The sequence below is a fragment of the Lygodium microphyllum genome, chromosome 12 (assembly GCF_053477565.2).
Source record: "Lygodium microphyllum isolate KBCC chromosome 12, Lygodium_microphyllum_v1.1.10, whole genome shotgun sequence".
NCBI lineage: Eukaryota > Viridiplantae > Streptophyta > Polypodiopsida > Schizaeales > Lygodiaceae > Lygodium > Lygodium microphyllum.
In genome coordinates, this window is record NC_141146.1 from 153,921,930 (window position 1) to 153,994,018 (window position 72,089).

The 72,089-nt window shown below is 40.5% G+C and overlaps 1 protein-coding gene across 1 annotated transcript; it reads right to left on the reverse strand.

The window, feature by feature from the left end:
* Positions 1-8,819: 8,819 nt before the first annotated feature.
* PSP (3-phosphoserine phosphatase) lies at positions 8,820-45,626 on the reverse strand. The gene is made up of 8 exons (XM_087690278.1): positions 45,146-45,626; positions 21,372-21,449; positions 21,140-21,272; positions 20,563-20,670; positions 10,584-10,677; positions 9,981-10,130; positions 9,845-9,898; positions 8,820-9,605 (listed from the first exon to the last, which is right to left on the reverse strand). The coding sequence occupies exons 1-8, from the start codon at positions 45,435-45,437 to the stop codon at positions 9,471-9,473; spliced, it is 1,044 nt and encodes a 347-aa protein (XP_087546404.1). The 5' UTR covers positions 45,438-45,626; the 3' UTR covers positions 8,820-9,470.
* Between the last annotated feature and the right edge of the window lie 26,463 nt (positions 45,627-72,089).

Below are 72,089 nucleotides of genomic sequence, written 5' to 3' on the forward strand. Positions count from 1 at the left end.
TGACAAGTATCACATCTTTTACAGTAATCATAGGCATCCTTATGAATGGTAGGCCACCAATAACCTGCTAGCAGAGCCTTCCTGGCTGTAGCTTCTCCTGCAAAGTGACCTCCACATGGCTCGTCATGGCAAGCCTTCAAAACAATCCCAATCTCATTTCCTGCAACACATCTTCTGAGCACTTCATCTTTGCATTTCTTGTACAGTGCACCACCTAGGAGGGTGTATGGGGCTGATTCTAGCATAAGCTTCTTCCTCTCCCGACTAGAAATGCCAGGAGGATACTGTTGGGTTGCCAGCAGATTGGCAATGTCTGCATACCAAGGAGTGACAGTTTCTACCAAGAATAGGGAAGCATCAGGGAGGTCTGGATCATCCTGCTCCTCATCTGCAGTTTGTGGGATACACGACAGATGATCAGCCAAAACATGGGAACGACCAGGCTTAGTAATCACCTCAAAGTCGAACTCCTGGAATAAAAGAAGCCATCTCATCATTCGTCCTTTCACATCTGCTTTGTTCATCAGGAAGGACAGGGCCTCATGATCCACATAAAATTTAAAGTGGGTGGATAGGAGGTAATGGCGAAACTTCTCTAGGGCAAACACCATTGCCAAGCACTCCAGCTCTGTCACTGTATAGTTCCGTTCCCTATCAGTGACTTTTCGGCTTGCGTAATAGATCGGTTGATCCAACTTCGAGGCACCATTTTGGCATAGGACTACGCCTAAGCCTTCAATTGATGCATCAGTGTGTACATAGAACTCTTTCATCCAATTAGGAGGTTGCAGAATGGGTGCCTCTATCAGACACTACTTCAAAGTATGGAAGGCTTTGTCACATTCTTCCGTCCAAGTAAACTCTGCATCTTTCCTCAGAAGCTTGTGCAAGGAAGTTGCCTTTGTCGCAAAATGGGCTATAAACCTTCTCTAGTAACCCACATGGCCTAGGAACCCCCTCAACTGTTTGAGGTTGGTGGGTACTGTCAGAGCTGCGATCTTTTCAATCTTTGCAGGGTCCGTTGATATCCCTTGTGCAGAGACAATGTGGCCCAACAAGACTCCAGAAGAGACTCCAAAGATGCATTTATCGGGGTTAAGGGAAATCCCATACTCCCGGCATCGGTCAAAGCATTGTTCCAGGTGTTCCCAGTGTTCACGGATCAAACTATAGACACAGAAGTCATCCAGATATACCTCAATAAAGTCGTGCAGATGATTCTGAAATGCAGCCATCATGACTCGTTGGAAAGTAGCAGGGGCATTGCAAAGCCCAAATGGCATCACTCGATAAGCGTAGGTCCCCCATTCTGTGGTGAAGGTTGTTTTGGACTGGTCTTCTTCTGCGATTTGGACTTGGTTGTATCTGCTGAATCCATCCAGAAGGGAATAAAGCTCATGTCCTGCCACTGTGTCCAACAGTTGGTCTGTGAAAGGGATAAGAAAGTGATCCTTCTTTGTCTTGAAATTAAGCTTTCAGAAATCTATACATGTTCGCAATTTGCCATTCTTCTTGGGTACAACCACGATGGGTGAAACCCATTCACTATTTGCCACTGGATAGATGAACTCGGCTTCCAGAAGCTTCAGCAGCTCCGCTTTCACCAATGTGGAATAATTCGGGTTCTTTCGCCTCTGTCGTTGCCGTACTGGCTTGGCATCAGGCTCCAAGTCAATATGATGTTGACATATTGTGGGATCAATCCCCTTTAGGTCTTTGTAGGACCATGCAAACACGTCCAAATTTTATTTCAACAAGTTGTACAAGGTTGACAACTCCTCTTCTGGGAGGCTGCTATCCACCTTCAAGTGGCGTTCAGTGCCTTCAGCATCCACAAAAGTTAACTGCCTTTCACCTTCTACTTCACGGATGAAGGTCCCACGGACTGCTTCTGGATACAGATCCGACTCCTTCAAGGGAGTGGTGTCCTCTTTTGATGTCCCACTAGAACCAACTTCTTTTGGTGGAGACTTAGGTTGCTCCTTAAGATGTTGAAATGGGATTAGAGCCGTCTCGGATTTGATTTCAAGATTAATTACCTCTTGACTTAAAGACTCCTCTTCTGAAGATGACACATCCAGGAACGTCACATAACAGGGACCCTCTGATGCCTGTTGGGTTTGTGGAATAAGTGCTTGTTGGCACGGTACATCATTATCATCTTTCTTCGGCAAAGATGGGTTAGGATGGCATGAGCCACTACTAAAAGACGGCTTGTTTTTCTTAATCCATTCCTTATAAAGGTTTTGCATATAAGAATATCCATTTACCAGACCAAATGGTACCATCGCCATTCTGTCCCATAGCATGAGCTCATCTGCTTCTGATGCTTCTGGAACTTCTTCCTCAAATGTATCCTCTTCAGGTGGGATAGACTCTTCCGTTTCACTTTCATAATCTTCTTCGTCCATATCATATCCATCCTCTTCTGTCTCTGTCTCTGCTTCTGCTTCTACTTCTGCTTCTGCCTCTGTTTCTGCTTCTGTCTCTGTAGGAGCTCTGTAACAGAAGAACAGATTCTCTGTTTCATCTTCTGCCTCTGTCTCGGCTTCTACTATGGCCATGTAACAGGGAGAGCAGTACATCCATGCTTCTATCTCACTGTCAGAAGTAATTTCAGAAGTCATTCCCGGTTCAGGCAGGAAGTATTCACCCATTGATAATGGCTTTGCATCTTTTGGAAGTCGGCTTACAGTATCCACTGTTAAGGAATATGCCACTGTTTTCTTGGAAAGGATCTGTTTGACAGCATCTTCGTCTGCTGACGTTCCATCTGTAGCCTCATTAGGGGAGTCAGAAGATAATTCCAAGGAGGTGGATCCATGTCCTTTTTGAGAACCATACAGTTTCAGCACCACTTTATTGGGTCCTCTACCCAAGGTCAAGGTTCCTTTAAACCAATCCGTCCTTGCTCGGGCTTCAAAAAGCCATGGTCTGCCCAGTAACAGAGGATAGGATGTACCATAAGAGTTTGGCTTCACCACCAGATAGGTTAGCCAATAATCTTTTCCAGCCACTGTAGTCTTCACATATGGGAGAATGCCCAAAGGCTTGATTCTACTCTGATCCGCCAGTCTGATAAGCCATTGGGTTGGTTGCACACCTTGTAAGCCTAGATCCTTCATTGTAACATCTGTCATAATGTTCACTGATGAACCTCCATCAATCAGTGCATTTGCAATAAAGCAACCTTCAATCCACATGCCAGTCTCTAGAGTACCCGGATCTAGGAAAGCATTAGCCACATCCACTTCTTTTACAGGCTCTGGAGCCTTGTTGGACTTTGTTGCTGTTGAGGGAGCAATCCTTAAACCACGTCTTTTTGTCAGTATACTTTTGAACCTTTTTCGGCAACTGGGAGACAACATCAATAATTGTCGGAATGTGAGGTTTGGTTTAAAGGTATCTAGATCTCTGACCAGATCGTATTCCTTAATAGGATCCATTGGCTTCTCTAACCGGTTAGGGAATGGGGCAACACCCATTTTCATTTTCCCTCTTTCTTCCAACAGAGGCATCATGGGAACTTCTTTTGTCACTTGTGGCACTTCCTCCTCTTCTGTCTCCTGGACCTCCGGTCATGTCTCTGTAACTCTCTGTAACTCTCTGTGGCACTGTAGGGCTCTGTACGGCACTGTTAGGCTCTGTTCTGTTTTGTTCTTCTGGTGGAAGATTGAACTTCACTGTTCTTGCAGGAGGGTTATTTTCTTTCTGGACAGGTGGTTCCTTCTGCTTTGCACGCGTGATGGCAGCAACTTCCAATTCCACTAAATTGAAGGTAGGCTCTTGAGCTTTGGCCGGACTATCAGTAGCACTGTTTTTCACTGGGACTGGGCTTGGACAGTCCTTTGCAATGTGGCCTTCTCCTTTGCATCGACTACATAAGGGCTTGTAATCCACTGACCTTCGAGGATTTGGACAATTTGGTGAGATGTGTCCCTTTTCTCCACATCTGTAACACTCCGCTTCTAATCTCTGACTACCGCCAGACTGTCTTCCTCTGTAACTTTGGGAGGGAAATCTTCTGGGTCCGAAATTAGGACCAAACTCTCTAGACTTGGGTCCAATATCCTGTGTTGTCATTTTGGATTCCAGCAAGTTGAATCTTGCGTCTTCTTCCTTCCTTCTCCTATCATGCATCTCCTTCAGAGAGCAAATGTCCTCTGTATGGTTCTTCCGCAAACAGTAGGAACAAAAAGCTCCAGGAATGGTTGATTTTCGTGTACATTCAGTGGCTAAATGGCCTGCTTGATGACACTTACAACACCAAGTATTTGACCGCATCACATCTTTTCCTGCTCCTGCAACATTGGATAGGCTAGCGGTATTCACTTTCAACGTCTGTAGTTGTTCTGTAATCACATCCATCAACTCCTTTTTTATGTTGACAACTGAGTTGGATAAGTAATCCTTCAAGCTTTCTCCTCCAGACGTACTGGCAGTAGGGTTTTGAGGAGTCTCTGTAATCACTGCATAAAAGGGTTGGGCTGGTACAGAGGGGTCTTTGTTCTGGTTCTGATTCAGAGCTCTTGTTTGAACTGTTGGCTGTTGGCTCCAGTTGGTATGATTCCACTGTTGCTGCTGATTTGGCATTGAGGAAATTGGTTGGGACCATTGTTGTTGTGATTGAACCACCATTTGAGGCATGGATTGTGGCCACTATGGATTTGGTGCACTGTACTGTGATACTGGGAGCATCTGTTGGTAAGGGTAGGGAACTGTCCCTGGGACTGCATTTGGTGGATACATCATTCCTGGCATCAAAGGAGGTAGGACTCCTCTTCCTGTATTCATCGCTAATCTAGCTTCAACTTCATCGTACAGTCTTGCACCTTCTGTTGCAGCTTGCAGGGTGGCTGGTCTTTGCAGCTCCACAAACTTACGGACTTCTGGTTGTAATCCTCTGAGAAACACCCCCTTCTGAATGCCATCATCTAGATTATGGTTAGTCCATCTCTTCAGGATGGATTCCATTCGTGAGACATAGGCTTCTACTCTTTCTCCAGAGGATTGACTTAGGTTCATAAATTCCTCTCTCATCCGCTCTTCAAAACCTTCACGCCTGAATTTAGTGAGGAATGCAAACTTCAGGTCATCCCATGTGCCAAAAGTTCCTGCTGCTTCTCTCTCATACCACTGAAACGCTGCGCCCTTGAAAGTGGCGGGAAATATTGCTAACCAATGCTCAGGGGTTCTGGCATTGTTAGCCACACATGCTACCATAAATTCTGCTACATGAAGATCGGGGTCTTCATTGTACTCTCCCTTAAAAACTGGCAATGGGACTACATTCGCTGGCCTGTCATCAATATTTCCAGGACGGATCTGGCTTGGAAGTGGACCTCCAGCAGGAGGAGGAAGGGCTTGATGTGCCATTGGGATTTCTGTAAAGAGTTCCGCAAGGGCGTCAAAGGCGGCTTCTGCTGCGAGCGAGCGAGCGGCTCTGATTTTTGCTTTCTCTCTTCTCACGTACCTCTGGACTCGTTCTAACGCTTGCCTCTTTATTGCGTCATTCATGAGGGGGTTGGCTCCACTAGGTTGTTAGTGCTCCACAGAGAGTTAACAAAAGGCTTCAGTCTCTGGAGGATTCTCTTGCCAACATTTCTTCTACTTCTTTCTTTTCAACATCCCTGAATTCTGCTTTCATGCCACTGCACAGAGAAAGGTATTCGGTTCTGAATGTGTCAAAATGCATACGTCTGAGCATTGTGGTGGTGCCATCATCATAGTAATGCCAACTTCTGATGGTTTCAACAGTGTATGTTGTGAAAAACACTCTGTCTACCAACTTCCAGTGGGTTGCTAATTGAACAAACAGAAGATTATCAGTACACCAAGCATCCCATGTATCTTGCTGTTGAGCATCCACGAACAAATTCCAACTCTTTTCCTTCTTGTCTTTGTGAATCTCTACAGACCAAGACTCATGAAGCTTCTTCACAATCTCCCACTTGATGTTGTCTGAAAACTTTTCAATGAATGTCAAATCTTCCATGGATGGTCATTCTCTCTGTTTCTGCTCTTCAGTTTGTTCCCAAACAGTTTACCACCAAGATGCAAGTTTGTGCTGCTTCAATAGGAAGAGGAAATTGTCCACAACATAGAGCATGCATCATGATGGTGATGTGTTTCCGTCATTGTGGGATGAACTTTTTGTGAAAAGTGGCTTTGATTATTAAAAATTTCAACTCTTTAGTGGAAGAAAGAACTTTACAAACATCCATTGAATTCTTCTCTTCTTGGCAATGCCATTTCCTTCATTTTCAGCCTCTTCTGATGCTTGTTGATGGCAAGATTCCCCGGCTGCGCACCAAAAACATAGAGCCCTAAAAGGAACACCAAGGAAAAGAGAATTCTCTTGCAAAAAAATCTATCTTGTAACATCAACAAGCTTGTTTATCATGTTTCATATGATCACAATAAAGAAAAGAACACCATGCACAACAAATCTTCATACAGCATCATGTAGATCTCCCACGGTTTTGATAGAATCAACCATATTTTTCAACATCTTCACAAAATCCATCAATAGAACAAAGAAAGCAAAGGAATACACCATCTTTGAATTGAAATATATCACATAGTATTCATCTTTAATATCTTCATAGTCTTCTCTCTCAATTTCTCATATACAATCACTCTGTTTGAGTAGAATTGGCTATCTCTAGCTCTCTCTCTCTCACTCCATCAATAATACATCATATCCTCACTACAATCTCTCAAAAATCACTCTCAATAATCCCTCTTAGATCGTGGATATCCCTCCCAAGAGGTATGTCTAATATGAAGAGTCACCAGAGCCACTACAGTGTCCTTTCATAGCTCACTACTGTCACTTCACTCTAGTCTTCTCTTGAGTCTTCAGCAGCTACTTCTTTCAACTCTTTTACACTTGTATTCACCTCTTTCCAAGGCTAGAAAACTTTCCCAAGCTACACTTCTCATCCATCAGAACACATACAGAAGCATACAGAACAGTCACAGAAAAGTACCAGAACAGCTACAATACAGAACAAAACAAAACAGAACAGAAGCTTTACAGAAGACCTACAGAAGGTTACAGAAGGTTATCAAAACCACATAACTCATACTTAAACCATTCCAAACTCTCAAAAACTATTCAATAAACTTTCACAAGATCTCATTATTCATCAATCAATACTCCATCCCTCCTTACAGAAGATAATCAGAACAAAACAGACCAAAACAGAGCAAAACAAAAGGTATACAAAACCAATCAAAACATCACAGAACCACTAACAAACATCATAAACTTCCAAAACACAATCAATATCATCCAAAACACTCTCAAACCACTTTCAAATCAATCAATCATCTCATAAAATCAACCCTTCAGCTCTCAAAAACAACAAAAATCAGCCAAAAAACAAGTCATTTCAACACTCAACATTGTCCAATTCAAAGAGCATTGAATAGCCAACAAGACAAACAATAATAACTAAGGAGACATCCCTTGACAAAGGGTTCACACTAGAGCAACCACTTTAGCTATGTTCCCATTAAGCATTGCATACTACTCTATCAAAGCAAAACATATCAATGAGGAATACCCTTTTACACCCAAAGCTCAACATTACTTGGCAAAAACAAAAAAAATCCAACATCATCAAAAGCTTTATCAACATACGATTGAATCATAACAATCTTCTAAGCAAATGCTTCAACGTAGTCAATTTCAATTGAACATTTAGGATGTGCAAAATGTTTTGTTTCTTGATGAAACCATATTGCCTTAGGTGAATCAACTTTGAAAAAAAAGCATTCTAAAACATGTTGATAAATATTAGAGGATTTCATACAACGATCTCACGACGAAAATGGACCTCTACTACAAAGCCAGATCAAAAAAAAAAAAAAAACCTTGATAATCAAGGCAATGCAATCTCCCAAACATTTAACCCATTCTCCAAACTTAGTGACAGATCCAGTAAGTGTGTCCCATTAGCTCTTTAACACAAGCTGAGAATAATTCAATTAGCAAGACATTCTATTCGAGGCTCTTCTTATGTGGAAAATAAGACAATACCAACTCCACCTCTGCATCAGTGATATTAACATACATATAGATAATACTAACTAGACCTCCACATCAGCAATGTTATTATCATGTCAACAATGTAATGAATTAAGTAGCGATTGCAAAATCCATCAAAATGTTTGGTGAGTCGAACAAAAGATATGAACATACAAATGAAGAGTAGATACAGTTGAGGAAGGTCACCATAGAGACTCAATGAACATGGCCCCATGAGGATCCTGCCACTCGTCCATTTTAACGAGTATACATACATTAGTTTGCAATTATTATTAAAAATGCATCCAATCAGGCCACCCATACTGTCTATTACATTGTTGACCTTGAAGAGCTCTGACTTTGCATGTCAATGACTCAACTAAGTGTCCCAAGTCATTAAAAGCATCCCCAACTTGCTTCAACATCAAAGAGTAAGCCAACAAAGATTGCAAGTATTACAATTTAGCTGTGTGAAAATAGCATGTTGTACCCCGATTCTTGAGACTAGATACAGTGTTGAAATATAATGCACACACACACACACACACACTCTCTCTCTCTCTCTCTCTCTCTCTCTCTCTCTCTCGTTTATTCCTTACGATAGGTATGTTTCCATTGAAGTGTGTATCTTTTGGTTCCCAAAGTGGTAGTGGCTCAGTGTTTAAAACTCGGATTACAAACACAAAGAACTTGTATTTCCACTGCTGTGTATTTTTATTGCCTTTACTCAACTAGCATGGCTCTTTTTTGAGGATCAAGGGTGTCCAAGGTGACAGACCAAAAATCAGGAAAATCATGGCATGTACCACAACAAAAAAAGAAACATCTTTGTTTTAGTTCAGTCCACACCAGCTCACACAAATCTGAGGGCCACACACCATAAAATAGTAAATGCCCATGTGAGGGCAACAAGCCAATATATATCTGAAACTTACAACACTTGCAAGGCCCCAGGAATTACAAATACATGTAAATAGCATGCACTGTTAGTCTCTTAAGACCCCATGAAGTGGGAAATAATTGGCACAACAAAAGAATGAGTTGCATACTATAAGGAGCCCTCAACAAAAACTTAACGAGGTGCTCCTGTTTTGTCCAGCTGGGATGTTATGTTTTCAAAGTACTAATCTCCTTCAAAGCCAACAAGTTGCGAAAAGGTGTGAGCCTCAAAACACCCCTATTTTGTAGTATTGTTGGCATCACTGTTGGTATGGTACGTACCAATGCCTATGTGGTAGTGTTTATAAAGAATGTGCCTACAACTTAAGAACCTTAAGAACTGAGAAGCAAATATCATTCCTGTCGTCATCTAGCTTCAAGTTATTTGCCCTCAATAGTTTTGAGGAATTTAAGAATTTAAGGCACCTTTTTACATACTTGTGCCCACCAGAAGAGCAACCAGTAAGTTGACATAGATGTGTCCAAACCATCAACCTCATTTAGTCTGATCTAAAGCCTCCACCAGGTCATTAAAATCAAGCACACACCAGTCGGACTGTGCTGCAACAGAGGCACGAAACTGCACTCCACCAAAGCAAATGAAGATGTCTGCTCCTCCAGGTTTGCGAGCCTTGCAACAAATCAATGGATCACCTTAGCTCTATGATATATAGATCATGAACAAGCTGTCTTGGCTATGCTGAGAAAATACATTCTTCACAAATGTAAATACATTTCAGTTAATCATCAATGCACCAGAGCACACACATCACTAGTATCTCAAAACCAAGAAATACATGACAATGCACATGAACTACAACTAAAGGCATTTCGAGAAACAGATAAAAATTAATCAAACTTGACTTTCACCTCAAGATCTGTAGCTCCATCTCCAATCATAACCAATCTTTTGTAGCCAAAATTCTGAGCAGATTCAAAATTACAGATTATTCGTGCTGAGCCCAAACAGATGTCAAATAGTAATATCCAAAATGTGTTACAAGACCTGCTTAATTTGTGCAATAGCTGCAGCTTTTCCACCGCTTCTTGATGTTGGTTCTGTAGCATCAAAGCCTGCATATCTGCCACCACCATCAAAGAGTAGCTTGTTTGCGAAAATCCTGTTCTCAGGGATCTGTAATCTTTTCGCTACCGGCTTCAGAAATCCAGAAACCATAAATGAAACATGGTTAGTTACATATTCAAAACCAGCAAAGTGCAATTTATTTTAAAAGCTAAGATTGCAATAATATACTTCTCACTAGCTACACATGAAAGATGGAAGACATCAAGAGAGTATTCATCAAAATAGATAGAGAGAGAATGCACCATTCACACACTTCTAGCCCAGATCAATACAAAGGCCCACCCTTTAAGACATAGTTTGTTAGTATATATACAAATAAAACCTCAAACTGTTACAAATAAGATCAAAACCATTTTGTACTAAAGTATACAGCATAAGACAGTAAACAAAGCTTTGTAGAAAATGATAGGTTCAATTAAATGTCCACAACACTCATAGTAGAATAGCAGAAATTAGATCTAAGCAACTAGATACGCTCTAGCAAGTCAAAGTTTCAGACATCTCATATATTGAATAACTTACAGCTATTATTTCACGAAAACCTCCTGAAATGAGATAAATGTCTTTGCCTCTGGATTGAAGCTCTTTAAAAAGCTCTTCAATGCCAGGAGTAATCCTGGAAAGGGAAAGGAAAAAATCGTTTAGCACAAACAATAATGCAGTTCTATTTTTTGCAAATGATCTTTATGGTTGATTTTGAAAAGCAATAAAACAATAGCGAGTAACAATGGCCTACCCTATTCAATCCAAAACCTGAAGAAACAAATGAGAAGCATGAGAAAAGTCCTTAGATCCACAAAATGAGCTTGTAGATGGCACAGAGGAAGTCACAAACAATAGAGACTGCATGTGTTGGGAACAAGATAAAGTGCCGACTGGTATAATAGGAACAAGTAATGTATGAGGCCTCTTTCAATCATCTTGCATGCCTCCTTCAACGAGCAACTAATGAAAAAAGAAATAAAACAGTCACAAAGAACCACAATCATCTTGACAGCACCACAAGCTGAGATATCCACCAAGGTGGGGGTGTGGACAGCAATGGTGGAGGGCCAAGGCTGATAGTGTGATGAGGTAATGATGAAGAATGAATAAGAGAGTAAGTGTGGAGTGGAGTAAATAATGGATGAATGCCCATGCCCTATTTATAGGCATGAGTCATTGAAATCTCTAGGGTGGTACCCACTAAAGTGTCTAGTGCGGTGCCCCAACACTCTCGGGTGACGCTAAGACACTAACTAATGATACAAATAAAGCCTTTTTGGGTTGTAAATGAAAACCAAAATAGGAATTAAGATAATGAAATGAACTTAATGGATATGTTACTCGACACCCCCTCTCAAGCCTAAAAAGTTACCCTAAGAGGTGAGAGAGAGAGAGAGAGAGAGAGAGAGAGAGAGAGAAGATCTGCCTTGTAATCCCAAAGTTCCACCTGTAAGGTAACCTGTAGTGAAGAATAGTCCACATGATGAGCTGATAGTACCCAATACTCAACCTCGAGAGAGAAGCCACAACTCCCAAGTCTCCATGGTGGAAGGAATTCTAAGGCCTAGTCACCAAGTCATGGCTGAAACATCCAAGGCCCCAAACTAGGAACTTGTAGATCTTGAGTATCAATGCAAATCAATGGGGTGAGATGGCATGGAGATGTCAATCACCCCAAGAAGGTAAAGGGAGTATGAAGAACCGCAAGATGAGTAGGGACCCCCACTAAAGCTAGAGAAATGGGAGGGACCCCCACTGAAGCTAAAAAAATGGGAGCCGCCTTTAAGAAGAAAGATGAATCCCCCTCTGAATCTCCCCTTTGAGAGAGAGAGAGGGAATCTAGAAACTCATGGATCACAAGCTCCACAATGTCTATTGACAAAGGAAATGCCACCAACGGTCCTGAATAAGGTATCTAGGGCTCCAATGGAAGAAAAGCTAGACAACTCCTAGAGGTGGTCTCTCCAACCTGAGCAAAAGAAGGAGTGGAGGGAGGGGTATCACACAAATAGCACATTGCAGTGTTCTCCAAGGGGGCTTATTGCCTTGTGGCATCTTAGTGCCTCTATTTGCTCACAAGGGCTTAGTGCACATTAGATGTGTCTAATTGCCTTGAGCATTAAATTTTGATAGCTCATGCAAAATGATCTCTGTGGCTCAGAATGGTGAGGTGGCACAAGAAGTGCCGGGGACCAGATGCATATATTCCACTGGGGTAGAGAGCAAAGGTCGATGATAATTTTCATGTTGGAAATGGGAGGGGAGGAGAGAGAGAGAGAGAGAACACAAGACAATGAGCAAGAGTGGGCAGCAATGAAAGTGCTAGAATGATAGAATGAAAGTACGATAGGTCTTAAGTAAGTTAGACCTATCCCTAACTCAACTAGAGTTCATTTAACTCTAGAACTAACTCTAGAAGTGATGACACAACTTATTAATGTAGTGTTTACACTACAAACCAACTAACTAAAACATTGGGCACTACCTATAGAAATGGCAAATTCTAATACGCCTCCCCTTGCAGTGCCAATGTGGTACAAGTACAAGAAGATCAATTTGTGAGTGTGTAATAGAAGAGAAACGCAAAGAGAGAGAGAGAGAGAGAGAGAGAGAGAGAAAGAGGAAGCAAAAGATGAAGGAAGAATATTGCACTGACTGAAGAAGAATGCGAATACAATGGAGATGGACTTATCAGTCCTTGCATGCAGCCCAAAGCATCAATGAGGACACCAAATCAGGCTGATGACGATGTCAACGAGTGTGCACCTACAAAGTGAAGACTGAAGATTGAAGCGTGTGTGTGTCTACCAAGTGGGGGTGCAGCTATAAATAGCAAAAGCACCAAAAAACTAGCCAACCTAATCTTGAAGAGGCCATAAATGCTGGCCGACTAGTATTAAATACCCAAAAAATAGGGGAGACCTCAAAAAAATCCCAAATGACAATGACAATATCCAATACGTGTAGGCAAACTAGAAAGTAAAAACTAGCCTAGGAATGCACATAAGAAGCCAACAAATAAAGAAAATGCACCTAAACTTCCAAAGCTCCTATGTCTCCATCAAACTTTGACAAGACCTCACAACCAAGAGATGACAGAGACTTTTTTATTTTGCAGCACAGCTATACTTCCAAGCTTCTCTCAAAGTTTGGTATGGCTAATTGTCAATCTATTTCTTATCCCATAGACCCAAAGTCCAAGCTTTTGGCAATTGAAGCTCCTCTTACAAATGCCACCCATTATAGATGCAGAGCTATACTTCCGAGCTTCTCTCAAAGTTTGGTATGGCCAACCTATTTCTTATCTCATGGACCCAAAGTCCAAGCTTTTGGCAGTTGAGCTCCCCTTACAAATGCCACCCATTATAGGTGTCTTGTTGGTTCCGTCATCTGGCTTATTCACACTCAATCGGATGTTTCTTTTGTTGTGGCTTTGTTGTCTTCCTTCATGAAAACTACTACTCAAGAGCATTGGAGAGCAGTCTTGAGCATTCTTCATTATTTACAAGGACTCGATCCTATGGGATCATGTATGAAGAGGGGGTTACTCTCTTTGGTTGGAGTGATTCTGACTGGGCAAGTGATGTGGATTTGCGTCAATCCACTATATGTTATGCCTTCTTCCTTGGATCAGAACTTATCTCGTGGAGTAGCAAGAAGCAACCTACTATGGCTCTTTCTTCTACAAAGGCATAGTATCATGCATTATGTTCTATAGTTACAGAGACGGTTTGGCTTCACTACATGTTGGCAAAGATTGGCTTTCCTTAGCTTGGACCTACAAAGCTACGCGCGGACAATCAAAGTGCTTTAACTCTGGCAAAGAACCTTATGTTTCATACTCGCACGAAACACATCAAGGTTCTATCTCAGTCTACAGTCCACAGAGGACAACACACTTGATCTCTTCACGAAGCCTTTGCCCCAAACTTCTATGCTTCATCACATGAGATTATTGGATATTCAAACACTCCCAGGATTTGAGAGGGGATATTAGCCTGCTTATGCTAGTCTTGTCATTCTCTCACCGGAGAGTCAAAGTATTGGAATGTGCATCTTCAAAGAAAAGATTGAAGATTGAAGAGTATGTGTGTCTGCCAAGTGGGGGGTGCAACTATAAATAGCAAAAGCACCACAAAATTGGCCAACCTGATCTTGAAGAGGCCATAATGCTGGTCACTAAAGAAAAATGATGGAAAAAACAAGGGAGACCCCGAAAAAAACCTACATGACAATGACAGTGTCCAACAAGTGTAGACAGACTATGAAAAGCAAAAACTATCCTCAGAATGCACACAAAAAACCAACAAATAAAGAAAATACACCTAAACTACTAGAGCTCCTATGTCTTTGTCAGACTCTGAATGGGAGCTAACATCCAAGAGATGACAAACTGACAAGACTAACATAAAACTAACATAAGCACACTAACACAATTACCAAAGGGTAGCAAGTTTACGAACTCTGGAAAAGCCTTAAACTTCTCACAAGGAAGAATTTTGGTGAAAATATATGCAACACTCTCCTATGTAGAGAAATACATCAAACTGATCTCTCCTGCATAGCATCTCTCTTTGACATAATGGGCAATGTACCTCGATGTGTTTTGTACAAGCATGAAACACAAGATTCCTTGCCACTGCGGTAGCACTTTGACTATCAAAAAGAATGGATGTATGACCCTCCAAAAAATATGTAGATCAGCCAACAATCTACGTGGTCATACATATTCCACTATTGTGGTGAAGGCTACCCTGCACTCAGTCTCACAATACGAGGTAGCCATTATGGGTTGTTTCTTACTTAGCCATGAAATGCATGAGCAGCCCAAAAAGAAACAGTATCCAATAGTAGACTACCTAGTGTCTAAATTACCAGCCCAATCTCAATCATCATAAGCATGTAGATGCAAGTCTTCCCCCTAGAAATAATAATGCATGTAACTAAATACCTTGTAAATATCTAAAGATCCACTTAGCAACTTACCAATATATGGTCCGTGAGCTGTGCATATAGCTACTCACCTGAGATACTACATGCTAAATGTCAAGGCATGTATTGCAAAGATAAACAAGACAACAAACACCTTGGCTGTAAATTACAACATCAAACCTCTCTTCACCATCATGCATAGACAGCATTAAGCCCGGCTTCCATAGGAGTGCACCTAGATTTGCACTCTTACGTATTAGATCTATGTAATAGCTTATCCACATTCTATGGCTGTGACATGATGATACCATGCTGATTTTGGGTGAACTGAATCCCCAAATAATAGTGTAAGCATCCCATATCTAACATAGCAAATGCATTTTTTAATTCAACCTTGAAATCTACAATTTTTCTCACTATAGGCCCAATGAGCAACATGTCATCTATATAGAGAGTGATAATCAAGGAGTCCTCCCCGTGAAGAAATGCTCTAAATGCAAAAAGCACAAAATCAATCATACAACAAAGCATAGATTGATAAACTCAAAACACAGTTAGAGTTAGGATAACTCAGAGACAGTAAACACAATGAATAATGAAGTGAATGAATAATGAATATATAGTGTTGTGCAACAAACATACTATGCAATGAATGCTCAACCTCAAACTCTTGTATCTCTGGGATCAAGGCAAAGGTTATGACCTGTAGAGTGTCGTACTCCGAACAGATTCCGAATCACAGCAAAGGTCACCTCCGTGTGTCAAACACCAACAAACACAACCAAGAAAGGCTGGATCTAATGTAGATGGCAGTGCAAGATAGAGAAATACTAGAAATGCAAGTACCTAAGAAGAGAAAGTCTCAATGATAGCTGTTAGATGCAAACGTAGCAGACAAAGGTGAGAGAATGTTAGGGTGGCAGCCAGAAACTAAAAACGCATCATTCACAAGATAGAGAAGATCAAGGCGACAGTTCTAGGCTGATGGCGACATCACCAAAGCTAAGATCAACATCAAACACAGCAACAAACTGTAGGCAACAGCTCCAAGGTACCAGGCGATAGCTACAAACAAGAGGCGAAGATTATTTCCATGAGAGTGCGATTTTTCCTTTCAACAACTCCATTTTGCTAAACTAACAATGGCTTGATACGTAATGCCACGATCCAACAAATATGTCTCAAATGCAAGAGACATCTACTCCCCCCATCTATCTGTAAAGTGTCTACACTTTTAAACCACAAGCTTTGCCACAAGATGTTTAAAATGCATGAATACATCAAACTTAGACTTCAGCCCATACACCCATATATACCTCGAGTAATCATCAATAAATGAAACAAAATAAAGGTGACCCCCAAGTGCACATGTCCTCATGGGACCACAAACATCAGAGTGAATAAGCTGCATTTTTTGGACAGCACGCACTGCACCATCCTCTTTTAAAGCAAACCTTTGCATCTTGTCCAAAATACATCCCTTGCATGCATGAGGAGATGGAGTCTCCACTAGAGGCAATGCATCTACCATATGACACCTCTGAAGGGTTAGTAAACTCACAAAGCTCAAATGTCCATAATAGAATGCCAAAGCTCTGCATTATGCATAATGGACGTAAGACTAGTGACTGCTAAAGCATCATGAGACTATCTGTCATAAGTGCCTAACAAGAATAAACCCTTATACAAGGTACCAAACAACCTAAGTGCATAGTCCATCTCTCTATCTCTGACAATACATTTGTCATTCTCAAAGATAACCTAAAAGCCATGCTTATCGAAGGCAAAAATAGATAACCAGTTCTTTGTAATGCCAGGCCCAAACAATACATCAAGAAGCATGAGGTCTGAATTATCTGCAACAGTAATAGTGATTGCCCCAATGCCACACGCATCATAACTACTACTATTCGCACATGTGACATGCTTCCCAACAAGGGTTGAATGCAAAGAAGTAATAAAGCACTTCTTGGAAGTGATGTGCTTTGAAGTACTACTGTCAAAATACCATGTTTGCTGCATTTTAGTAACATTAAATGCTGAATCATCCATAGAAGAATCATAATTGCATGTGAGAAATGCATTATTCCTAGCTAGCAAGTTGGCTAAAGCATCACCATTAACTAATTTGCCGATTGATGCCTCTTGGACAACCAAACCAGAGTCTTTCTTCTTCTCCTTAGCCAATCTCTTTCAACACTCATCAATATACTAACCAGGCTTCTTGCAATAATGGCATTTTCCCTTCTTTTTAGACTTATTTGAGTCTTGGACAGCCTTGTTTGATGGCTATCCAGCATCACCCTTTAGCTAATTTTGTGCATTTTGCCTAGCTTTACCCTTGTCTTTAAACTTGGAGAGCATAGCCACATCACTTGAACGCAATGCAACATTCTTCCAAGTCTACTCCTCTTGCAACAAAAAACCTTCCAACTCCACAAAGTAAGGATTGCTGCCCCCCTCAATAACAACATCAAAGAGGTTGTGAAGACCAAGATATGACTCTGGAAGAGAGTTCAATGTGATGTTCACCAATTCAACATCCTGAATAATCTCATCAATATTGAGCAGCTGCTCACACAAATCCTATACTTAAGTAAGGTGATCCGTCATGCTATCACCCTCATCCATGTTTACATTTGCAACTCTCAAAGAAGGTAGGAGATCTTGACCTCATTGCGGGCAACAAACGTACGCTCAAGTATGTCCCATGCTGATTTTAAGGTCTTGCAAGACTAAATATGTGGAATGATGGCCCTTTTTACTGACAATGCTATCAAGGAAGCAACCTATCCTCAAGCATGACATTGAGGTGCTTGAGGTGCGAGACCTCCTGGTCGCTACAAGTCACCTATAACATAGTCCCACAAATCCTTTGCAACAAGAAGGTTGCAAACCATAAAACTTCACAACGAATAGTTGGAGCCACCAAGCTTGTCCTCCTGAGTGAGGACACCAAGGATACTGCTATTATCATTGTTTCCCTAACGTGCCATGCTGTCAAGAATTAGCTGAAATCTACAACCAAATACTTAAATGCTGAAGTATAGTGTGTGTACTCCTCAGGCTACCAAAAATCCCTCGGAATTATCACAAGTGCCAAACTATCACACAAATGCCAAAGTGTACATAATGTCACCGGAATCAACACCCCGCCACAAGAATAACAACAATGCACTGCTGTATACTACTGTAAAACACTTGCCTCATAATGAATGCCCACAAAATTACAAATTCTAGCAATTTAATGCCAATTCTCACCAAAACATCTGAATTTAATGCCAATTCTCACCAAAACATCTGAATTTTCCCAAAATTTACTGCTCAATCTGACTATAGCAGCAATTAAATGCTGATGTACACATGAGTCACTAAAGTCTCTAGGGTGGCACCGCTACTCTCGGGTGGCAACCACTGAAGTGTCTACTATGATGCCCCGGCTCTCTGAAGTGGCACTGAGACACTAACTAATGATACAAATAAAACCTTTTTGGGGTTGTAAATGGAAACCAAAATAGAAATTAAGAGTAATGAAATGAACTTAATGAATAGATTTCTCAAGAGTCAACACCTGGCCGTCGTGCAAAGCCTTCAGCAACCAATCATGCCTTGTGCTTATCAAGTGTGCCATCATTGAGATACTTGGTCATAAAGACCTACTTGACTCCAATCACCTTCCAATGAGTAAGCCAAGGCACAAGGTACCAAGTGCTATTTTGCTCAATAGACTCCAATTGCTGCTCCATGGCCTTCCATCAATGATCAAATTGAATGCCTCCTTTACAAATGTTGGCTTCCTATCATGCATGGCACGGGTCATTAAATCATAGTTAGTGCAAACAAGCTCAATGGAGTGTGTCAGATTTCTCCGAGATCGCCATGGGCCATCATACAATTGCCACTCCTCGGGAAGCCCCTCAATCCCTACATCACAGAGTGTCTCGTAAGCCCAATGAGGAGGTTGATACCCCCCCCCCCCTCGCCACTTTGCCTCTATCGAAGTCTTTGGAACATCGATCAGCATGAAATCCGGTGGTGATACAATCTCCTCATCTGATGGTGAAGCCTCAAGAGGCATAGGTGCCATAGGCACTAGCTCACATTTTGGTTCGTATGGACATCCCATGAGATGGAATTATAAATCCTATATCCCTATGACTGAGAATTGTAGCCAACAAAAACCTATCTTTTGAAAGCTAGCTCAAACTTATCCCTTTCTTCTTGGGGAGGTGAACCACCCAAATAAACCACCAATGTCAATGAAGAAACCTGACGTAGACCACTCTGGCAACATCATAAATGAAGAAGACTATCAAATATGGTAGGTCCAAAGAGGATAAATGATGGCTGATGGCTGAAGACAGCAACGCATCAGGCTGGATGCCAAAATGCAGCAGGTAGGAATGTTGCTGATGAAAAATGCAGGCTGTAATGAGAGACACAACATAGAGATTGACATGTGGCACTGTACGGATGGACACCAGCCTTGACCTGAACAATACAGCCACTAGGAAGTTCTCCAAGCAGCCACGCCACCAGCCAATATCCCCAACCACAGAGATGTGACGGCTGTGTAGAGAAGAAACAAACAGCTGCCACATGTCAGAAACACAACTAACAGCCAATAGCCCCAACCACAGATGTGACCGCTGTGTAGAGAAGGAACAAACAGCTGCCACATGTCAGAAACACAACTAACAGCAGGTAAACAGCAGCAGTGGTTTCACCTCCAGCTCATCAAAGTGTAGAGATCTCTTCAAAAAGAATCAGTCCTAGAGTCAATGAAACAAACAAAGCTCCAAGCGCACACCCTCCCATGGACTCTCTTGTTCCTATTCCCTGAACTACTCAAAATAAATATTGTGATAAGCAAAAAGAAGTAATAGTTGAGTTAAACCCTTGCGTTAAAATTTTAGCTGGGCAAAGGTTGAGATTTTTCACTTAGTACATATTTAGTACATTGAGGTTGAGGTGTCCCCTCAACTATGTGTTGAGACGTTTGAATACACTATTTTTAATGAGTAGTTTATAAATTCACGAGTGTGTTCCATCATCTGAGTAGAAAACACACAATAGGATGTAAAAATTATATGCTTGCTTGCTGCAATGCATCCACATAGCAATCATAATAAAAAGTGTAGCTGAACCACAAGAGCTTATAGACTCCAACAAAGTGCTAAATGGTTGTTTCAATACAAAAGCACATCCTCAAAGACAGACAAAATACATGATAAAGTGACAGGAAGTCCCATGACGGTAGCCCCACCATCCAATAACACAAACTTTATGTAATTACTGGCTCATGTTTTCTATTAGTGGTAAAACTTGATTCAATGCTCTGGACTGCTCAGCTTGAAAATGCAAATAGAAAACAATTAACTCCAAATACTTATGGCTCATATTCCACAAGATTTGAAGATTTTTCAAGTAATAACCAAAAGATGAAATCTTAGCAGCCTAATCTTTTGAACAACTTCATGGATTGAAGCATTATCCCATAAGATTATAAGAACAAATGAAAGGTTTGAACAACTTTATGAATTCAAATATTATTCCGTACTCCAAAGGATTATATATTGCTTACTTCGGAGGATTTCTGGCCAAGTAATCTTCCAAATTTTTCAAAGAAGGTTTGAAAAGAGACAGCCTTGCAGCAAGCGCCTCCTCGAAGGGAACAGAGCCACCCATAGCCCTACCAAAGTTGCCAAGAAACACATGTGATTAGGTTAGGAGTTGTTTTATGCTTGGACATTTCATAAATGTATGAAACATCTTTTCATATTTTTTTACACCTTACCCTAAAAAATGTGTTTGAACTTTTGTTATAAATATTTATTATGGATTCATCTGATGTGCTGACATGCATTAGCATTAGGGATGATCACAAGATCTCGTTTGAGTTGTTGTCCATCTATGCTTCTTCTATACTCATAATTGATTTTGGTCCATTATGTATATAAACGTTCTTTTTTTCCCATCTTGAATGAAACCCATTTCTAACATTTTACAAATCTAAAATGAACCATATGAAACATCTTTTCATAACTCCCATTTCAAAAACCTTTTGGCAACTATGAGGACTTGCCCAAATTCCTCCATTTGCGCATTAAAATTATGTAAATAAATAATAAATTAGGCAAAACAGTTTAGACTTCTCAAACCTGGAAGTCCAAGCTGCCACAGCTGCACCTGCACCACAAAATTCTCCTAGGGCATCAATGCCCTCATCTGTACAGACTGTGCTATCCACATCAAAGCAAACAGCATCGGCATTTTGCCAAATCTTGAGCACCTCTGCATACATAAACTTGGAATTAATCTCCCTCTCTCCCTGCTCCCTCCCTTCCTCAGATAGTGGCAGGCTTTCACTCTCAGAAGCTGAAAATATTTTACCACTTATTGCCAAAGTAACAATTCCATCATCCCCAAATCTCTTCCTTCTAACAAGTTCATCTTGTAATGAATATGGCCCTGCCTTTGTATTAATCAAGTTATATGAGTTTTAATCAAGTATATACATTAGATTGTACATGTTAAAACATCATTGCATAATTCAATTTTTAGAACTGTAAACTTTGGATAATTGTAACCATTCATATTGGTTAAATATGTAAAGAATTAATTGATGTGATGTTTTATGGGAAAACAATTAAGGACACAAGCAATATCCATTAAATGCATGTGCACACAAGCTGGAGCCAAGTGGGTGATGTGGTAGCATGCACCCACTTGCTAAGTTTGATGTAATTAATCACAAAGAAGTGGTTGTGCCAAGGCTAGGGGGGTGAATTGTGCAGCTCACACACTTTTCTCTCTTCTTTCTCCTGTTTACAGATCAGATCAACAAGTAGTTAAGTCTCATTTATCATTGGTATCAGAGCCAAAAGGCCTAGGGAATTAGGAACATGATTGACAAAATAGTTGTTACAAGGAAAAAGCAAAAAGGACCCCTTCAAACTTTCCATAACTACTTGAAAAGGTGCCCACAACAGCAATAAAAAGGCCATTGCCTAATCAACAAGGGTCAATTAATGTTGTTGCCTACTTAAGTCAGTCACATATGAACTTGGGTTGATCATCATGACTGGTCTACAGCATTAAATTGCAGAAAACAGTTTTCAATTTCCAAAAGCTAGTGCAAGTCTGAGCTTGGGAAGGAGAAAACAGCAAGCTGGTACAGATTTTGTGGTAAACACATCCCTAGGCTAGTGGAATTGACTCATAACAGCAGCAGCCAGTTGGTTTTGCCAAGAGATGACACAAATTTGGAACTTTTCCAAACTATTTCAATTAGGATTTGGTGTGTTTTTTCTTTCTTTCTCGATTTTCATGTAATTATTTAAAAGAAAAGGAAAAGGAAAGAAAATAATTTTACACAATCATGGAGGTAAGGATGAACCTACACAAAGTGCAAAGGATCAGCCTATGGCTGAATCAGAACCAGAACCAAAACTGGGAATTTAAGGGACCAAGGAAAATTGGGAAGATTCTGTGGCTACTTAAAATAAAACATGAAAATCTTATGTCTCAATTAGATAACATAAAGATACAATTGCATGCTTTCATGCAAATGATGGACACCATGAAATCGCAATTGACAATATTGGTAGGGGTTTTTTTTTTTTTTTTTTTTTGGGGGGGGGGGGGGGGGGGGGGGTGCGGGGGGGGTTGGTTGACCACACAAAGAGAAAGAAATGCAAGATACTAGGTCCAACAATGGATGCCATGAAGTTGCAAGCAATGTACATATCATGGCTGTATTGGCACACTAGTGAAAGAAATGCAAGATACTTGGTCCAACAATGGATGCCATGAAGTTGTTAGCAATGTACATATCATGGCTGTATTGCCACACTAGTGTATGTGCACTTCATTTCTGAGCAAGCACCATAATTATGGCTGGCCGACCTGCATTAATGGCCTCATTAAATGTTGACTGACTTGTTTATTGTTTTTCATTATTTTAGCCTACATTAGATGTTGACTGACTTGTTTATTGTTTTTCATTATTTTAGCCTACATAAAGGCTGCCTCTCCTCCATCTCACATTCTTTCATACATGCATACTGAATTCTGCTGAAGAGGGGGAGACTAGGAGCACTCTGCTCATTTCCCACAGCCTGTGCTTTTGTTCACACTTCTGTGCTTTGGTATGTAGATTCTGAAACCAACCTTCCTCCTCGAATAGGGTGGTAAATCCCTGATTACAACTTACTTACAGCAGCAAACAATAAATGCAAATCTGAAATTACAAATTTACCTACTGATCTTGGACAATGCACACCCGATTGGCCCCAAAATTGGCGCCCCTTTCGGTATTTCTTTAGCTCTATTGAAGAAAAAGTTGACTTACAATGGGATTCTCCCAATCCCTTTTGGTATTTCAACTCCCCTTGCTGTCCAAAGTGACCAACAAGTCTTCAATCTATTTTGCCCCTTGATTCAGGCACTCAATTGGCCTTCACCCACTTCATAGACGATGGAAACGCCCAAAATTCAATGGCTGGCTAGTCCTCCACCTTCACCTGAAATTCACCTTCAGCCTTGTTAAATCCAAGTCTTAGAGCTTCCAATTTTTGGCACACTTCCCAAGGCTGCTGCTAAACCCTAATTTTTGCTGTAAATTAGGGTTTACAACAGAGAAATTTGCAATTTCTCAGCCTCCAAGGGTCCAAATGCTGAGATCTTTGGAGCAAGGCTGTGAAATGGCTGGGAGATGAGAGGGAAAGTTGCAGAGAGAGAAAATTCAGAGTTTTGTCGCAAAGAATGACTGAAAATCAGTGAAGTGCAGCTGCTGCCCTACCACAACAACATGTAGATGCAAAGAACTGAAGAAAATCAGTCATTTACTGCTGCTGCCCTGCCCCAACAGCCTGTAGATGCTATCTCCTGCTGTTGATCGGTCTTCCTTTGCCCCTGGCTGGCTCAGAAAGTCCTCCAATGGCTGCAAATCAAACCAGTAGCCTCCCCTCCCTCTCCCTTGCAAGCTGAATTTATATAAAAGCTTCTCTTTAGCCTCTAAGGACGTTTTTCAATCTTGCATGGGCATTTTTGACAAGTGGCAACCTTTCCAAAGGGTTTTTCCAGCATTTTTTATAATTAAATATTAATTTTCAATTTTTAAATACTGAAAATTAATCTAATAATCATTTCGATGCCCTGAAAAATAATCTGATTGGCCGATAATTAAATTGGCTAGGTAACTTCCATTCCCGAGTGTCTCTACGCCATCTTTGAGCATTAGATTGGCGTTAGGTACCATTAAACGCCACTTCTCTAGTGTCACCAACTAACACTTATAGCCAAATGGATGACCTAGGCCAACAACTAACACCAGATACCACCACGTACCTGTGCGCATAACTTATAGTAACTTTTGCCTTTGACATTCCATGATTTCCTCGAGTCGCGACCTTGTAAATTTACTCTAACCCTAGTTACACCTCACATGTGCAACGTTTACTTAACCATATGATTAAAAATCGATCCATATGTTAAGTGAGGTTTCAAAAATACATGTCCTCATTTGAGAATTCCTCTCCCAAGTTTATTATCTTTGAGTTCATGAGTTCTTGTTCTTTTGTTCAATTCTCTCCGCTTATAGCACAGCTTTTTTTTGCTTTCATTGCTCCACGTTGTGTTGACATGGTATCAAGACCCAAATGTATTGGTCCTGGTGCTTTTGGACTTTCTAACTATTGTTCATGTTTGATCACTCTTCCCAACTTCTGCAATCATTGTATGTTATTACTGTCCTATTACGATTGGCCTAGGCACCTCATTTGACAGCTGGGTGGCAGTTTACAACTGATGCGCAGTCTATGTACCTTGTGTTTTCACTACTATAGCTTGTGTTTTCTTCGGCCCTGCCATCATCCATGCTGAACGGCTGACCTTTACATCTTCCATGTAATCATTTTCACTTTTCTTTCACAAGCACCTCACTCCACTTTCCTCCTTTCTACATTTTCAACCTGATCTACGCACTAAAGATTCACACGTGTCAATTGCCACACCTTTGCTCGCTACAATCAATTCAATTTTGTTCCTCTACCTTGTCTTTAATCTGATCCAGCTTATGTACAAGGCTCCATCAACCATGAGAGTTATTATCCTCTAGGGCTAATTGCAAAATTCAATCATTCTTATCCAAGTAACACAAATCTAAGACAGATCCAAGATCAACTTCGCAACATACAGTCTACTCTTCTGCAAGCTCATTTAGTAGGGACTATTCTCTACAAATTTCCTCTAGATTTTGATGGTGTTGCTAATGCCTTATGAGCTCAAACATCGAATTCACTAAACAATTTCCTATACATGACATTGATACTATTTGAGCACGAGTCTACCTTAATATTACAAGAGAGGAGGTTTCCATCTAGCTTGGACAGTCCCCCCTTCGGGGGTGCTTTGGTTGCTTCAAAGAGGGGTGACATGTGATAAGAAGAAGGATCAATTCTACTTTTGTGGCAAGAAAGGGCATCTCCACAAGGACTGCAAGAGGCCAGTGGCATTGTGGAAATAGAAGGAGAAGAAGAAGAAGGGCATCTCCACAAGGACTGCAAGAGGCTAGTGGCATTGTGGAAATAGAAGGAGAAGAATAAGAAGAAGGGCAAGGACTCCTACAACTCTTTGTCATCCTCAGATTCCAACTCAGATTCAAGCCATGTGGCAAAGGCCACATTGGCCCTAGAATCGTTCTTCTAACCCTAGTGGTGCAATCATCCCTTATGACTCTCAAATGCCAAAGTGAGTCATCCATATGCAAGTGTGGTGGATCCTAAGCATGGTTTTCTACAAGTATCAATGAAGTCTTGCAAATATTACATCCTAGAACTGGTTGGCCTTTCAAGTTCATGGCGGGAGGTGTGACAAGAGATCTTTGCTTCTAGTTTGTTCGCACATGAGGAGACACTTTGGTAACATGGCCGAAGGCGGGGAATCCATGGAAGGTGTGATGAGCAATCATTGCTCCTAGTTTGTTCCCACATGAGGAGACACTTTGACAACATGGCCAAAGGCGAGGAATCCTCAGTCATCATATGCTTTCCTTAAAGCTAGTTCATGACAAGGCATCAAGATTCAGCTATGTCTATTACTTGTGTGGTCAGGGATTGATATATTCGAGATCCACACCAATGTCTTCCCAAGGCACCTTTGTGGTGGCTTGATCACCCTGGCTGCCCATTATGGATGGACTGTGCATCAGTTGGATATTAAAATTTCATTTTTACATGGGGAACTTCATGAGCAAGTTTATGTACAGCAATCCATTGGTTTTGCAATTGAGGGATCCGAACACTTGGTTTGCAAGCTGAAAAAGACTTTATATGGTTTAAAACAAGCTCCTAGAGCTTGGTATGCAAAGATTGATGCTTTTTTGCTCAGCCAAGGGTTTATAAACAACTCATCTTAGTCTACCCTTTACGTATGTAAATAGGGGGGATCCATGCTGATCATTTGTCTATATGTTGATGATCTTTTGCTTACAGGGACACATGCTAATCAGATTTCAGCATTCAAACAAAATTTGCAACAAATTTTAAAATGTCAGACTTGGGGTCTTTGCATTATTACTTGGGCATTCAGTTCATGCATGATGCTAGAGGTATTGGTTTATCACAATCAAGATACATTGGTAAACTTCTTGAGAAGTTTGGCTTGTAGGATTGCAAGCCAATCTGTACACCAATGGAACCTGGACTAAAGCTATCATTACATGATGACAATGATTTGTTTAATATACACACATATGCTCTAGCAGTTGGATGTCTTATTTACCTATGCAACACTAGGCTGGACATACAGTTTGCAGTTTCAGCCTTGAGTAGATATATGCATCAACCACGCATGTCACATTGGCAAGCTGTTAAGTGTGTCTTTCGTTACTTGCAGGGTACTAGATCTCTTGGATTGCTTTATGCGAAGGGGGGACCACTGCAATTACATGCTTACAATGATTCTGATTGGGCTGGTGATTATGATTCACGTCACTCCACTAGTGGCAATTGTTTCTTTCTTGGCTCATATTGTATATCTTGGCTTAGCAAGAAACAATCCACTATTGTCACATCATCATGTGAAGCTGAATACAAGGCAGCTTTCACTACCACAGTTGAATGCATATGGATTAGACGTTTGCTAGCTGATCTGGATGTATTTGTTACGGAGCCTTCTCCTTTGTTCACTGATAGTCAGAGTGCCATTGCAGTGGCACGGAACCCAATGTTTCATACATGCACGAAACACATTGAGATACATTATTACTTTGTTAGAGAGAGGCTACATGCAGGTGATATTAGCCTCGCCTATTGTCCTACCACCGGTAATGTGGCAAATATCTTCACCAAAGCTCTTTCTCGTGACAAATTTGAAACATTTCGCGCAATGCTTTAAATTTGACCTCCTTTGGTGGAGGATGATCCTTGTACTTTTGATCACTCTTCACTCTAGGGGGGTTTGTTGGGTTTTCACTCACACCTATGCTCACAGAGAAGTGTCGGTGATTAATAAGACACTGGGGCACTTTTTACTCTCGGTATGGGGGTTTTTTTTCCCCGGATTTATTGTCTTCTTTCGTATGTGCTTATGTCACACACTTACGAGCACTTATCGTGTTTGGGTGTGAACACCCCCTACAACCCTAAGGTTTAAGGGTTATACTTTGTACTTTCAGCTTACATTCTTTCAGTCTATTGCATTGGGTGTCATGCTTCACTCTCCACACTATCTACTGCAATCAATTGAGCTTCGATCCTCTCTCCATCTCACAAGAGAGAGGGAGGAGATGTTGCTAGTCTGATTTGCAACCATTGAAGGACCTTTTTGAGGCAGCCAGGGGTAAGAAAAGACCAATCAACAACAGGTAAGAACATCTAAGGCTGTTGAGACAGGGCAGCATCAATAAATGATTGATTTTCTTCAATTCTTGTATCTACAAGCTGTTGAGATAGGGTAGCTACAGTAAACGACTGATTTTCTTCAACTTTGTGCGAAGAAAATCTGAATTTTCTCTCTCCTCAACATTCTCTCTCATCTTCTAGCCTTTCCACAACCTTGCTTCAAAGATTATAGCATTAAGATCACCAAAGGCTGAGAAATTTTAGATTTCTCTGCTGTAAACCCTAATCTGCAACAACAAAAGTTAGGGTTTAGCAGTAGCCTCGAGAAGCATGCCATAAATTAAAAGCTCCAAGACTTGGATTCAATAGGGCTAAAGCTGTTTTCAATCAAATTCGTATGGAGGGACCAGCAAATCAATGAATTTGGGGCATTTTCCATCTCCATCAAAGTAGGTAAAGGCCAATTGATTGCCCGAATTAAGGGACAAATCAGATTGAAGACTTGTTGGTCATTTTGGATAGTAAGGGGAGTTGAAATATTGAAAGAGATTGGGAGAATCCCATTGTACATCAACTTCTTCTTCAATCAAGTTAAAGAAATACCGAAAGGGGCACCAGTTTTGGAGCCAACAAGATGTCCATTGTCCAAGATTGTAAGTTATTTTGCATTTCTCAGTTTTGTAATAAATGTTACTCCTGTAACTAAGTTGTAATTAGGGAATTACCACCCATCCACGGAAGAAAGGTTGGTTTCACAATCCCATTGGTACCATTTTCTTCTGCTCATCCCTAACCTTGGGTGCATCTTTAGGTTGCGATGGTTGTTCTTTCAAAGCTTTTTTGTTGCCCAAAGGCCTTTGAAAATGGCATCTTCTTCTTGTCCTTGCTGTCCTTTTTGGGAGAATTAAAAAATCTCTCAAAGTGGATCTTTGGCCGATCAAACAAATATATTAGCTACTACCTTCAATTGAGCCTTGAACTAGTTGTCATATTCTTCATCTTCTTGCTGGTCATTAGCATCTTGTGGCCTTGAAGGACGCCTCTTAGTCAACAACCACATTTTCTCCTTCATGTCTATGCTGGAAGTCTGTTCCAAGATTAGGCATTGCATTTTCCCCTTCATTATGTGCATTTTTGGAATGAGATGCATCATCATTGCTTGGTCCCATCTCATTGTAAGATGACATACTTGCTGTTAATGCTTAGTTGAACACATTTTCAGCACTAGAGCAAAACTTTTTGATCTTCAATCAGGTGCTTAACAACCTCTCTAGGATCATGTGTAGCAAGTACAATAAAATATGCAATGATGAAAGACCCACCATAGTACATACAACAATGTCAATGAGAAGGACCAAGGATAGCCAAGAGCAACCATAGACCTGATGGTCGTCATTCAAGAGGTAGGAGCAAATGTCTCCTCATAGTCAATGCCTTTCTTTTGTGCATAGCCTTTGGCTACAAGCCTTGCCTTATATTTGTCAATGGATTAATCTACATTCCGTTTTAGCTTGTAGACCCATTTTGTTCCAATGGCTTTCTTCCCAAAGAGCAAAACACTAAATCCCATGTTTGATTCTTAGTAATAGAATCCAATTCAGCTTGCATTGCTGCCATTCAATGCACACTTTGTTGTGCATCCTCAAAACATTCAAACTCCTCATCATCAACTGTGCTTGCTACCATAACAAACTCCATGGTATGTGCAGTTATCATGCATACGAGCTTGCCTTCTAGTACGACCAGCCATGGGCGCATCCAAATGACTATCTTTCATAGTCTCTAAATACCATCTAGGCATTTGCCTTGCCCCCTAATTGTGCCTAAGCTCTTGCTGAATTTCAGTTTCAGCACTTTGCTGATTATTCAGATCAGCCAATGGCTAATTTTCTGCATTTTCCAATGGAGCAGCTAGCTAAACATTGAGTTCACTTGCCGAAACTCCAACCGAATCACCAAATGTAATGGGCAGAAGCCCTTCAAATACATCACGGGCAGCCTGATGTGTGTCTAAACCAGAAAGGGATAATTCTGATTTTTCATCAAAGAGTACATCCCTACTGACAAACACCTTTTTAGAGACAAGATCATAGAGTCTGTAGCCTTTGCTCTCACTACTATATCCCACAAAAATGCATTTGACAGCCTTGTTATCCAACTTTATTCTGAGTACCTGGAGAATGTGTGCATATGCAAGACACCCAAAGGTACGAAAGTGTCCAACAGAAGGTTTCCAATTGTTCCAAGCCTCAAAAGGTGTAATTTTCTTTAATGCTTTGGTGGGGCATCTGCTCAAAAAATGGCAAGCACACATAACGGCTTCCATCCAAAAACTATGAGGCAAGCTCTTTGCTTTCAGCATACATCTAGCCATCTCCATGAGTGGCCGATTCTTCCTCTCTGCAACCCCATTCTATTGTGGAGTATAAGCAATAGTGAACTAATGAACAATGCCCTTCTGCTTCAAAAAAGAATTCAGCATAGAGGACATATATTCCCTCCCCTCGGTTAGAACGGAGAGTCTTTGTTTTACAACCAGATTGGTGTTCAACAAGTGCAACAAAAGCCCAAGAATGCATCATACACTTCTGACTTATTTACCAAAGAATAGACCCAACAAAATCGAGTAAAGTCATCAATAAAAGTCACAAAATAATAACATTCTCCCAATGACTTTGTCTGCATAGGCCCACATACATCTGAATGCACTAACTATAACCTGGTTGTGGCTCTAAAAGCAACATCACGGGGAAACAAAAACCGATGCATTTTCCCCAAAATGCATCCTTCGCACAAGTGCTCAGGAGGTCTCTCTAGAAGAGGTAATCCATCTAGCCTCTGTGTACGTTGTAAGAGCATCAAGCTACCAAAGTTCACATACCCCATCTGAGCATGCCATAACTCTACCTATATATCATAGCAAGAGTAAGAGTGGATACCATGTACGCTGACTTATCAACTGAAAGAGCATCCAACTCATATTATCCATGACATAAAGTGCCAGTCAAGACCAAAGTCATGTGTTCCTTGTCTCTCACCATGCATCTGTCATCATCAAATGTGACCTGTAAACCACAACGTGCCAAAGAAGAAATAGAGAGCAGATTCTTCTTTATACATAGCACAAACAAAGCATCCTGTAGGCAGAGAATAGAGCCGTCAATGGCTGTGAGCACAATCTCCCCAATACCTCTAACAGGGTATGATGCATTGTTGACACACTGTACAGACTTGCCAACTGGAGCTGCACCTACAAAAGCAAATAAATCTTTGCGAGATGTGATGTGTCACCTTCATCCATCTTCGATGTCTCAAGCTCTTTCTTTAAGAAAGAGATGCAGGTCTCATTCTTACCAACAAGCATCTGCTCCAAAGTTAGCCAAGCTTCTCGTGAAAAAGCTACCGAACGAATGTGGGGGATGATGGACCGTTGAACTGCCAATGCAATCAGCAACAAAGCTTGTGTATCCCATGTGTCCTATGCCTTTTGAGCTGATGATCTTTGGGGAACCGGCTGAAGTGGAGCACGCTGAACAGGCTGAGGTGCCCTTTGTCCACATCCTCCTAGAGGAGGAGTAGCAGGAGCCACAACTCTGGGCCTAACTTCTTCGCCACTGACATAGTCCCAAAGATTTTTCGCAACAAGTACATTCTTCATCATGAAGAACCAAAGTGAGTAATTGTTACCATCCAATCCATCCTCTTTGGATACATAGGTAAATACATCTCACCCTGACTTGCCATGATAATCAATACCAAAAGAAGGCAAAAGAGCAATGTCCAAACTAGAATAACCTGGAAATCTCCAAAATTTCAAAAAATTGCAGCAAATAGCTTGCTGCAATTAGTACGCTGAGGCACACTTTGTCAAAACTGTCTGTAATGCACGTCGTTCAAGGTGCATTCAATGCTCAGCAACACTGTAAACAAAAGCCCCAAAATTGTCCAAAACAGTCTTATCTCTGACTAAGACTGTAGTACATGTACCAATGTCTTCAAAAACCTCAAAAGCCCCAAAATTTCTAATAAATTTGCCAAGAAATTTTCATCTACCATGTCCCAAACACGTACTCAGAGTTTTGTGCCGACTCAGGCAGAAGCCTTGTTTCCAAAAGTGAATGATACCTCTGAAATCAGTCAACCAGTCAAGCTGGTGGCCACAAGCACAGATACAGGTGCAAGTGGGCGCAGCACAAGGCGTGGCAGCATAGGGCAAGGCATGGGCGCTGCAGAGGGGCTAAACACGGCAGGGACCAGGCGGCGGCGCAAGGCAGAAGTCGCAGGAGGACAGGCAGCGCTCAACGACAGTCATGCGGGCTCCAGAGCTGACTAATGGTGCTTCCAGATGAGCTCATAAGCAGCTGGCACAAGCGGGCAAGCGCAGATAGGGGCTGCGATGACAAGGTTGGGGCGTCGTAGAAACCTGGTGGGAGGGCGCATACTAGCAAGAGCAGCACAGAAGGCGGACGCTGGTCACAAGCAACGCCCTGGTCGCAGTTAGAAAGGCGCAGTTGGGCCAGGGGTTGGTGGAGACGCAGACTGAGTGAGCAGGAGCAGAGCAACTCCAGAGCTGACAGTGGACAGGGGGCAGATCTGGTACTGAGCAGGGACTCCTGGAGGTTGAGCGGAGCTGAACTGAGAAGAGCCTGAGCTCTGATACCAAATGTGAGATGGAGAGAGGATTGAAGCTCAGCTAAGTGTGAGTAGGTAATGTGAAGAGTGAAGCGCGACTACAGGGTGTTCACACCTGAACACAATAAGTGTCCGTAAGTGTGTAACATAAGCACATACGAAAGAAGACTATAAAACTAGGAGAAAAAATCTCTCGTACCAAGAGTAAAAAGTGCCCCAATGTCCTATTGATCACCAACACTCCTTTGTGAGCGTAGGCGTGAGTGAAAACCCAACATCTCTTGCAGGCTGAATGCACTACAATGCCTCTCTTTAACCTCTAAAGGCATTTTTCAGTCTTGCATGGGCATTTTGAAAGTGGCGGCCTTCCCAAATGGTTTTTCCAAGATTATCCATAATTAAATATTAATTTTCAATCTTTAAATTCTAAAAATTAATTCAATAATTATTTCAATGCTCAGAAAAATAATCTGATTGACCAAAAATTAAATTGGCTAGGCAACTTCCATTCCCGAGTGTCTTTGTGCCATCTTTATCCACCAGATTGGTGTTAGGTACCATTAAACACCACTTCTCTAGTGTCACCAACTGACACTTATGGCCAAATGAATGACCTAGACCAACAACTAGCACCAAATACCACCAAGTACTTGTGCGGCATGACTTATAGCAACTTTTGCCTTTGACATCCCGTAATTTCCTCAGGTCTCAAGCTAATGAATTTACTCTAACCCTAGTTACACCTCACATATGCAACATTTACTTAACCATTTGATTAGAAATTAATCCACATGTTAAGTAAGGCTTCAAAAATACATGTCCTCATGACAGATTGGATACCCAAATGCAAGGCCATCTTGGTAGTGCTAATCCAATGGATTTTGGACAGCCCGACATACATGCAATGATGGGATCATTAGCAATATTGTCAACTCATGTCTGAGTTTGTAAATGCCAGAGTGGACTAGGCACATTCTAGATATTTTAGGTACTTTATTGTGTATTTATTGTCGCCATTTATGATTATTTATCTAGCCGACCTGCATTTATGGTTGACGCATATGCTAGCCAACCTAGTATTTATGATGCCATTATTTTGTCATATATTTCTGGGCTCCCTCCTTAGTCTCAATCATTCATCACTTGGAGGTTTTGTTGGAGAGAGAGAATCGGTGCAATCGCCCACACAATCAGTGAGTCATTACTGTACACGACTATTGTCAAAAGTAGTGTAGCAATGGAAGCATGGACAAGTGCTGAAATAAACTACTAAACACAAGATAGAAGAACTTAGACATGTGCCTAGGAAATGAAATCTATATACCAAACACGAGAATGACATGTAGAACGGTGAGTCCCTAGCTGCGTGCGCACAGGCATTGGCTCCTCTCTCCAATAAGAAGACCACCTAAAGAATGATGATGACTAAATGAAAGGAGGGGCCACTGAATAAATAGACCCAAAATATACCAAATATGGGAGCTGATTGGCCGGCAATAAAATCATATAACCACTATAAAATGCCTAAATTACCCAGTAATATCAAGCATAGCCCAAACTCACACGAGCTCACTAGACTGCTAACACCCTCTCTCAAATCATGAGTGATCTAATACAAGATATTGAGACAATGATAATCATATACAACAAAGAACCACCAAAATAGACCATGGATATCCAAGTAGTGGATGATCAAGCCACCACCAAGTTGCCTCAAAGAGAATCTGAGGTCAATGTCGATCATACCAGCCCCTCAAAATAGAGAAGAGACCTAATAGATCTTCGTGTATGTCAACAATATCTCGCAATAGCATACAAGACTATCCTATCAAAAATGCCTCTAAACATATATGACCAAGGATTCCCCGCCTTTAGCTTAGACTGTCAAAGTGTCCCCTCATGTGAGCTCAAGACTAGGAACCAAGCTTGCTCTCTGTCAAAGAAAACAACTCATCATGAACCTCCATATCAATCCCAACTTTAGGATTTGAACCTGCCAAACTTCAATCGATGCATCAAGAACGTCCCTCTCTCGAACTTATATACCTATATAGATGAGGCTCGGCTACTCCATCTCACCACCCTCTCACACTCCCTCTCTAGCACCAGAGAGTTGTGAGGGATGATTGCATCACCGGGACTAGAATGCAGTTAAAGAAGGGGCAATCGAGCCCTTCCCGCGATTTAAAAAAGTGGATCCCTTCTGCAATGCAAACTTCTCCTTCCTAAAGTATCGGAGTCAGAATCTGAGGAAAAGAATGACGTATCGGAGGAGTCCACGCCCCGCTTCTTCTTCTTCTTCCGTGAAGCTACTAACTCCTTGCAGTCCTTCCGCAAGTAGCCCTTCTTACCACAGTGGTGTTGAGCTAAAACACGCTTTTCAGCTACTTAGCATTCTTAAACAACCCCAAAACATACTTAATTAATCAAATACCCTAAAAAGAGAAGCGGTCCAAGAGAGTTTCAATGGTCCCCTAAAAACCCTAATTCTTTGGGGCACCCTTCACAATCTATAAATAAATAGGCTGGCCGCATTCAACCTCACCCCTTCTATGCAAGTTTCTCACCCTAAAGTGCAGATTTCAATCATCAGTCCACACACACGTGGATGCTCAGTCCCAACAACTGCTGCCACACCTTCCCTCTGTTGCATTTGCACCTCTAGTATGTAGGCGACAGCTGGCAGCCCATCTCCCTCATCAGCCAACCTTCTGCTACTGCGTTTGGACCTCTTCATCACCTGGCGGCAGCTAGCGACTGCATCTACAACTTGTATTTGGTGTCTTCTCTCTAGGCAAGAACTTCCTCCATTAGGCAATACCTCCTCCTCATCAGGCGACAGATGCCAGCCCTCTTCCACACCTATCTAGCTTGCGCTTTTTGTAGTGCTCCAAGTCCTCCTGACACCTGCATTTGCTACATCCTCTCCATCCTACACTCCAATTGGTAGTCACAGACTTGGGATCCATCTCACTCTTCGACACTTTGCTCTGCCCTTGAGTATTTATACACTCTTCCATTCATTTACAGTATTCATTCACTTCAGAATTGTGTTCTTCTCTCCTTTTGTTTGTGTTTGAGTTTCTGAGTTTGAATTTTAAGTTTTGCATTTAGGGTTTGAGTTTTGCTTTTTGTATCTGTGTATGTCTCTTTGTGTTTCTATCATGGCTGTAAACTCTGTGTTTTCTCAATACAAACCCTGGTAGTTTTCTTCACAAGGGATAACACTAGGCCTTTGACTTCTTCCTGTCACCCCTCTCTAAAGCTGTAACCGCCATAATGAGATGAAAGCCTCCCTTGTAAACGCCAAGATGTCTCATACTCAAGCAACATCGAGGACATATGTGTAAAGCTCACAGGTGTACAGGATGTATGCGCCCTCAAAGCATTCGCCGCTCCATCAAACTCCGGAAGAAGCTTATAGAGTATCATGCCCACTAGATGTGCCTCTGGAAGGGCAAACTACATGTGTTGAAGTTAGTCCTGTACCTGTGTAACACGGAGCAAAAATAACTGGATGGTGTCCTTAGACTCAAACTTCATCTGTTGAAGCTGTCCATAAAGGGTCACAGCACACATAGGGAAAGGTGTCTCATACAACATCTGAAGCTTCGACCATATCTCTGGGGATGTCCTACAAGAGGTAATTGTTGAGAGAACTTTAGAAATACACCGAGGCAATGCAAAATACGCACAGGCATCGTCCGAACCCCGTGTAAGCTGAAAACGCAAGTTGTTGGTCTAAAAAAACGCAAGCCTAATCAACAGGGGGAAGAAAAACTTGTAATCAACAAAAAAGTCGCAACAGGAACCAAGAACTTGCAATCTGATACCATGTCAAAAGTGGTGCAGCAATGGACGCATAGACAAGTGCTGAAATAAACTGTTGAACACAAGATAGAATAACAAAAGAACAAAAAAACACTGCAAAGGAAGAGAACTCAGAGATATGCTCAAGAAATGGAATCCATATACCAAACACGTGAATGACACGTACATCAGTGAAACATTGGCTGCGTGGGCTCTAGCTCAAGCTCCTCTCTGACCACCTAAAGAATGAAGATGACTAAATGAGAGGAGTCGTCGTCGTTGAATAAATAGACCTAAAATATATCAAATATGGCAGTTGGTCGACCAACAATAAATTCCTAAATAATCACTCATATAACCACTATAAAATGCCTAAATTACGTAGTAATATCAAGCATAGCCCAGACTCACACATGAGCTAACTAGATTGCTAACAACCGTCTCATGTTTGGTATATCTTGAGTTCAACATTTTATTTCAATATTTGTTTATGCTTCCATTGCTACATCCACTTCTAAGATAAGGGCAGCTAGGATACTTTGGTGGTGGCACTATTTTTCATACTATGGTGGCTCACGGACTACATACAAGAATATATAGCACAAGTCCTTAACGTATGCAACAACCAATGCATGGTGTACTAAGCCCAATGTATCCAGTTCGACTAGTAATATGCATAACCCCATGTATAGCAGCATTGGCATGATGCCTCGAGCATAAAGTGGCGTGTTTGGTATTGCATCTACATCCCCAAATACTTATGAGGCTCAAAGAATGAGTGCTAGTCATGCAAATGCTTCTTTTGATGTTGGTCATGATGCAAATACAATAAATGCACCCTTTTTGCAACAGCCAATGTATGACAAATTAACTTCCAAAGGGGCAACAAAAGACTATGATGAGGATGGAAAAGAGATGAAGTTTGAGTCCTTTAGCAATGCACAAGATAGGCTGAAAGCTTTGATATTTATTCAACAGTTTGATACAGCCTTTTCAAGAGGAAACTTCACCAGATCCTCAAAGATTCGAAAGACGACCACTTTCTAAAGGGAAATGCATAGCACTATTGGTCCATGCTCTTAATGCAAGATAGAGCACTATCAACATGGATACAATTCAAGCAAATGTTTATATCGAATTGATTGACTAGTACATTTGAGGTGAACATCACGATAGCTTAGAACAAGCTTGATGCAACGCTTCCAAGGAAGTGGGGAGAAGCCAAATAAGAAGCTGTCAAAGGTTGAGAAAAGGGTAGATCTGAAAATCAGCCTAAAAAGAGGTCAAAACAACAAGGAAAGAGCTAGGAATCAATTGCATAACATAGGGAATCAAGAGCTGCAAATAAATGCTTTGTTTGTGAATAGGAGGGTCACATGGCTGAGAACTATCCCAAGATCCCAAGGGTAAGAAGCCCAAAACATTAGTTAGATTGATGCTAGATGTTATTAGTAATCAGCCCAATGATGATGCTACTAAGTTATGCAAAGCATAGGGCATGCTTTGATTTTCTTTGATAATAAAGCATGAGTCAATTTTATCTCTACAAATATAGCAACCCATCTAGGAGAAGTTGATATAGCATGCAAGGGCCATATAGAGCATGTCACACCACTCATTGGAAAGCTTTGTTTGCACATTTATGGATTGTGGACAGCAAAGAGTTCTCTTACTCCACTTGAGGGTTGTGATGTCTTGCTTGGTATGCCTTGGTGCCATCGCACACATACAATTATTGATTCACATGCTAAAATGATCACTATTCAACATAAGGCCAAAACCATAATTTGGATGTCAAGTTGAAAGGGAAATTCGTCCCTATTGTATCGGTTGTTGCCATTTCCAAAGTAATGAAAAATAAACTTTCAACGCACTTGGCTTTTAGTAAGGATAAGATTGATAATGAAAATGTTGGAAACATATCAAAATTAAAGAAGAATCACATTTCATTTCTGAAAATGTTTGTCGATTGCTTCTCTCAATCACTTTTGGAGTAGCTACCGCCTGAAAGGCTAGAAGATCATGGCATAGATCTTATCCCTAGAAATAACCAAATAAGCCACCCTGCAGGGTAAGTGCAGACCAATAGAAAGAGATAATGAGACAAGTAAATGAGCTATTGGAAATAGGATTGATTTAGTCCAACTCATCTACCTTTTGTTTTCCAATGCTTTTGTGCAAAAAAAGGATGGTTCATGGTGCATGTGCATTGACTATCATACTTTGAATAAAATCACAATAAAAAATTCATTTTCCAATCCCTCGAATCAATGATGTTATGGATAGATTGCAAGGGGCAGCCATATTCAACAATATAAATTTGAAAAGTGGGTAGCATAAGATTTGCATTGGACTAGCGGATGTGTCTAAGATATCTTTCAGGTCATCTTTTGGGTTATATGAGTTTCTCGCCATGCCTTTTAGACTTACAAATGCTCCTGTCACTTTTAATTAGATGATGGATCGCATGTTCAGGCCACATAAGAGGTTTGTAAGCACCTTTGATGATACCATTGTTGTCTACTTAAAGAATGAGATAGAGCACAAAAAGCATTTGAATATTGTGTTCAATGAGCTACATGAGCATAGACTGATCATTAATGACAAGAAGAGTTCATTTCTTTTGCATGAGATCCACTTTCTAAGGCACATAGCGCCGGCTGATGGTATTCAAATGGACCTTGCAAAGATTGAGGCAATACGTTCATGGCCACCCTTGAGAAATGTACATGAAATCCACAACTTTTTAGATCTATGCTCCTATTACATGAAGTATGTACGCAGTTTTGCTGAAGTTGCATCTTCACTACATACTTTGCAAAAGAAGGGTGTACCTTTTAAGTGGAAGGCTGTGAAAATTTCACTATTTGAAAAGTTGAAAAGAAAAGATGACTTTAGATCATGCGCTTGTGTGGCCTAATCTAAGGAAGCCATTTGTCGTTCAATGTGATGCATAGGGAAATAGCATAGAGGCTGTTTTAATGCAACATAGCTAAGTTATGGTATCTTTTGACATGGAAATACTATCTTTTAGAAGCTGATATCACAAGCGAATAAACCATCAAACATTGCACTATTTCTTGTATCAAACTAAGTTGTTTGAGAAGCACATGAGATGAGCCAACTTCTTATATGTGTTTCATTTTCAGATTATACACATAGATGGAAAAAAAACGTGGTAGCTAACGCATTATCACGTAAGCCTTAGATTTCGCCTATCACTATGGTATATCACACTAAGTTGGATACTATGAAAAATGAATATGTTGTTAATTCAAACTTTGCAAATATATATGATCAACCTTGTAATGGCCAAAGACATGAGCAATTTGTGCTTAGAGATGGTTTTCTGTTGATGCATGGATAATCGTCTGTCACAAAGCAGTTGAGGCCTAAAGTGATCACTGAGAGTCGTGCTCCTCCTTATGCAAGGCATAGAGGGATTGATGCTACAATTGGACCAGTGGAGCATTTTTTTCATTGACCTTCTTAATTCTTGGAGACACAATGTTGAGCAGTTTGTCAAGACATGCATCATATATCAAAAAGTAAAGTATGATAGGCAAAACATGTAGGGCTTGTTGCAGCCCTTTCTATTCTAGATAGGCCTTGGCAAAGCATTCCTATGGATTTTATCTTTGAGCTACATAGGATACCTACAAGGAATGATAGGATATAAACCAATATTTGCAGGTTTAATAAACATGCCCATTTCATTCCAGTGAGGAAGAAGATAAGTGATGATCATATATTGTGCTTATTTTTGCAGCATGTGTTTAAGTATCATGGCATGCCAAAGTCTAAGCTTTCAAAAGGTATTCAGTGAAGTTTCAAAACTATTCACCAATGGATGCTAAGTGGATCGAAGACGATGACTTGGTAGACTATCCTTGATTGTTGCATTTTTATCCCGAGGCTTTTTAGTTAGAGCCCGACTTTGGATCAGACTCAGTCAGGTTTAGTAGAGCAAGGGTCCAAAGCATTGCTCGATGCTCAAGGTGGAGGTAGCACTTTCACTTCTCCAGTGATGGACAACTCTCGTATATAGTGGATCTCGGATGTATTCAACGCACCAAGGTGTTGTGCTAACAATATATCTACCATGAGATTACTATTTATTGTACCAATTACTACAATTGTACACAAATGGATATGGTTTTCACTGCAGCTCTAAAACTATACATTTTAATCAATATGCATCAATTTGCATGTCTATGATCATCAAAGATTGATTATCGTTTGCTGGTTTTCAATGGCTGATCATTAGTTTTCGATGATATTCAACTGGTTTTGTGGACAGCAACATGTTTTACAAATGCCATTGATAGTTCAGCCATGGTTCATGCTCAATTTATACCTTGCTATGGTTGTTTGGCCAAAACAATTTGCATATGCTTATGAGAAATGCATTCTATGGATTTCTAGCAGCAATATTGGATTCTTTATGAGTCTTATGTTTTATGTATGCTGGCTGGAAATTTTCAGCAAGTGTTTAGCATTAGCATGGTTCAACAACAATCGCCAATGTTGTTTTTACTATGATGCCTTTTGGAAAATTCCAATGCAGTATGTTTTGCTTTGGCACATTGCAATGCAATCAAGGACAATTGCAAGGATTTCAAGGGAGTGGTCTATCACAAAGACATGAAATTTTATTGCTTTGCTTAGCATTTGATGAAAAGCTAATCAAATGTGCAAATGTGACTTACACACGAGGTGCACATCAATTATTTCATAGTAAGGAACCCAAGACCCTGAGATATCAATTCGTACAAAAGGCAAAAGTTGTAATAAGTTATGCTTGACAAATACTAGGTAGTACCAACTATCAAAACTTAGCCTAGAACATTTAATTAGCCATTAGTGTTGATGGTGACACTAGAGAATCGGCATTGATTGATTGATTAATGCCCGTTCTGGGCTAATGAGTGCTTAAGATCACTTGGATGATAAGTTGTTCGCTGGTTAGATTATTTTTTGGACACGGTTATAATTATTAAACTAAATTTTAAAATGTATATTTTGAAATTTAATTTAATGGGCTAGATAATGTTGGAAATTCGATTTGGAAGGTTGCCCCTTGGCAAAACTTGCCCGTGCAAGTTTGGGAAAGTTAAATTGGAGCTTAAGGGAAAAGGAAAATCTCATTTTTGCAATTTGGAGTTGTTAAAAGAGAGGTTGGGCTGGTGTTGCTTACTTTTGGGGCCATTTCTTAGCCATTGAAGACGATTTTGCTAAAGACAATTGCATATTCTTGATCAGGGGAGTCTAACTCAATTTCACCAAATTCTCACGACAAATCTCTAAAATTTCTTTCTATAGCATTCTCTCTCTTTCTCTAGCCATTTCCCAACTTTACTCCAAGTTATACAACAATCCAACCATTGGAGGTGGAGATTTTGATGAACCCTAATTCATAGCAAAAATTAGGGTTTGATGGCCACCTCGAGAAGCGTACCCAAATTCGAAGGCTTCAAACTTGAATTTTTAGAGCTAAAATCTATGCACTCCTCCCCCATTGAGATGTCTATGAGACAAAGCTTGAGCACATCCTTAAGCTTACATTAACACTTTCTATTTGATATGAGAGGATTCAAAAGGCCAACAACCAACATTGAATTTGTGACAAATTGATTTGAAGGCTTATTAGTCATTTATAATAGCAAAAGGCACTTGGGTTAATAAAGCATATTGAAAAATCTCAATTGTTCTCCATCCACTTGCAATACAAGTTAAAGAAATACAAATACCACAAGGGGCGCCCAGTCTTGAAACTTAGGTGTCAACTATCTAAGATTAAGCGGTAAAATGTGTACTTCATTTTATGTGAATTTGCTTCCTGCTATAATTAAGTGTTAATCAAGTCATTACTACCCTTTCAAAGAAGCAAGGTTGGTTTCACCAACTATTAGTTATCGTCATCCTAGTGGATCTGTTCTTATTAGGCCTACTCTTTAAAGGCTACTGCATTTGCTACTTTTGTTATGTCTCTTCAACATCGACAACATTCTCACATCTCTAAAACATATTTGCCAAGGGTTTCAAAAATGGAAGATATGAAATGGGTTTCATAGGTTTCGTACAACTTCTGTAAAATGTTAAAAACAGGTTTCATTAGAGATATAAAAAAGTATAAAAGTATTATAGACATATATTATATAAGTCATGTGACATAGAAAACACAAATTAACATTATTCATTATCACTATTCTATACAATGCAAATCAAGATTCAACATAGGATCAATATTTGCATGCATCATGGTCGACTATCCATGTCCAACATTAACTTTAGTTGTAAAAGGAGCCATCAATATATGCAATCATCATGGACCACAACTCAAAAAAAAAACTTGAGGCAATCAATGCAAATATCCATGTCAACCTGTTAAGTAAATCCATAATAAACAATGATTACAAAAATCCCAAGACTTTTAGGATATGGCATTTGTGAAAGTTTAAAGTAGGTATTTCATACGCTTATGAAACGCCTAGGTATGATACAAGTTTCCTAACCTTGTGAAACGGGTTTCTTGGCAACTATGCTCTAGAAGCTATGTTTGGCCCCCTTTACTGCCATCATTGTCATCAAGACTACATACATTAGATTGAGCATTAAGATTGGATAGTTTGTTGCATTCAGTCCATTTGGGTCTATGGCTAGAAGGTGGATCTAATATCCATGCCTTTATGTGGCATGTGTCATTATCATGTATCCAAGTCACAGATCTATGCATAGTCACATGGAACGGCAAATGGGAACACAGAATGAGAATGGGGATGGCCAATCGCCATTCCATGTGGCTATTTAGTCACATGTTATTGGCATGAAATGGGAAAGAAAAACAGAGAATGAGAATGGGGATGGCCAATCGCCATTCCATGTGGCTATTTAGTCACATGTTATTGGCATGAATGGAAGTGGAATACCAAAAAATGGCCATTCCATGTGACTATGGATCTATGGGGGCATTCCATTGCTATCAAGGCTACTAATACCTACCATGGCAACGTGTGCAACAGCACTAGAAGCTCATGGGACTATGATGGCCCATGCTCGACAGGTCTACTCCACACCTAAATAGAGTGAATTGCTTTTGATCAAGGCAAAGCACATGTACCTATTTATAAAGATATCCACAAGTATAGTCTTTATGCATGTCTCAAAGCACCTGAATGCTCCCCAAAGCTTGGGACTAATATAGCATGTTGAACCAAGCTCCCATCACAAGGATTCATGTGTCATGTCCCATTATCGGCCCACACCATCCTGATGTGTGACTAGAGCTACCTACCGTCTAGAGCCCACAATTAGATCTCACAAGAGAGATTACGCGACTGAGCCCTGAAGGCTGAGTCCTCTCTATAGAGCTCTTACACCACCCTAGCCATAGGACATATTCACACTACAAGACCTTTAACCCTTTGAGCATGGTCACATCTAGTGACCAAATGGTCATGGTCAACTGCCAATGTTTTGGGTATCCAAGGATGTACAAATGATGTTAGTTGTTAGCAAAATCATCCTACAATTGAGCTCTTACACCATCCTAGCCATGGGGCATATTCACACTACAAGACCTTTAACCCTTTGGGCATGGTCACATCCAGTGACCAAATGGTCATGGTCAATGGCTAGTGTTGTGGGTGCCCATCCAAATGTACAAATGCATGTTAGTTATCAGCAAAAGTGTCCTACAATTGGGTTGTGAATTTAACTTGGCACTTTAAACTTGGTCGACAATTGCATGCAATTTAGTGCCAACTTGTAGTTGCAATTCTTAAAACAATCGCTCAATTCTAACTCAGATCTCCACTCTTTAAATGCACCTTGTGCATCTCAATCATGTGATCATTTGCACAATCTGTTGCATGATTAGAATAACGAGCAGCATTCATGTGTGTTGGTGTGTTTTAGCTAAGACCTCAGCTTCTCTTCCAATCGCACCAAGTGCATCTCACTCGTGTGATCATCTGCATGTCTCTTGCATGAATCGAACGACAATGAGCATTCATTCCACTTACTGTTTGGTACATGTTGTGTGTTCATGCGGTCAGAAAAAGGTTATCCTATAAGTTGCCAAGTCCTGTAAAAGTTAGCATTGCTTAAATCAAGTATCATATATGGAAGAGAAGACTGGAAGCCTTTCACAAGTTCTCCTTGCTTTTTTCTGTGCTTTTGTGTGAAGGTAGAAATGTTCTATATCCTGGATCCAATACTATGCTTGGACAATATCGAATACGAGGACTTATTCAAGCAGGTCCAATTGAAGAGTGGTTAACCACACTGCCCACTAGCTTCATGCAAAATACATGGAGACACGATGAGCCAAGACCAGGACTTCTGCACAGTAATCATATAAGTTCAAGAGAAGAAAACTGCATGACCTTGCTTATTTCTATGAAATCGCCATAAATTACTATGTTTTGACAGATCTGACACAATAGTCAGCAAATGGCATGCGTCAATGCCACCCAAATGTTATTTCTGACAGTTGTCAAAATCGGGACAGTTAACATTCACAAAACCAAAAGGTGACAACGTTACAAAAATGGCAGAAACATCACAAAACGCTGTTCAAACATGAAATCAGGATCCAAACCATCTACCGTCTTAAGTGAAATTTCTTAACAATAGCTTTGATCCTGGGATTCAGACCGAATACTGCTGAGTCCAAGCATGCATTAAGACTAAAAGACAGACGAAGGCCTTATGGAGATGCAGGGTTAAACGCGATAAGCAAGCTGGCAACCAGATGTTTCGATATAAAAGAAAGAAACAAGAGAACGAACATCAAATCTTTAACTTGCGATGAGAAAAGAATGGGCCTCAAAGGATTATCTTGCAATAACAAGAAAATGTCGTTAAATGTTTACTTACCTTGCGATGGAAGGGGGCAGGCGATGGGGGGAGCTGCTGCAGTGGAGGAGTGCATGCGCACGCTGGAGAGATGCGAAGCAGGGCAATGCAAGCGACGGCCAAGCGCGCATAATAGCCAAGAAGACCGCGAAAAAGAAGAAGAAAATAGGCGAGATCGAGGGCACTCTTCAGAAAACCTTGGGCCCGCTATTCTGGCGTCCCCTCCTCTTGCAGAAACGACGAGAGAGGGAGAAAGAGAAGGCGAAGGCGAAGGCGAAGACAGTACGTTTCTCTGCAGAACAAGGCCTTCCATGGCTGATCGTGTAAATCTGTCAAGCCACCTGCTAGGCTACAAAGAATGCCATCGATGATATTTGCTTGTTCTGCTGTTGTTTCTTCTTTTCCATTTCACCCCCTCAACTTTCCGTTCATGATTGTCACAGACGGTGGCACATCAACGTAAATCAAAACCTCTCTCCCACCCTCGCGCGGCCCCCTTCCCCAGGCCCCCGGTCCCATAAACCGCGCGGCCCCTAAAACTGTTCATCACTTTTTATAATGCGGGTCATATTAGCTGCAAGGATTATAGATGCGAGGTAAAATAGCTTTTACAGAAGAGTATGAAAATCCAAGGCTTCTCTCCCTCTCATCTCCCCCCAATTCCATATATTTTTTCTCTCATTCTCTCTCTATATTTTATTTTAGTTTATTTTCTTTCATCTCCTTGCTCTTTCTCTTCCCTTTTCTTCTCCCCTCTCTTCTCTTTTTCCTCTCTCCCTCTCCTCTGTTTTCCTTTTTTTCTTCTTCACTCTCTTCAAATTTTTTTCTCTTCTATCTCTTTTTATTTTTTTTCTCTCTCTTTTAAATTTGATCTTTTCTCTCTTTATAATTATCTCTCTCTCTCTCTCTTTTCTCTATAATTCTCTCTCTATGTGTTCTTCTCTCTCTCTTCTCGCTATTTTCTTATCTCTCCCCCTCTCTCCTCTCTTTTTCTTCTCTCTCTCTCCTCTTTTTTCCTTTTTTAATTCTCTCTCTCAAAGTATGTAAAAATTTATATTTTAATTTTAAATTAAAATTTTAAACCATTTAATTAAAAGAAAAAATAAAACTTTTAAAAATATATTTTTTTAGAGAAAAGTTTAATCTAACTAAAAAAGGGGGAGAAGAGAAAGAGAAATAGAGAGAGAAACTTTTGATTTAAAAAGAGGAAGAAATAGACATTTGTAAAAAAATTGATTTAATTAAAAGAGAGAGAGAGCCTATACATGAGAGAGAGGGGGGGGTTAATTTAAAAATAGAGGTTTGGGAAGGGGATAGGTTTGAGAAGCCCTCTAGAGGTTTAGGGCTTTTCGAATCTACAACCAAAATAATATAGTAGTAAGATGTGCAATTCTTACCAAAGGCCATTTCGTTCCCCTATACTATGAAAACCTAAGATAATGTGCAATTCTTGTTAAAGACCATTTCATTCCTCCTTACCATAGAAACCTAAGTGTGACAACTAAGACTAGGGAAATTTGTTACCACAAGGAGTCATCAAGTATGTCCAAATCTAGAAAGAAGACCCTAGAGAATCCAAAATCAAACCTTAAGTTAGCTCCATTGACTTTCTTTCACACCCCAATAGCATGTAGGCAATCCCAAAAGAGGTGCTTTTCAGTCTCCTCCACTTTCTTGCATAGGGGGCAGTGAGGACTAAATTGAATCTTCAGGCTTAGATGAGCACATAAGGGCAATGACTTTAACAGGAGCCTTCAATTAAAGACATTGAATCTGAAGGAATGAGTAGTCTTCCACACATTCTTAAGTCTTCTCTTCCAAGTGAATATGGATCCAAAGGGATATTCTTTCCTCCACTTGTCATTGATCTTCATGGCAATAGCTGACAATGCCACTATTAAGTATTTTGACTTCCTAGATTCCCATATAGTCTTGCCATTGGGCCAATTAGAGATTGCAAAGGTTGAGATTGAGCAAAGTATTACCTTTTTTGAAGGGGGCACAGGTCTAGTTTGCTTCCTTCAAAGTAGTCTACCACCTTCAAGCAAGTGCTTGCACAACACTCAAGGCAAGAATTTCGACCTCCTCGATGGAGTAGCTCATGCCGGTCCTGGCAACTTATACCAAGCCGTTGCTTGCCCTTAACAAGTGAGGCAACAAGCCAATGTTTTAGTAAGATAACCCAGGTTTTGTCATCCATCCTCTTGATCAAACCAAAGGCAAGACTTTGAGCTTTGATGACAATTGATTTGGTACCTACTCCTCCTGACTCCCTACTCGCAATGATCGTGTCCCGCTAAATATGAGACCCTTGTATATCTGGCATACCCACGGGGGTAGTATCTCTCAGAGTAGCACCCATAGGGGCGCCACCTCTGCGGACGCCTGAGCAAAACCTAGAGTCACTAGAGTAGATGTCCCTACAGGTGTGACAAATCTTAGAGGTGACAACTCTCCACCATATCTACAAGATGGAGACACTACATCGGTACCTCCATAACATCCACTTGAGCCATCCTCCTAAAACCTATATAAGAGTGAGGAGTAACACTCCTCTCTGAAATCGACTATGGCATCTCCTCCATACCCTCAGGATATTGAATTGGTCAATGGTATGTAATGTGTCGAAATTCTGATCGTGTTTCTTCCCGATCTTTGCTCGCCTATTCGTACCTATAAAAGGGGGAGTTCTGTTGCATCTGCTAGACCATAAAAACTTCCTCAATAACTATTCCAACTACTTCCAAGCACTTTTGCCGAAGGCAAATAATGAAGCTAAAAACACTGTTGTAGAAGTAACGACCAATTTCAACACAATCAGTCTACCTACAAACAAGAGGGGTTGGCTCATTCATTTATTAACCTTCAATGTGAATTTATCCATATACCATACAAACCTTTGTTTGTTGGTGATGCCAACTCCAATTGAGGCACCTAGATACCTTATGATCTCATTAGGCTTAACAAGCTTTGAAGTTGTATTGCAACAACCAATGCTCAAGCTCCCTCTAAGATAGGTAGGTCAATCCTATTTTGGCCTAACTAATCTTGGAATCCGAGAGATCAACGAACTCTTAGTAAGCATCCGTGAGGGCATCCAGAGACTCCTTCTCTATAGTAACCACCACTGAGTTGTTATCGGCAAAGAATTGTGCGGAGGCAACACTACCATCCAGGAGGGGAAGCACACGATGGAGCTTGCCTGATTCTGTGATCAATTTTTCACAACAAAGGGTCAATGATCAAGGCAAACAAAGGTGGAACGAGTAGGCAACCTTGACGAATTGACCTCCTAAGGTCAAAGGGATTGGACAATGAACCATTGATGTTTACAGTAGCAAAAGCATTGTGAAAAAAACTACTAACCATTGATATGATGATAGAGCCAAAAACATGAGGGTTGTCATGGTGCTTAGTATGAATGACCAACTTACTTTGTCGTGCGCTTTGTCTAAGTCCATGTTGACAAGGACAAAGGGCAAGAGCATGATCCATTGAGAAGATCAAGTTGAGAACCATGTCTTGGATCCTCCCGCCAAAGACAAATATGTATTGCTTCTCATGAATGACTCAAGCAAGGAGCACCTTCATTCTCATGGCTAGTGCTTTGGCCAATACCTTATAAGAGAAATTGAGCATAGTTAGGCCCTCCAGTTGGTCACCTTAGTCTTGAGGGGGGACTTGGGTATTAGTTTGATCATTTCTCTATTGAAAGAGTGAAGCAATGTGCCACAGCTTTTTACCCCCTTCTAACCTAGTTTGGCATGGAGACCGGATTCACAACGCAAATATCCTTGAGCTTTTAGAACAATTCCATTGGGAGGCCATCAGGCCCTTGAGACTTCCAATGCTTCATCTTCACAACAACCAGCTTTATCTCATCAACCATGAAGGGTCACTCAAGCAATAGTGCCCCATTAGTTGGTATTGGGAGACAAGCATTAGCAAAGAAGTCTTGAAGCCATGGGCTATAGAAATTGCATGTCACAACAGACATAATATGCAAGGAGTAGAGAACACATAACAAATATGAGAAGAACTGATACTGCTTTAATTTCAAATGAATTGATACAAAGATGGCTCTATATACCTGTGCATTTTCATTATGAAGCTTAGATGGCAATCTAGACAGATGATAGGTGAAGAGCTTAAGGGCAGCTGGAAGAACTCTGACTAGGTGAAAAATAAATTGATGATGGCTTTAGAGGGGACTTCCTTTTATAACCCAAGAAGGTAGTCTATGGTTAACATGCCTCCTTGAGACTCCCCAGCCAAGGGCTGCTTTTGCAGCCCCCCAATCCTAAAATAGGGGTTTGTGATAACTCCTATACCCTCCTGCAACTCAATGCATTGTGCCTCAAGTTGCTACCAACATAACTACTCTATCCAATCCAAAGGCTAGATCCACAAAGATAACCTTTTTGACATCCGATCATATAGACCTCATCTAGCATACAAGTCAAGACAACCCACCCAATGTCCATGCTCACGCATAGCTTCTTCTCATAATGGGAACCTTACAACTTAGAGCACCATGGATCATTGGTGGCACCTTATGAGGATGGGGTATTAAGCATATCTAACACCCCCCTCAATGTCCACTCACAAATGAACTATATTCTTGGCCCAATGCTAAGCCTCTAAATATGAATTCAAAGGAGATTATTCGTAAGCGCTTTGGTAAAGATATATGCTCCATTCTCCTTTTTTGGACAATAGACCACAGCTCTACTATCCCATCCTCGATCAAGTCACACACATAGTGATACTGGATCTCAATGTGTTTGGTGCATGCATGAAAACTTGGAATTTTTTGCAATGGCGATGCAACTCTAATTGTAACATCTTAGCACTATTGGATATTCATATTGTACTCCCATATGCCATAAGATCCTCCTTAATCACACTGCTTCACATGTAGTAAAGCAAGCTATCTTGTCCTCTGCTTTAGTAGAAGACAATACCATAGTTGGTTGCTTCTTACTGATCCAAAAGAAGATTCATCAACCTAAAGAGAAACAATATCCAAAAATTGATTTCCTGGAATCACTGTCACCTGCCCAATCCAAGTTATAGTTTCCCGTAAGAGTATCCAATAAATATTTCAACAATGTAGAAAGTTAAAGTGCCAAGGAATGTACATGAGGTAATGTGGTTTGTGTGGCAAATTAAGTAGCATGGAAGATACCTCAAGTATCTATCTTATATTTGTACACCTCTAACAAGTGCATTTCTCATGGACGGATGATCAACTTTTAATATGCTCGAGAATATGCTAGCTGTTCATGGAATATTGCAGCTCCTACAGTTGGACTTGCCATTCCATCTCTTTCTCAATGCATTAGATGTTGCTATAGAAAGTGCTTGCCTAGTTTAGACCATTGTACTATGCTAGTAAAAGGTTATCAATAGCAAAAAATAATTATACTAACACTTTCACATGGTTTTTCATGTAGATAATCAGGTTTTACTTTATTTGGTGAATAAGCCACAACTTACAAGAAGATTCGATGTTACTTTGATAAGAGTTGGACTATAAGTTGATTCATACATAAGATAAATCACATGTTATATCTAAATTTTTAAGTAGATTGGAAGGAGAGGAATCCAATGAACCAATCAATTATCAACCACCTTATGCTAAATAATTTAAAGCTCAAGGCATTGATGTGGATTCATACTATGATAAAATGCTACAACTTCTTACTAAGGGAACTAGACCTAGTCATCTGACTAGAGATTAGTGAAGGAAGCTAGTGTCAAGACTCGCGTGGTGGGGGGACTTACTTGAGTTACTGCACCAAACACACAATAGGAAGCTCACTCAAGAACACAATAAGAGAGATGGAGGCCAAAATGTTTTCTTGTCGGTTTTTATCTCCTTTTTCTACACACAATACAATATACACAAAGTATAACAAAGATACAACATAAAGGAAAGTGGCCTATTAAGTCAAGCAGTGCATAACTAACTATACTAATCAACTGGTGCTATAACTATGCTAGCTATAGGTAGGTGCAATAGACTAAATATATGGTAAGTCACTGGCCATGTGAGGATCATAATGACTAGCAATGTGTTGGGTGTAGACGTGCAGACCCATCTAGCCAGTTGGTCCATCATCAATGTCTGCACGTGTTGAGCTTGCCATCTTAACACTCCCCCTCAAGCTCAATTGTATCTTTGCAACTCCAAGCTTCAAAACTTTGAAGCTTCTCTACATCCAATGCCTCTGGGAAAATGTCAACTATCTAATCCTGTTTATTGACATATAATAAGTCAATCTCTCCTGCAAGTACATTCTCTCTCACAAAGTGATAGTGCATCTCAGTGTGTTTTGTCCTAGCATATGGAACAATGTGTTCCTAGCTAGCTGTATGCTGCTCATGTTGTCACAGTGAATGACAATTGGACCATCTCCTTGCACATCCAAATCACCCAATAACTTTTGCAGTCATACCACCTCAAATGCTACCATAGCAACACCTCTATACTTGATAAAGCAACTGTAGATTGCTTTTTGATGCTCCATGTAACTACTACACTACCAAGAGAAAACATGAATCCGCTGGTAGATCTTTTGTCTAACATGCTACTAGCCCAATCTGCATCTGTGTATCCAAACACATGTATATCCTTAACTACCTCATAAAAAATTCCATAATGTAAAGTAGACTTCACATATCTCAATATGCGTCTAATTGCATCCAAATGAGGCTTTCTGGGCATTTACATAAATTGACTGACAAGGCCAACAACATAACTCAAGTCTGGCCTTGTGATAGTCATGCAAATCAAACTCCCTACTTCCTCCTGAACATAGTAGGATTTTCTATCTCATCCCTAACATCAACAAATTAACTTCGCATTTTGCTCCAATGGCACTAAAAAAGGTTTACACGCTGTCATGCCATACTTGGATAACACATCCAAGCCATATTGCCTTTGGGATAGCCATATACTATTATCACATCTGATCACCTCAATACCAAGAAAGTACCTCAGCTCACCCAAATCCTTCATCTTAAACTTCTTCTTTAAAAAGTCCTTAACTTCAATAATCCCACTGTCACTGTTCACTTATAATAATCAAGTCATCCACACAAATGACTATGATGACCAAGCCTGCATCTCCCTTTCTCACATAAAGTGAGTGGTCAGCATCAGAAATATAAAAGCCAATGTTGACAAGATACTCTCAAATCTTGTCAGACCATGCTCTAGGTGCTTGCTTGAGCCCCATAGAGCACTTTCTTTAACTTGCACACATATGGTGGATGCTCTAAATCCTCATAACGTGTTGCCTGCTCCATATACACCTCTTCTTGCAATTCACTATGCAAGAAGACATTCTTGCCATCCATTTGCTGTAAATTCCAACCTTTGGCTATTGCCAAAGCAATCACACATCTAATAGTTGCCATCCTAGCAACCGTACTAAATGTCTCTTCATAATCTATGCCATATGTTTGAGCATAGCCTTTTGCAACCAACCTAGCCTTATATCGGATAACAGAACCATCTACATTATGCTTGATTTTGTAAACCCACTTATAGAGCTAATAGCTTTCTTTCCCTTAGGCAAGGGTACCAAATCCCAAGTCTTATTGGCTTCTAATGCAACAATCTCCTCATCCATTGCTGCATCTACATTATGGTTGATTTTGTAAACCCACTTATAGCTAATAGTTTTCTTTCCCTTAGGCAAGGGTACCAAATCCCAAGTCTTATTGGCTTCTAATGCAACCATCTCCTCATTCATTGCTGCATCCCAACGAGCATGACCAATAGCATCCTTAAAATAAGTGGGCTCGACATCCTCAACTACCTTTACCATATAAGCATAATGGTGAGCTACATAACCTTTTGGCATATTTTTTTCAGCCACATTAGTGCTTGTGCAACTTTTGCAATATACCTATTTTTTCTTTCTGCAACCCCATTTTGTTGTGGGATGTACCTGCAATAAGTAAATTGTCTCTTTATTCCATGAGACCTCAAGAATGTACTAAACTCATTAAAGTGGTACTCTTCCCCTCCATCTAATCTGAATTACTTAACTTTCAAGTCTATTTTTATTTCAACAATAATCTTGAAAGTTTTAAAGTGCTCAAATACATCACTCTTTTCCTTCATGAAATATACCCACAACTTTCTTGACAATCATCAATAAACGTGACAAAGTATTTGTTGACAAAAAAGAGATATGTTATGTGTAGACCCCCAAAACATCTGTATGTGCAACATGAAGTATGTTTTTACTTACATCTCCATCATGTGAAAAAGGTTGTCTTGCCTACTTACCAAACTGACATGCTTCACACACTTTATGAAATTCTGCAACTCTAAAAGCAAGCAACCCTATAACCAATCCTTTGGACTGCATTAATTTTAGCCTTTGTACATTGGCATATTTAATACATTTATGCCATATTTCAATGTCTGCAACCACTCCTTTTTCTTTAGCATACATAACAACATTCGTTGCAGAAATTCCAGCATATAAAGTGAATATGCAACTAACTCTACTTCCTTTTGCGATCAACCTGCACTTATCATTGAAGTCTTCTACAAAAAAAGCTTTTGCATTAAATCAAACATGTAACCCTTCTCTTTCATTTGACTAACAGATACTAAATTCTTTATAATCGATGGTACATGTAATACATTTGATAGACTCTTTGTCTACCCATCATGTAAGGACAAGGGAACCTTTTCAATGTGTGAAATTGGGTGGCATGAATCATCACCTGTCTCTGCACATAATCTGCATCTCTCCAAACCATTTAGCATGAGTGGTCATATGATTAGATACACCTAAATCGACATATCATACATTATCATATATCCTCTTTCCTATAACAGCATTTGTCATATGGTGCATAACAAATAGATGCTCGATTTTGTCTTCATTCTGTCTTGAGACGATGCATAGTTTCCTTATTGTAATTTACCATTGTGGATATCATCCTTCTTAGCATAACAATGGGCTGTAATATGGTTTAATTTGCCACAATAATGGCAAACTATAGTATCAGAATTTCCAAAACCTCTATATCTACTATCAACCTCTTCTTATAGAGCTCCCTCTACCTCTAAAGTTTTCATGGCCTCTTAAAACATGAATTTCACCGAATTGCTGATTTAACATGTTTTGCTGGTTATCACGAGCATGTTCCATACCACGGCCTCCCAAAGAGGATCTACCAAATCTCCTTCTTGAACTTGAGTAAAATACTTGGACCTGTTTACCATTTCTTTCTGATGAGTCACCCTACATATTGATTTCTTTGATAATCATGAGAGAGACCAACTCATCAAAATTTGGGAATGGCTTCTATACATATACAGAAGTGACAAATGATTTCCAAGCCTTCTCATTATTAAGACCACCCAAAGTAGATGAAATAAAATCATCATTATCAAGCATTGTATCAATCATTTCCAAAGCATCTACAATGCTCCTCACCTTCAAAACATACTCATTAAGAGACATTTTCCCTTTCTTCAAAGTATTAAACTCTTGCTTGAGTTGAATCTTTCGTGCCTTTGTGTCTACTAAAAACATATTCTTAAAAACATTCCATTCTTTCTATGCCTTTAATTCATCTACACTTGTAGGGATACTTAGCTTGCTCTGGCTCCTTTTCTTCACCTGAAATGAACTCATAAAGGCCCTTTCCAATAAGGAAGTTCGTCACACAGAACTTCTATGATGGGATTTCCATTGTTCTCTGCTAGTATTTGTTATTGTCCAGCTTCTCAATGATGGGATTTCCATTGTTCTCTGCTAGTATCACAGAAATGATACAAAATGGCAAGCAAGTCTTCAGTAACCTTTCACAATAAGTGCACAATAGTACACCAAGCAACCTTTTTCATTGATTGCTCAATAATTCCTGCAATCTGCAACTTGTTTGCAAACAAAACTTATGTTTACTTCCTGAAAAATACCTCAAAGCTTACACACTTGAAACCTGTAACCTGTGCACCCGCTTTCGGTCGACACAGCCAAAATTGTAGTATGTTCTAAAATTGTTATCCGCAACCTTATGTATCCAAAACGGGTCCTAAAACAGCCTTAGATGTCCAAAAAAGCAGCGGGAAAGCCTCGAAGGGCAAATATGTAGAATATACAGTGCTCTACTCACACACCAAATCTCATAGCAATTTGAGATTTTCACTTCCTTGTCTCTAGAGGCACTATCCAAGAGAAAGAGTGAAAGAATGGGAGAGCTTCTTGCCCATTGCTTGCTTGCTCGAATCCTTGCTTCTTCTCCTTTACCTCAGCCTTTAAAACCAGCCTCTCTCAATAGCACCGCTCTGATACCATGTTAAGAATTGTGTGGTGGGGGGACTTACTTGAGTTGCTACGTGCCAAACACACACCATACACGCAAGAAGAGAGATGGAGGCCAAAACATTTTCTTACTAGTTTTTATATCCTTCTTCCATGCACAATACAATATACACAAAGTATAGATAAGATACAACATAAAGGAAAGTGGCCTACTGAGTCAAACAATGCATAACTAACTATACTAATCAACTGGCGCTATAGCTATGCCAGTTGTAGGTAGGTACAATAGACTAAATATAATAAGTAGTAAGTCTATGGCCATGCCATGTGAGGATCATAATGACCATCGATGTGCTAAGTGTAGACATGCGGACCCATCTAGCCAGGTGGTCCATCATCAATGTCTACACATGTTGAGCTTGACATCTCAACAACTTAGCACTACATAGCACATCTTTCCATGTTAGATATGGTGTTATGTATAAGAAAGGTATAGATCAGGTTCCCAAAAGGTGCATATTTGAATTTGAAAAGTTTGTAGTACTTGAGGAAGAACATGTAGGAATTATAGAAGGTCACTTTTCTAGAGAAATAACAAGTAGACAAATAATGCAAACAAAATTATCGTGGCCAACATTACTAAAGGATGCACAAGAACATACCAACCAATGTGTTGCATGCCTTAAGGAGGGATAATTGCAATCATAGGATTAAATGAAAGATCATCTAGCATTACCTTTGGAGCCATTCTAGAAGTAGGGGATAGATTTTGTGGGACCAATTAGACCAGCAACAAAGTACACCCAAAATAGGTACATCTCGATGTGTACAAATGATTGTGGAAAGTGGATTGAATCCCATGCATTGCGAGACAACATAGCAAAGAGATTTAACAATTTTTTTAAATTCAAATATGATAACCAAGTTAGGTTGATGGATTGAGCTCATTAGTATGGGGCAGCACCAAGCGAGAGATCCCCATCTCAATGGTGGAGGGCCCTCATATCACATGGTCACAACCCTCATATGTGGTGAGGGTGAGAATTGTGTTTAGGAGGTGAGAAAACCACCTACAAATTAGAGAGTCAACTAGTGCTGAAAATTGCAACCATGTGTGCCCTCCCTTTGTCTGCAGCCTTCCATATGCATGACAATCAAATTGCAGCTCTTCCCAATGTAGGCCAAGTTGGCCACGAGGCTTAAGAGACTTTGATTGTATCCTTGAGATAGATAAAATTGTTACTTCAGCCTACATCTACATAGCTAATATTTATATAGTAGCACAAATGCAAGAGGATGCATGAGAGGTTGAAGTCATGCAAGTTGCAAATAAGGCTTGGAGAAGCCAGGATGTTGTTGGTGGATTGATGCCAAAGGAAACACTCAATCCTTTTTAGTCTCTCACAAAAAGCAACCACAAAGCAAATACATTTATGAGAAGCTACAAGACCTTATAGGAAAGATGTCATGGCAAGGTTATTCTTTGAGCTTGTGTCTGGTTTCACAAAACATATATGAAGACATGAAGAAGGATGTGCTTTGTGGGCAGAGTGAGAAGTTAGTAGACTTTCCAAAGCAATTTGCAACTCTCTAGTTTGCAATTGCCTATGCCTTGATCAACACACTGGAAGGGTCAACTATAATTGTTGCTATGAATAGCTTGTTTTAAGAATCTAAGGTTCTCTGCACACTTGATTGTAGATGGTGGAAACTAGAATTGACCAAACTAATGGTCATCTTTACCAATTTTTGATAAAGAAAATGAGCTACATTGCCTCCGCCATCAGCCTTAGTGATGAGCAATAGCTAATAATAATGTCAGGGAGGTGTGTCTAACATCATCCCAAATTTTATATACAATAAGTACTAATTTACTTTCAAAAGAGATCCACGGTATGTCTAACCCCCTCAAGGAAAAATAAAATGGAAGAGTAGCCATAGTTGAGCAAATTTTGCTATATGATAGAGGAGCTGCATGAGGAGTATGGCATGAGTCTAGAAGGGGTGCGTCTAAAGGACTTAGGTAAAGACACCCTCTATGAAGACTAGTGATTGACTGTCTTCAAGCACAAGCACCAAAAAGGTGCAAAGATCTACATGAGCCACATGCACCCTCACTTGGCAAAAGATTGCATGTTGATTTTCCACAAATTGTATCAAGCACCTTCATCTTGTGGTGAGATCACAACCAGGTTTTCATGATGCTATGCACTTGAGCGATGCCATGATGGGATGGAAGACCTTGTAGGCCACAAAGTGGCATGCTAGGTTTGGGGAAAGTGTGATTCAGATGTGCATGAGCAGGCTAAGGGGGTTGAAAAGAAGATTGAGACATGGAGAAGGGAGGATGGTGCCTCTCAGACCAATGTCCCTCTCGGAAAGAAGCCTTGCTTTGCAAAGTTTGTTAGTGAGATTTGTACAAAGCCAGGGTTTGGGTATGCAGGGCTGGTCTGTGATTATATTGCTGACTTAGAGTCATTATTGGAGAGGATACCTAGCAAGACCGATAGTATACCGAATAGGCTGTTGGAGTTGAAGGCTTCAATCCAACAAAAGAAGAAGGCATTGCTCAAGTATGAGGGGTTGAATTCAACAGCCGAGTGCATAAAGGATGACATTAAAGTGTATGAAGTGCACCTTGGTAGCAAATTTCATGTAATGATGCAGAGGTAAAGGAGGTGGACGTTGACCTAGGAGCAAGCTAATGAATGTTGCAACATCTTGAGGTCAGTGTGAGAACATAAAACGGTTGGGACAAGAGTGAGCTTGAGGAGGTATACTCAATGTACTTTGTCTTGGTTTGTCCCTAGTACTGCCTCTTAATCTTGTGGGAGCACTTAGTGGTTTTGAATACATTTGGTACTCTTGAAACCCTTTCAGTACCATCTGGTGCTCCTTGGAACTCTATGACTAGTCTCCTTACTAAAAATCTTATTGGTACAAACTTTGGCTCTTTTGGTATATTTTGGTGTTTCTTGTACTCTTTGGTACTTTTGGTCATGTTTGATACATTTGGTTCTCTTTGTTAGTGCATTAGGTTTAGGGGTTGCATTTGGTTCACATAAAAAATGTAGGATGCACTTGGTACTCTAGGATTATTGAATCTTTGGTGGAATTGGTGCTTTATTGCTTCTTAATCGTTTTGGAGCACTTGGTTGTTTTGGATACATTTGGTACTCCTAAAACCCTTATAGTACCATTTGGTCTTTCTAGGTACTCTATTTGATTTTTCTCGTCATCATCAGTAACAAGCTTATTTATATTGCCTCATGCTATTTTTGGAAAATATTGGTGGTTTTTGTACTCTTTGGTATATTTTAAGCTCTTTGGTACTTGAAGCATGTGGTAGAACTTGATACATTCTTTTTGAACCTTTGGTGCAATTGGTGCTTTTGGGTGGTTTTTGAAACATTTGGTGGTGTTTGAACTCTTTTTGGAATATTTTGGTGGTTTTTGCACTCTTTGGTACTTGAAGCATTTGGTAGAACTTAGTACATTGTTTTTGAACCTTTGCTGCAATTGGTGCTTTTCTGGTGGTTTTTTGAAACCTTTATGTTATTTGAACCTTTGGTGCAGTAGGTGCTTTTTAGTACCTCCTCTTAAATCTTTTGTAGCATTTTGTATTTTTGGATACATTTGTTGCTTTTGAAACCGTTTCAGTGCCATCTGGAGCTTCTAGGTACTCTTTGGCTATTTTCATTACTAAAAAGCTAATTGATATTGCATCTGTCTCTTTTAGGTATATTTTGGTGGTTTTTGTACTCGATGTACTTAAAGCTCTATGGTATACAATGTAGGCTGTTGAATTTGGTACATTTGGAATCTTTTGATTCCTTTGGTACTAAATGTTTTATTGTACTCTTTGGTACCTTTGATGTTTATTGGTACTTCATCATGCTATTTTTTATACAAAGGTTCCCTTTGGTGTTGTTTGTAGCTATTATTGGTATCGTTAGGGGGACATTTGGTACATTTGATAAATTGGTGGTCATTGCAACAATGGTTGGTATTGGTATAATGGTTGAAAGTTTTGGTACTTGTTGCTTCGTTCCTTTGATGTTTTGTTTTTGTAAGTTTAATCCTCTTTATTTCTTTCACTTGTAGTCATAGTATGACAAGCTAGAGGCCTCTTGCAAGGAAGGGCAAGTCCACATGGACTTTGTCAACTAGATGATCACTGATGTGAAGAAGGGAAAGAGGTTCACCCTCTTCCCTAGGCCACATATTGTAGACAAACATAGAACTATCCATGTGTTTGGGATTTGTGCTATGTGCGGGGAGTCACTGGAAGTGGCACATGTTGTGGGCAGCTTCATGCTTGAGTATTGACATCAATACCACCCCTTTGCTTCAATGCACTTCTGCATAGCATTGGGTTTTGTGTGAAAGAAGGGTGCAATGTTGAAGTACCTGCGGTGGCAAAGGCATGAATCACTGGGCACGACAATGTGAAGAGTAAGTTGGCATAGTTATCCATTACGGTTATTTTATATGTGGATTACAATGCTAATTCAGTGTGATCATGTGTTTGGGATTGCCTGTGGTTACTACGCAGATGAGGAACATGTGACTAAGGTCATAAAAGATGAAAAGATTGTAGATAATGTGAAATATCCCATGTTTGAGGAGTCATACAATACATGGAGAAGGTGAGAGATGTGCCACGGGACTTGGACATGAGTTGGTGGTGTTGACCTTAAGAACATTGAGGATGACGTGCCAGATGTGGAGCACACTAGGGCTAAGAAGGACTCTTCAATCAATGAGATGGTGCCACATGTCATTGGGGTCAAGGGGGATTCAGATGCTATTGATACCAAAAGTGGGGAGGCGGCTACTATTGATGGGACGAAGGGGACAATAAGGGGGCTGAGAAGAAGACAAAAGATGCCACGGAGGACATGGTTCTTGACAGTTGCAGAAACCTGATGGACAAGGATATAGGGTCAGAGGTCCATGAAGAGATTGTTGAGGGAGCAAGTACGAACATAGGGATAGCTGAGGGTGCAATTGATAGCCTAGATGATGATACTAGATGAGTTGCCAAGGCAAATGCTAATCTGGAGATGGTTGGTGCGATGGCAAAATCTCTAGGCAATTGCACCTTGTGGGAGCTATTTTCTGGAGGTAGGGAAAAAGTGCTCTCGTAGTCGTTGTAACAAGTCTCGTGCTTGTAAGCTATAACTAGTGCAGCAATGCTATCATTGATATAATGCACATGGGGTTTCTTTGTCTCCTTCCATCACCTTCTATTTTACAACCTGGACATTGTACCTGTAACGTGGTTGTCTAGGCACGTTTTTAGCGGTCCATCGAGAGATGAATCGAAGTGATGCTACCCGGCACTCCCATGGAATGCTATGAGGTTTGTTGCATAGGGTTTCTTGAGTTTGCCTCCCAACGGAATGTTCGCGGCACCGAATCCACTGGGATCGACCTGAAAATTGGGTTCCTAGTGGACAAGGTCTCGTGACAGCATTCTAGTGTTGGGTCTTGGATATCCTATTTTATGCAGAGATACCCAAGCCGAAGCAGATCCATGCCGCACTTGGTTCAAAGAGAATGGGAAATGAGAGGGATGCGTTGCTCAACCTCTCTACCCGTAGGGCATAGTTCCATTTCGGTCTCTTAAAACTGTATGAATCGAGGTTCTAACCTAACAATTTCTAAGGGTTGGATATTAGTAAAACCTTGTGAGAAGCTTTCCAGTTCAGATATCGGTAAAACCTAACAATTTCTAAGGGTTGGATATCAGTAAAACCTTGTGTAAGATCCCAGTTCTCTGAGACCACCCTATCGTAGGATGGGCCTGTTGGGGGTCATGCCCACCTGCTTCCCTCAATAGGCATTGTTTAGTTATTTAATTAGGTCCTACCACATTTATGTGTAACATTTAAAATCAGCTTCCTTAATTAGGCCTTTTAGGGAACAGGGTTTATTTGCGTAATTTATAGAACAGACATGAAAACAGAGCAAGCAATCCTTTTGACAAACAAGTTCCTCAACTTCTCTTCAAGTTAATCTTTGTCTCCTGCCCATACAGGAGAAATTATATGTCCCTTTTGCTCCGCAAAAGTAACTGGTCCAAATCACATGGCACCACAATTTCCATCCTTTATCTAGAATAGGATCTTCCAATGCCACAAACGTTGGGACCACGGAGGTCTTCAACTCCATTCCGGACTTGGCAAGGGGTGTCCAGAGCTCCAAGTGCCCAAAGCTCCACCTGACCCGCAAGCTTCCTAGGAGTAAAACATTATTCCCGTGGTTGGCCTTTGCACCACTTGATCTTCGGCCCATGAATCGAGCAGTGCCCTTTTCGGGTTGATCTGCGGTGCATGATCGTGGAGATGATCCATTCGTACAAAGAACCTTTCCTTAGTTAAATCATTTATGAGTCAAGCATAGTCAAGGTAGTTAGTCCTAATGTCATCTTCCAAAAAAAACATTCCTTTATCCCCATGGCAATTTGTCATCACAGACCCCTGTCATGAATTTATCATCAATCACAAGCACTTGGAATAATCATCCAAACAATAATCCAACAAATCAGTTGAATGTAAAAGCATTTAAGATGTTGTTTGATCAACCAACAAAACCAATTGTATTTTTCCAAACAATGCAAGAATAGATGCGATAACATTTCCATCCGTATATTCGCTCTCCCCCTTGGGATCTAAGAGCGATACTACGCAAAATTTTTCTTAACACTTCCTTCCTTTGGCTAAGGCATGTGTTAAGGTCTCATACAACTATACAAGTTGTAGGGTCTATTGATCACTTCCATTGAACGACAACCCAACATTCGTCCCAATAAGTATAAAAGTATTGGCCTTTACTTTGACTTAGGGTTTCCTAATCCTTGAGCTCTCCACTTGCCCTTGAGGCCTGGAGTTGTTGTTTATACCTAGCCTAACCCCGAATTGGTTTGATAAACATAGTAATTATTAGACGGATCTCTCAAGGCATCTTAGTTTTAATCCTTATGATCATTGTTTGTACTAACTATGAACATCATCAAGATCCCAATCTATCAAACATGAGCTATTAGTTTGTGATATTAGCAAGAGCTTGGGCAAAGATATAGAGTTTCTAAAATGAATTTCCTTTAGGCTAGATTGCTTACCATGAAATCCGACAGGTGTGCAAGGCTAACATACCCCTTCAATGTGGCAAAAACATACCTACTAATTGTAAGAACGGGGAATCGACAATGCCTTGGAATCTTATATGCTGCTTATGCTATGTATGGATTTATTGCATAGCAACTAGGTGCAATTAACTTCTCTTGATACATGCACTTTGAAGACTCAATATTGCAAATATTTGAGATGAAGTTTATTCCTTCCAATGATTTTATTTGGGTACAAGGATTTGTGCGAATTTCAATGCGCCATATGCATAAATCTATGTAAGGTCATTTATGGTTATGGTGGACCTAATGCAGAAAGAATTATCCTATGATCCCCTACGAGCTCATTAACCATTGAAAAATAAATTCGAGCTACTCATTTAATTGAATTCAAGCAGATGCCAATGCGACATAATGTATGACTCAATGAATAGAGGAGATGGCAATTAGTACCTAGGTATTCGGAGATGAATTATCCATACCCAATGTTGTATATTGTTGGATGTGGGATTACCATTGGTGCGTGCCACTCTTTGTTTAGGAGCCATATTTTCAGCTTCGACTAGAATGAGGATTTGTATTATCCCTGGCCAAGGATTTGATCGATAAATCGAGGCGTCTCAAAAAATGGCCTAGCCGTGCACATCCTTGGTAGAGGACCTTGCTGGACTACCTAACCTTGCAAAGAATTTTTGTGAAAGGGGAGCAGGGATTCTGCAATCAAGGCCTCCCGAACAAGAGCAAGTGATGGAGGGTGGGGCTATATGCAATGCGGCCTAGTGCATGTGAACTCTTGTGGGAGGAAATTTCTGGAACCTTCCAGAAGTTTCTCCCTCCCTCTCTCTCTCTCTCTCTCTCTCTCTCTCTCTCTCTCTCTCTCTCTCTCTCTCATCTCTTTGACAGCCTGCCTAGACATCTCCTTCCTTTGCCGGGGGGGGGGGAGGGGGGGGTTTTATAATGGGGGGAAGGTGGGGAGGAAGTGGAGTGGTGGTGGTGGTGTCTCCCCCACCCACCACTTGTCATCGAGTATGGCAGCGGGGAGTTTGCAAACTGGGTGAGGTGGCCTGGGGGGTGGTAGGCCATGTGGCCTCCCCATCATAATCATCACCTTCTTCTCCTTCTTCATCGTCATCATCTCTCCTTCTTTCCCGTCATCATCTACTTCTTCCTCCCCCCACCACCTATTTGACAATGACGGGGGGAGAATATTAAAAAATTTCAACTAATTTTATTTTTTTAGGGGGGTTCCTATGCGCAGAGGGGGCGGGGATATTTCAATACCCTATATGCCTTGTGCACTCTTCTTGATCCTAGAATAGACATTTGGTTTTAGAATATACCAAAGTTATGTTGGGTTCTATAACATAGGGCTATTGTCTAATACTAGGATGGAACATTGTTATAATCACACTTGTCATTATGTGGTTCTCATACTAGCTACCCACGAGGGTCACATCCAAGTGATAGGAGGGAATTTCACCATTGGGATGGGGCTCTCTCACTTGGTGGGACAGATATAGGGTTCACACCACATGCAGGACACCACCAAGTGATAACAGGTCACAATTCCCTTGGGAGGTGCCTCCTTCGCATGGTGGTGACCCATTTGGAGCCCTCTACACACAATGGTGACCTCCTAAACATGATTTCCTAAGATACCATAGTCACTCAATGTTGACATTTTTAAAAGCTCAGAGATCACCTCCGGCAACATCGTATCACACTTGGCACTTGTGGTGCTCACCCTTGCCACCCACGAGGGTCACCACCAAGTGGTGGGAGGGAACTCCACTGTTGTGATGATGGAGCTCTCTTGCTTGGTAGTGACCCATGGGGGGTTCACATCACATGAAGGTCACCACCAACAAGCGATAACGGGCCATATCAATACGATAGTCACCTCCTTAGCATAACTCCCCAAGATACCGTAGTCAACATTGAAAATTTTAAAAGCCTAGAGATCACCACCTATTGCCACCCACAACATCGAGGGACCACATAATCACAATGCAATCATACAATCTAGTGCCTACATGGAGAATGAGGCTTTTTGGTTCTCTGATTATCCTATGTTGTGTGATAGTTCTTGTAGTGCATATTATAATACCATAATCAACATTGATATTTATAAAAGCCAGAAGATGAGCATGTATCACCACACCTACAACATCGCATCACCACAAGTTGCAAGAAGTTGAGGCTATAAGAAAAGAGAATGAAATCAACCATGCCCAGATCATAGGTTGTATGGTTTAGCTAGATAAGGAAAAGGTAAGGATGTTAGCTCATCAGACTCAAGCATAGATGAAGGTAGCCTTCATGGGATTACAATACAATTGGGATGAGTCTAAATACTATAGTCCATCGAGTGGAAGAATGGGGCTCTTTTCAATTGCTTCAAGTTTGACTCTAATATTTCTTCATAGTTCTTCAAATGCACAGATAGGCATTGTGGTTGATGCTTGAGGTTTATAGCCCACTCAAATCCCAAATGCATTGACAAATTTCCATTTTAGGGGCATGTTTACTATGGTTTCCTTTTCCACCAAAAACAACTTCAACCCCTCATGAGTGGTGGGGGCATAAGAATATGTATCTTCATTCGTGAATCATGGTGATGGCTTTACTTCATTTTTTCTATAGAAACATGCTTCTCTTTGATTAGAATTCATCAACTATTGTATCAACATTAGCTTCCATGTGCATTTATTGTTACTTAAGAATTTCAAACAAGATAGCTCAATTTAGAAAATATTACCACATAAGAATTTAGGCTCACTAATGTCATGTAAACTCAACAGATACTTTTTTGCACATATTAAATAACAATGAGGTCAAAGTAAACCCTTACCTCACTACCCTAACCAAAATAAGAAGTTCCCAAACATTTGATAATAAGACAACTTCTAACAAACATACTATTGCACATAATTCCAAATCCAACCAAGTAGAGTCAATGTGCTTTCTAGCAAGTTAACAAAAATAGAATGTTCTTTCCACTAAGAAAATTCTTCTAACTTGAATAGACATACAAGCATATACTAAGACAAGTTGTCAATAGCTCCATGGAAATTCAACAAGAATATATACTTCATCCCTTTTAATGATGGAGAAATATTACATCTTTCCATCATGGCCCTAAACACACTGTCTAAAGTTTTCCTCCTATAAACATTTCCACAACTAAATATAACCTTGAGATGTAATCGCTTTTAATAACATGGAACTCTATTACAAATTGTGAAGAAGTTTCAACTTCAATTTTTGAAAAGTTAAGAAGACATGTTTCTGACAAACTCATGCTATAGTTAGCCTTTGAGGGGTAATTTCAGTACTATGAAGAGAGAATAACCATATGTGTACAGGAATTAAAGACCTGGTTGGGATTGGCAACTAGCACCTTAGACAATTTTGACTAAGGAAGAGATCTCATACTAATGACCTTAAAACCAACTAGAACAACTCATACATTTGGCCTTTTGGGCTGATACAAATAGCCCTCCTTCTAAATGAAGTAATTTGTCACCACCAGAGACAAGTCATCTTCGACATCATACATGGGGTGTTTCCTACTGTAGGCTAGTGGGTAGGGATCTTCGATCCACCCGTGAAGCTAGGGTTCAATAGTACCCATCAAATACAATGGACTGCTATGGGGCTCAACCTCTGGCATGTAGGAACAAATAGCTAAATGGTTTGCATATTCATTCTTTAGAGACTTGTAATGATAGTCCTCCAAGATTATGGTATTCTTGGCATCGAACCGAGGGTGTTTTTCCGACACTTTTAAAGCTCTTTAATAACACAAGATTGTTCCAATGTTGCTTGTCAACATGAGGGATCTAGAGAAAACTCTTTCACCACACTTCACAATGTTTCCAAGAGAATACATTTGCTCATACGAAAATAGAAATGTAAAACTTAATCAATAGAAAGACTATAGAATGACACAAAAATACTAATGGCCTCTAAGTAGCTTTACTTGTAAGAATTTTATCATTTGCCAAGTGTGTAGGGGAAGCATGTAGACAAAATTCGCATCAGCTTTGGCTTGCTACAACAACTCCAAACCATGATACTTGCTTTGGCCCCCAATGATAGTAGGAAATGTTTGGCTCTAGGTCTCACCATACAATAATCCTTAGTAATTGCAACTAGTTTGGACCCCTCCAACAACCAGTCCTGTTTAAAAGGTCCCATTGATTCCTTCAAGAGCACCGCATTGAAATCAATGATTATCAATCTGCCCTTGGTTGGAAAAACATCACCTGGAAGCTTACTTTCTACTACAGACTCCTCTTCGAGCCACCAGGATCTTAGGGCTACAAAATAAGTTGACAAATTAGGTAAATGTAGGAGACTAAACAAATAGCTAAACTCAAAAGTGGTTGAGTTATATATTATCTACACGTGGTCTCTGCTCATTTTTAGGAACCATAGTGAGCTCCCCTTCTCTCTCCAGCTCCCCCTTCTACTCTCCAAAGACACGAACAATAGCAGGCTTCTCCTCTCCTTCTAACTCCCCATTCAGCACTCCAAAGATAGGAATCGTAGCAAGCTCCTCTTCTCCTTCTAGCTCCCCCTTCTACTCTTCACAGACACAATAGGCTTAGTGGGTATTTCTGCATGCATAGTGGGTAATTCTGCATGCATTTCCGTGTCACCGTGGTCATTGCTTGATTTAGGGTCCCCAAGTACCTCTTCCTTGACATCACTAGAGTCATATCCGGGACCCTTTGGGTTCTTGTTTGCAGCATGGTTGTCTATGTACACCATATTAGCCCCACAATCCATAAAGTTCAGCAAGATGACCCATAGAAAAAGAGGAAAAGAAAAAGACAAACAGTATGAGAAAGCAACAAATAGTTACTTACTCTCCTGAATATATCCCTTGCGTGCCCAATTCTTGGCCACTTTCGAGATTTGAGGATTGCATTCAGTTTTTACACAAGTGTTGTTTGTCATGAGTGTGGCAACAAAACACAGGGGGTGGTAGTAGTGCTTGTAAGCAAGCATGAAAGAACCCACCGCATAGGCACAGTCTAAAGACTCCCCACAATTAGCACAAGCCCCCAAAACATGGATTGTGTTGCCTTCATCCACAACTTGGGGTTTAGGAAACAATGCAAACCTTTTGCCTTCCTCTAATTTTGCAATCAACATTTTAAGAAAATTCTCTCGATGTGAGCCCCTTGACTCTTAGCCATGAGCAAATCACATTCCATCTGCAAGACAAATATGAAAATGTCATCATAGTAGAGTACCAAACACTACCAATATTATCAAAAAGCATTGAAAGATAAATCACAATGTACCAAAATACACAAAAAAATAAATCAAAATGTTTTGAGAGGTATCAAAATATACAAATAGTTGGGTGCAAAATGCACTATAATGTGTGCAATAAAGGTGTGCAAAAAGCAGCAAATAGTACCATGGAGTTCCAAATAATATTTGATATTCAAAAATAAAAAGGACCAAACAGTACCAAAAATACCGAAAACTACCAAGCGATGGGAGCCCTCCGATAAAGTTCATATGAGGGTCACCATGAAGAGATGGGGGACCCCCGGCAAGAGATGCGAGCCTGCCAAGCGATGGAGAGTACCAAACAATATTTTATATTAAAAAATAGAAAGTACCAAATAGCACAAAAAATACTATAAATGTATCGAGCAATGGGGGATCATCTGAAAAAGTTCTCATGAGGGTCACCACCAAGCAATGGGGGGTCTCTACTAAGGGATGGCCGTCTGCCAAGTGATGGAAATGCCATACAATATTTTAATTCACAAATTAAAAGTACCAAATAGTACCAAAAATACCTTAAAGGTACCAAGCTATGGGAAGTCCTCCAAGTGATGGGGATCCTCTGAAAAAGTTTATATGAGGGTCGCCACCAAGCAAGGAGGGCAGGGGGGCCTCTATCACAATGAGGGCCCCCCTCGCTTGGTGGTGACCCATACGATGATTGGTGCACATGGGGGTCACCACCAAGTGATGCGGGGGGCCCTCGGTCCCAGTGAGGGGCATCCCTCACTTAGTTATGACCCATAGGGAGTTTGGTGCATATGAGAGTCACCACCAAAGAGACGTGGGTGCCCTCGGTTGTTGCAGTGAGGGGCCCCTCCTCACTTGGTGGTGACCCATATGTCGTTTAGTACACATGAGAGTCAACATCAAGCCTAGTATACCAAGATCTACCACCGGGTTTAAAAATGTGCCAAAATGTTTCGGCAAAAGTGTGTGAAAAGCTTCAAAACATTCTAAAATGATCCAAAATTTTCAAAAGACTTTAAAAAAAAAACATTAGGCCAACAAAGTACTATAGCTACCAAAAGAAAAAGATGACGCCAAAAGGTAAGGCAAAAGTACATGTTGAGCTTCCACCTCTTAGGCAAGAAGCTACAAATCCTTAGTCATTCCAAGAGTCAATAGAACACGCACTTCAATGCATTCAGATCAGTCTCCACTTCATTTAGCTCTTCGGCATCATGCAGCCCTTGCCAGTGTAGCTCCTTCAAGTGTTGCTCAAACATGGCAATGTCATGGAAATTACAACCCCATAAAGCTAGGGGTGGTGCTATCAGGGCTATTGAGAGGGTTTTGTTAGACATTGGTCTCCATGGGGCAAATGTTGTGATTGAAGCAAATCCTTAGAGATCCAAAAATGGAAATAGAATTTTGAGAAAACCCTCAATAGGTGGGGTTAAGGCCATAAGGTTTTTGGGCTTCCATAGTAAGCCCGAAAAAGATTCTTCCCATGTTCATCACAACCAATGGAAAGCACTACACAATGCAGTCAAAGACCACAGGGATGATGGAAGAGCAAGGAATAGGAAGATCAAAGTCTGGGAGGCATTGGACACATTATTTCTATATTGTGATAAAACAACTTGGTCCATTGAGGATCTCCTAGCTTTCAAAAAGCCCCTTTACAAGTTCAAAACCTCCATGAAGGACGCATAGGGAGAGAACAATTTCAGGCACTACATGGTAAGGAAGTTTCTTCGACTTTTTAATTAAAAAAACTTCAAAAGAAAGGGAAAGCAAATATGAGGCCTCAATGATACTTGCAAAAGGGGTTAGTACCAAGTGATATGGGGCCGTTCCTCTCTGAGGGTGGTGCTTTTTTCACTTGGTAGTAACCCTCCCTAGAACTTGCTACTTAGCAATTAACTAATTCCATCTCTTTTCAAATGTGTAGCATATTATTTATAGCCATGGCCCCTGGTTTGCGAGGCAATATGGGAGTTTATCGATTTGGTCCATCCAAGGAATGGAGAAGTCTCATTATCAAGCAAGGACTACATACTTTAGGCATACAAGACACAGTGGTGGTGCAAAAAAGTGAAGGGAGTGAGCCCTAAAGTGAAAGCACAGAGCAGAAGCAAGAGCTATGGTGGAAGGAGCAATAGCAAGAGCAAGAGCAAGAGAGAGAGACACAAGATGTGGGAACTCCAAAAGTCACAATGTGTGACCAGGCTTCCATTTATTCAAATGTCACTAAAAAAATAAAGAATTAAGTTATAGCGATGGGCGCTCGCCACCTACAGTGTACAAGTGTGCGAGTATGTGAGTATTGTTAGTGTAACTAATACACAAGCGGTTAGGCATAGGCGCCTAGTGTGCTTAACCATACCATTCTAGGGTGGGATGTACTAGGGCGATCAATTGACACTTAATACCTCTCTCATCACAAAACTGCTCAAAGGCTTTAGAGACATACTTACCTCCATTATCTAACCTTAGGCATTTCAGCCTATACCTAGACTAGTTCTCAACCAAAGCAACCCAACACTGAAATATAGCTAAGACATCTGATTTCTGCTTTATGGAAAATGCCTAGACCTTATGTATATAGCCATCAATGAAGGTAACAAAATACTTCATGCCACCTAATGACTGGTAGGGCATGGAACCACATACATCCAAATGAGCAAGAGCTAATAGCTCACCCATGCATGTCATACCAAACTTTTTATGTGTATTACATGTCTGCATATAGTCATCAATGAAGGTAACAAAATACTTCATGCTACCTAACAACTGGTAGGGCATGGGACCACATACATTTGAATGAACAAGAGAGAATAGCTCATCCATGTGTGTCATACCAGACTTTTTATGTGTATTACGTGTTTGTCTACCATATAAACAATGATCACAAGATTCAAAGCACATAGTCAAGGGGTGGAAGATATTGCAAATGGATAAGCATTTTCATTCCTTTCAAGGACATATGCCCAAGGCAACGATGCCATAGAGATACATGTGAAATTGCATCCACTACCAAAATATGGTCAACTGACCTAGATACAAGCAAGGCATAGAGAGTATTGGACTTAGCACCACATGTAATGATAAGATTCCCATGAGGAATCACCAAAAGAAACTACATAACATGCATCATCCAAAGTGCCAGCAAAGATAAGGCTCTTCGTGAGAACCGGTACATGATATACATCATGAAGAGTAAACATGCAACCTGAACTAAACTGCAACTAGACATCACCAATACCAACTATCTCCAATGCTAGGTCATTACCCAAACGGACAAATCTAGTCATATTGTGATAAGAGTGAAACCATTCTCTATGAGGGGTCACATGAAAGGAAGCCCCTGAATCTATCAACCAACACTAAGTATACCCTGACAAAGCATTAGTCAACTATGAAGTATCAAGAGAATAAGCTACAAGTATGAAATCATCATCAGAATTAGTGTGCATAATATTAATCTCTTCAATCTTAACATTGGACTTGCTAGGGACAATGCCGAGATTATCATTTTTTTCATGTACTTTACTCTTGCCCTTTTCTTTGCACTTGTCCTCGTGCATCTTATGGCACTATGGCCAAATATGCATTGCTTTTCCATAGTAATGACAAGTCAATGAGGACTTACAGCCATGGGACTTATTGTGAGAGTGTCCACGTGACTAAGAGCGAGACTACTGAGAGTCTCTCCCATGGCGGTCATTACCACTCCTACCATTATTGCCTCTAACTAATCAAAGCATGAGAGGTGTGGGAAGCATCGACATTCGTTTTATTATCCTCTTCAGTCAAGAGTGCACTCTCTACATCTTGCAAATGTAGCCTATCAATAGGTATGTTGGCATATATAGTAGTACAAAAGGTATCCCATGATTCAGGTAGTGTAACTAAGAGGAACAAGGGAATAAGAGTACCCTTGAATTCAATCCCCTGTGAAGACAAATGAGTGATAATGGAATGAAACTCATTTAAGTGAGCTCACATAGAAGTGTCCTTCTTCACGTGAAGGTCCATGAGTTACTTCAACCAATACATTTGAGAAGCGGGGCTTTGTTTATCATAGACATTGCAAATCTTTCCCATAATTCCCATGCGGACTGCCCATCAGAGACAACATTATAGAACACTTGCTTAGAGAGGGATAATATGATGTTGGACTTACATAAGTCATCTGATTCAGCACAATCCTCTCCATCAATAAGTTTGGGCTTGACATCCTTATGTTTCAAAGGCCTAACCTACATTTTTGCAC

What these genes read in the sequence shown, in the direction of transcription:
- PSP (XM_087690278.1), bottom strand. Translation starts at nt 45,437, where the DNA reads ATGGAAGGCCTTGTTCTGCAGAGAAACGTACTGTCTTCGCCTTCGCCT. An exon ending in TGTTACTTTGGCAATAAGTG is followed by an intron (nt 21,273 to 21,371) that starts GTAAAATATTTT and finishes TTATGTATGCAG; the next exon opens with AGGTGCTCAAGATTTGGCAA. An exon ending in GTTTTCGTGAAATAATAGCT is followed by an intron (nt 10,131 to 10,583) that starts GTAAGTTATTCA and finishes GGATTTCTGAAG; the next exon opens with CCGGTAGCGAAAAGATTACA.